The 60,948-nt window shown below is 42.3% G+C and overlaps 3 protein-coding genes and 2 long non-coding RNA genes across 5 annotated transcripts; 2 read left to right on the top strand and 3 right to left on the bottom strand.

Annotated features, from left to right (window-relative positions):
• Positions 1-998: 998 nt before the first annotated feature.
• Positions 999-12,141, bottom strand: LOC114269314 (TPR repeat-containing thioredoxin TDX-like). The gene is made up of 7 exons (XM_082922445.1): positions 12,043-12,141; positions 8,695-8,737; positions 7,206-7,285; positions 7,034-7,114; positions 6,474-6,918; positions 6,060-6,176; positions 999-1,932 (listed from the first exon to the last, which is right to left on the bottom strand). Exons 2-5 carry the CDS (start codon positions 8,703-8,705, stop codon positions 6,842-6,844), a joined length of 249 nt encoding a protein of 82 aa, XP_082778571.1. The 5' UTR covers positions 8,706-8,737; positions 12,043-12,141; the 3' UTR covers positions 999-1,932; positions 6,060-6,176; positions 6,474-6,841.
• Positions 12,142-12,784: 643 nt separating this feature from the next.
• Positions 12,785-13,270, top strand: LOC145822283 (uncharacterized). Its single transcript, XM_082918908.1, has one exon. It carries the CDS (start codon positions 12,785-12,787, stop codon positions 13,268-13,270), a length of 486 nt encoding a protein of 161 aa, XP_082775034.1.
• Positions 13,271-17,274: 4,004 nt separating this feature from the next.
• Positions 17,275-20,954, bottom strand: LOC145788893 (uncharacterized). Its single transcript, XR_014365351.1, has 3 exons — positions 20,600-20,954; positions 19,432-19,592; positions 17,275-19,340 (listed from the first exon to the last, which is right to left on the bottom strand). It is a non-coding gene; the product is annotated as an uncharacterized LOC145788893 (long non-coding RNA).
• Positions 20,955-27,212: 6,258 nt separating this feature from the next.
• Positions 27,213-28,673, bottom strand: LOC114269355 (uncharacterized). The gene has a single exon (XM_028210664.2). The coding sequence runs from the start codon at positions 28,384-28,386 to the stop codon at positions 27,454-27,456; it is 933 nt and encodes a 310-aa protein (XP_028066465.2). The 5' UTR covers positions 28,387-28,673; the 3' UTR covers positions 27,213-27,453.
• A 2,202-nt stretch (positions 28,674-30,875) lies between these two features.
• Positions 30,876-34,211, top strand: LOC114286040 (uncharacterized). Its single transcript, XR_003637389.2, has 3 exons — positions 30,876-31,265; positions 32,435-32,517; positions 33,836-34,211. It is a non-coding gene; the product is annotated as an uncharacterized LOC114286040 (long non-coding RNA).
• The last annotated feature ends 26,737 nt before the right edge of the window (positions 34,212-60,948 follow it).

Below are 60,948 nucleotides of genomic sequence, written 5' to 3'. Positions count from 1 at the left end.
CCCCCTCTTATTTTCTTCAACTCAAAACCTTTAATAAGATGTTTAAAAGATTTTTCAAAGAGTTTACCTCTCTTCCATTTATTTCCACTTTGTCCTTACTCGATTTACCGAAAAGTGTAATTTTTAACGAAATGCAAGCCTCAGAATATCCTAGAAACATTTTCAAAAATATTTTGAAAGAGAGGGTTTTGAGGTATAAAATAGTTTTGGTCAAAAATAGTTTTGGTCCAAAATGGGGTGTAAGGTTGGGATTTAGAGCTCTCCTTGCTAAAGAAATCGAAAATTTGCATAGCACAACTTTTATCATCGGGTGATCAATCAGTGACGCCTAAGTCTTATGGGCGGTCAAAAATGGAGTGTCTACACTTACCTTTTACTATAAGCTGGCACATGCAGTAGTAATAGATGGGCTATCAGCAACGCACAACACGAACCCTCAATTTCATAGCAGTAACATAAAAACACAAGATACCCACAAAACAAAAGGCTAACAAAATACATTCAATTGCAAGAAATTTCTTATCTTTAGTGGATGAGAAGATCTTTCCACAATTTGTTTCAGAAAATGGGGTTTGGGCTTCGACCCATCTGGTGAATCTACGAGCGAGGATTGGTCATTTATAAATCTTTCCAGTATTGAATCAATTCAATTTCAATTTCATAGAATACATCAAAGCAATCAACATTGAGACAAACCTCCAAGCAAAAAAGAATTAAATAGGCAACAAATTAATCAGCAGTCCAAAAGCATAAAGTAGGCAACAAATTAATCAGCAACTTCACTAATATCATAAAATTTTAGTGGGTCATGCAAGAGTTCTTAACTAAGTCAAGAAATTAAGTACTAAAATTCAAATAAAAATGAGGTACTAAGCATTAGAAGCTTACCCAATGATAACAGAACCAGAAGAACGATAAGAAGCTCTATCTCTGCTCTTGGGAATCAATTAATTGACTCGATGTAAAACGAGATTGAAGCAAACCCAAAATCACAAGAATTCCACTAAAAAAAAAATATCAAATTCAGAGCAAAATTGAAGTCATCAAGGTATTTTTCGAGCTTCTTTACAGAAAATAAGCAAACAATGATTCAACGGAAGCTGCGTAAATGGCCAAATCCACAACCCCAATACACAATCTTCTTCGCTCGACACAAATTTCGTCCTTAGGCCTATTTTCTAGAGGTAAGATCAGAACAAACTTCTTCAGCAAAACAAACCAATCACATTTCCAAACACCCAACTCAAACTCATCTACCTAACCCAATGGACTTCTTTACCTGCTGTAGATTTGCCACAAAGTTATGCACATAGTAGAACCTGCCCAGGGAGAGAGTCTTCATCCATATTGCCGCCTCTGTCTTCATCCAAATTGATCCAAAGAACAGCACAAGGTAGAGCTTTCCACATCTAGCAACTAGCAGCAATTAACAGCAGCAACAGCAGCAGCTAACAGCACTCCATTTTTGCAGCAGCTAACAGCACTCCATTTCTGCAGCAGTAACTAGCAACTAACAGTAGTAGCAACACTCATTTTCTACAGTAGCAACACTCCAAAAACAGTAGCAACACTCATTTTTACTCATTGTGACCTTTCAATTTGCCAAAAATATTACTTAGACTATGGTTTAAACTCCTTAGTCAAGTCTTCTTCCACTTGTTCAATTGATTATTTTTTATAAAATAATTAAAAATGTTCATATATAATATAAGCTCCAAACAGCACAAGCATTTGCTTGCTATCTCTAGATATTTATTTGCATTCTATGCTATGTATACTACATAAAATGTCTCTAGAGATGATAGCCTTTTCTCCATATGAGGTGAGATAGAAGGAAACTATTCCTTGCCTTTGTGCTTTGTAGAAGATGGTGTCCATAGTTTGAAGGGTAACCATACTACTATACATCTTCAATGCATCATCCTTGCTCACCTAATGAATGTAATAGCTGAGAAATTACCAAAAGACAATGTGTTTGCCAGCAATCTAAATAATCAAATTAACAAATAATCTAAACCATAGAATCAAGAGGCTTACTTTTATTTTACCCATTCCTATCACTAAAAAAAAAAAAAAAAAAAAAAAGGGAGGAGGGAGGGGGGAGGGAGGAAGGGGAAAAAAAACTCTAGAACAAGTATTTGAATAATAAATGTCAATGTGTATATGTGGAGTCTATCATATTTACAAAATAGTAGAACCTTTTATGCCTACATAAAAACCAAGGAAGTGAAAAGTTTGAGAAAAATATTTAGGTGATCTTGAAAAGATTTCAATTAACTAAGAAATGGGAACAAAATTATTTAATTTTTAAGCTGAGAATTAAAGAAACTTGAGTTTGAATTGAATAAAATTGAATTATTGTGGTTTCTGTAAGAATTTATGTATTATTGATTGATATATATTGTTTGATATGTTATATTACAAATCAGAGTGGCTCATTATATAGGAGAGGGTTTGGGTAGTAGGTGAGGAGTAGGTGAGGGTAAATTGGTGGTAGGTGTAGTAGGTGTGGTAGTAGGTGGTGGTAGGTGTAGGTAAATTCTAACAGCCCCCCGCAAACTCAAGGAGGATAGGAACTAACCAACTTGAGTTTGGAGAGAGGAACAAAACAAGAAAATACATAAAAAAAAAAAAAAATAGGAGACACTGTATGGTCGTGTCAGACCGTTGGTGAAGATACTGAAAGGTGGTGCCATAACGTGGTAGAGGACACTGGATGGGTGTGCCATAACGGTGTAGAGGACATTGGATGGTGGTGTCATAACGTGGTAGAGGACACTGGATGGGCGTGCCATAACGGTGTAGAGGACACTGGATGGTGGTGTCATAACGTGGTAGAGGACACTGTATGGGTGTGCCATAACGGTGTAGAGGACACTGGATGGTGGTGTCATAACGTGGTAGAGGACACTGTATGGTAACCGGAATCAATGTCGGGACAGTTTATGGGGTCTTGTCGGACCGTTGGAAAAGCTAACCGGAATCAAATGTCGGGACAGTTTATAGGGTCATGTCGGACCGTTGAAAAAGTTGCACCCTCAAAAGGTGTGCCCAATTTTGTCAAAAGACGTGCCATCAAAAGGCGTGCCATCATGATGGCGAGGCACGTGGGTGCCTTGGCTTGCGCGCCCGTGTTGTCGGCTGGTGGTAAGAGGCGCGCGATGCGCGTGGCTGCCCCGGCTATAAGACAGAGGCTGAGGCTGAGGCAAAAAAACCTGCGAGAGATATTCGGAGAGGGAGTTCTGAGAGAGATTCTGTAACACTCTGTTGTCTGAGAGAGATTTCTGAGAGAGATACTGTGTAACACTCGGTTGCCTAGAAAATGGCTTCATCGTCTTCCCGCGGGCTGCTCACCCTCTTTCCCGACCTCAACGAGTCAACGAGAGAGAGAACTGGTGCGGTGGCACTGGAAACTCAACCAAGCGCCCCGGAGTTTGCTCCGTTGAACTTTCCGATGCGGTCGGTGGAGCAAAGAATGACAGTGCAGTCGGATGTGGAGGCCAATCAGTATACTCTGAAGGCATGTGTGGAAAGCATGACGGCGGTCACAAACTTGTCGAACCGGCTGCAGAGTAGGACAAATGAGGTGCAGCATTTAAACTCCCAGCTGGCTCTGCTCCAACGCATGTATAAGGATGCGCGAGCAGAGATAAGCGTGCTAAGGGCAGAAAACAAGGAGCTGAAGCGGAAGGCCACTGTGATGTTCCGATTTGGAGGGCCGCCATATGCTGCAGTGGAGGAGTATGGGGGAGTGAACGTGCTCGGCGGCGTGGAAAACACGGAGGCAGCACCGGCAAGGGCTGGCCAAGACGGAGGCAAGAAGAAGAGACCAGCAGCAGAGTAGAGAAGAAAAATCCCACTGTGGGTGTGGGTATTTTTTTTTTTATTATTTTTTATTTTTTTATTTTATTTTATTTTATTTTATTTTATTATTATTATTTTTTTTTTGGTGTGTGTTGTTGTAAAATGGTGGTGAGCCCCAACATGGATAAAATGCAGTTCTTCTTCGTCTGTTTGTTTGTTTGTTTTTTTTTTTTTTTGTTTAAAAATAATAATAAGAATAAAATAAAATAGAGAAAGAAAACAGAGAATATTTTTGGGGGAGGATGTGCAGGCGGTGGAATATAAAACACTTAATTAAAAGGAAGAGAGAGAGACAATGCATGTGGGGCTTGGCATTAAGATCAAATATTTTATTGTCCATCATGTGCAAGGCTCCGGGAAGAAGTGGGTTACGGGTGCTTATGCTGGTCATACCAGGTTGGGTTTGTACAAAATAATAATAAAATAAATAAATGGAGAAGGTTGGAAAAGAGAAGAGAAAAATAAAGAAAAGTAAAGTGATTGAAAAAAGAGTAAATGGATGTCGTGCATGTATGTGTGGTGGAAAAGTGAGGCACTCATCTTATTAAAATAGAGAAAGTGGGAGTGTGTGGATTAAAAAACTGTTTGTGGTGTGTTTGTCGGGTGTGTGATGCATGGGTTTTATATGTTCAAAGAAAAGAAGAGAGTGGGGTGATAAAGGAAAAACAGAACATAAATTAAAAAAATGAAAAAAAGGGTGTATGTGTTTATGAGGATTGATTTCACCAATCAAAAAGAAATGAGAGAGAGACTCTCTGAGAGAGAAAGAGCTCGAAGGAAGGCTTCTGAAACCAAACAAGGCCGTAATACTCCTCCAAGCTGATACATCCATCGCCGTCCTTATCAACATCGCTGAGCATCAACTTCAGTTCCTCCTCGGTTGGTGGCTCGGCGCCGACTAGGCCGACTCGGCTGAGCAAAGCCTCGAGCTCCTTGCTCGTGATCTTTCCATCAGCGTCTTTATCGATCATCTTGAAGGTTTGAACGAACTCGAAGCAGATTTCGGACCAATCGCATGAGATCTCCGATGATTTCGAAGGCAAAACGCTAGTCGGAGTCTCCTTTTCGAGTTCGGATTTGCGGTGGTGGAGCGGCCCGGAGGTTGAGGACTCGGAGGAGGAGGAACCGGAGCTGAACGATAACGGGTCGGATCGTGAGACCGACCGGCTCTTCTTTGACCTGAAGAGTCTTTTGGGGTTGATGTTGGTAACTAGCTTCATAGTTCCAAATCAAATGGGAAATAAAAAATGCGAGAGAGAGAGAGAGAGGGGAAACCAATCTGTGAGAGAACTACCTTCACAAATTAGGAGAGAGAGTGTTGCAAAGACGAACACAGGGGGTTATGTGTAGAGGTCCGGCGAGCGGCCAAGGCGAGGCTGCCGCCCGCCGGTGAAGCAGAATGAATAGGTTCTTAACCTTGCTCTGATACCATGTAAGAATTTATGTATTATTGATTGATATATATTGTTTGATATGTTATATTACAAATCAGAGTGGCTCATTATATAGGAGAGGGTTTGGGTAGTAGGTGAGGAGTAGGTGAGGGTAAATTGGTGGTAGGTGTAGTAGGTGTGGTAGTAGGTGGTGGTAGGTGTAGGTAAATTCTAACAGTTTCTAAGGATAGGGCATGTGTAAGGGTCTTTATTTCATAAAAATTAACAATGAAGTACCAAAAATTTCTAATCCATAAAATAAAATGAATACTTATGTTAGAAGCTCTGTTCATAGATTAGTTGGAGTGTTGTCTTGCACAACATGCATATGGCGAAGATAGATGTTTGTCTTGTGGGACCACAATTTAGCTGCACTTTCTTTGCATTTCAAATCACTTTGCAAGATTTTAGAAGGATGTGAATTCAAACCATTGGTCCAATTTTAGAAAGATGTTTATACGTTGTTTAAGAATTAAGTGTGACATGGATTCTATGATTTCAAAATTTTCAACTCCTTATTAACAAATCCCACAATTCAGGATCTAGTATTTCCAGTTGGTTCTTAGTCAAGTTCTGCCTTATGAGGCATAAGTCGGGTTTGTTTTTTTTATATTAATCGGAACAATTGATTTTTTTTTCCCCAGTTTTGTTTTCACTTAGATCGTGCTGCTTTTCTACCATGTTTTTGGGAGAAAGTTTGTTACTTTCTTGAGTTTTGTTTAGGATGATTAATAGGGAACTCTATTAACAAGTATATCATACCTGAGCTTCAGCATGATGACGTTGTCTCTCACGTTCAATCTTTCTTTCCTCTTGTTCTTTGTGCAACTTCTCATGCTTCCTACAGCGTTCCTCAATTTTTTGTGCATTGGGTTCAACCTGTGCAAAAAAACTTAAGTGAGATGCTAAAACAGGAAATGCTAATACAATGGTTTCACTCCTCTTTTAGCATGTTCTCATGTCTTTCACAATAATGTGTATGCTTGTTACTTGTAAGCATCTTTATCATAGCTCAGAATGCATCCTCCAAAATCTCTCCCAAAAGAAAAAATAAAAATAAAAATAAAAATAAAGAAAGAAAAGACAACACCAGTTGCAAAGAAACATCAGGGAAAAATTACCCTTAATAATGTAAAAGATACAGAGTATTTCAAAACATTAAAAAAGAAGGCAAACCTTCTTTAGTACAACACTTATTTCCTCATCATAGTCCAGTTTTGATGCCAAGTGAAGACCCTTAGCAGCCTCTCCCCATTAACCAAGCATTGCCCATGCCATGCCACGGGATTTGTACCCTTTAGCCGAATCTGGATTAATCTATAATAAGCATTCAAGGAAATACAAAACCTATAATCACAAAAAACATCACATTCTAACCATCTTCAGGACTTATACATAAGTAGAGTATAATTTAAAATTGACCATTTAAATTTGATCGACCATACATGATGATAATAAGGATGACACGAATGCAACAAATGTGAGCATACCGAATGTAATGAGGATGAAATTGCAAATGCATTTATGACGTGTCTAGTATATTTCTAAATTACAATCAAGAAACTAGCATTGGCATCTCGGATAGCAGCATTGGGTTTCTTCATTTTTATATACACACTAGCTGTAAGAAATTAAAGAAAGTTTTTTACATCAAATATAAGAACATAAACACAAAACAAAAAAAGAGATACGAAGGAATGAGTGGAAGAAAGCACCATTACTGACAAACACTTTACCTCTGGTTGCATACATAAATGCTGAGGTTGGGTTGAGCAAAATCGCCTGCGTGAGACACTCAATTGTTTCCTCGGGCTTACCTGATTAACCACAAAGCCATTAAATTTTGCAAACATGCTTTTTTATGCATACATTATAGGTGTCTGTTTGTATGTAATGAAATTAAAATACCTTCAGAAGTTGCTTCTATGGCCTTTGCCTTTTCGTCCTGGGCAGCATCCCAGTTTTCTTGATAAGAGTGTTGAAGGAACCTGTCACACGGTTCAACTGATCAGATCGACCAGCCACAGCTGTTGCCACAGTTACAGCAGAGGCATCAGGATAAGCATGTGCAGAATGTGAAAGATTGCAAGTGCACAGTGTCATAGTTTTATAGTAAAGTGATAAGAAGAGTATCGTCCTCAGGGATTGGTAACTTACTTTTGACAAATACTGAAATTATACTAATCTTGACTTTATTTAGAAAAGTCACTAAGATTTCTATAATTGCAATTTAAAATAAAATTAAGTCAAAGAAAATACTCAAAGGAATTGAATGGTATTGTTTGAAAATCAAATCAATGGGAAAGAAAACTTCTAGGAAATTGATTTCACCTAATCCCTCACTATGCTTTACTCATCTAACTAATTCAATTTAATTCTCTCTGCTTGTTAGCAAATCTCCAATTCATCCAAATACCTCTTTCGATAGCCAATTGGAAATATTCTTATTCATCATTTTACACAAGAGTGTGCAAATTAATAAAACAAGGAAGCATTAAGACCGGCGATTTTAATACTACATAGGTTCATACAAGTCTTTCGATCTCTATATTTACCTATGCCGAAATATCCAAGATCTATCTTGTAATTTCCTCTTTCGATAGCAAATCACAAGATTAAAACCATCTAATTAATGGCCAGTTAATTAGAAGCAATAAGTGTAGAATAAATCAGACAAACATAGAAGAAAGTTACTTCAAATTAGCATAGAAAAGCAAGCATACTTCGGAACTAGATTACATCGTTTTCCTAGAATAAAGAGAATTTAGTTCATGCTAAAAATTAAACAAAACACAAACGGATTCACCATAATTTTTCTGAGAATAATAGAAGAGAAATGAACTCTGAAAAATGCTCTACTTTTTGTTTCGTCCTCCTTCTCCCTTCCTCCCCTATATATATATATATATATATATCTATATATATGCAGGTGCCAAAACTTTATCATAAAAAATTCAAATCCAATGCCGTATGTCTCTTTCGTGCGTGCAATGTGCGGCTCAAAAACAAATTGCTTGAAAATCTGCTGTCTCTTCCATCAAATCCCAAAAATAAAGGCTACAATTCCTTTTGTGAAGACCAAGGCAATATTGTCTTGTGTCTATCCAAATTTCTCTTAAAAAAGATAATGGGTCCCACTCCAAAAGGCAAGAAAACAATTTGTAATAATTCTTGCGTGAATCCCTCTCATATTTCAAAATGTCAATTTTTTATTCAAAAGAATTTGACTTGATCTTTATCTTTTAAACAACAACTTTTCAATCTTCATTTTCTTCAAACTTGAAATAAAATTTAAATAACAATAATGAAGCCTAAAATCAACAAAAAATAAATAAAATTAGACTAAAGTTTAAAGTTGAGAAGTGATAAATTATACATATATTATGCAAGTCATCACCTGGGTAGCATCCCAGTTTTCTTGATAAGAGTGTTGAAGGAACTGTAGGAGATCAACCCAAATTGAGTTGGCAGCCACATGGAAGGGTGGCCAACCCACATGGTAAAAGGAAGGCAAAAGAGGTTGGCATGAGTTGGCAAGTCATGAGGCTTGAGTTGGCAGCCATGAGGCCTGCCAACACACCCATGAGGCCTTCTCCACCTTCTGTTTTGGTGTATAAAATGGAATGGTGATGGTGAGTTGAACACAAGGCAAACATAGCAAGCAAGAGAGAAACACACTGCTGAGAGAGAGGCACAAAACAGAGAGAGCTAGTGAGAGCTATATTCTGTTTGTGTATCAGAGAGTGTGAGAGAGTGTGTTATATAGAGAGACAGTGAGTTGAGAGTGTGTAATCTCCTCCATTTGTTGATATATAACAACATCGCTCCCGTGGACGTAGGCCGGTTTGCCGAACCACGTTAAAAGTCTTGTGTTTTTGCTTGTGAGTGTCCCCTGGTGTGCCCAAGATCCGCAACAATTGGTATCAGAGCCCGGGTGGAGAAAAATCGAGTTTTTTCCGAAAGTGTCCAGATTTCGAAGTGGTCAAAATCCACTTTTGAGCATACCAGGAGGAAGTTCAGGAGGAGAGGAGTCCAAAACTTCAAACCACAGGCCAATCGGAGCTCTAACGCGCCGCCATGCGCCACCTGAAGATCGAGAGTGAAGGCCACTCGCACCCATGCGCCCCACGCGCCGACGAAGGAAGAAGACGAGTGGGGGCGCGCGTGAAGCTGACGTCAGGCTGACGTTATCTTGAGCCGAGCCGAGCCGTTGACTGCGTCGCTGACCAGGCCGAGCCGCGCTGGAGCCGCGCCGCCAGCCAAGCCGCGTCGCTGAGTTGCCGTTGACCGCGCCCCTGCGCCGTTGACCGAGCCGCTGACTGCGCCGTTGACCAGCCGATCCGGAGGAATTATCTGGTGCTTCTCAGGCGCACCAGATTCAGCAGATCTGCACCGTTGAAACTGTTTTGGCTAGATCTAGGCCATTCGGAGTCCGTTTTTGGCGATCCAATAGTGAGTTCCAACTATTTGGAGTATTCCGGACACATCCGTACGGTTAGTTTTTGAATCGGAGGCATTCAAACTCTTTTGGCTAGATCTAGGCCATTCGGAGTCCATTTTTTGGCGATCCAATAGTGCGTTCCAACTATTTGGAATATTTCGGACCCATCCGTACGGTCAGATTCTTAAATCGGAATTTCTTTAAAAAGGGAAGAAATTTACAATGGCAGGAAAAGGCGCAAGTTTCATGATTGAGCCTTTTAATGGCAGTAATGACTTTACCCTGTGGCAGCAAAGGGTGAAAAACATTTTAACACGAGAAGGTCTGGTGAAAGCTTTTCTCAAAAAGTCCAACAAACCGGAAGACATGAAGGATGACAAGTGGGAGGAGTTGAGGGAATTGGCAAACAGTACAATTCAGTTGTATCTCGGGAACAACACACTCCGGGAAGTCATCAGTGAAGTAGATCCGGCGGAGCTATGGGCAAAGTTAGAGATGAGGTACAAGTCAAAGTCTTTGACAAACCGGTTATCTCTGAAGAGGCAGCTATATACACTTAGAATGCCAGAAGGTGCGAACCTCACAGAACATCTGGACGAGTTCAATAGGATCACAATGGAATTGGACACCATTGGAGACAAGACCCAGGAGGAAGATAGGGCTATGATCTTGCTGGTCTCTCTACCTGCATCATATGAGCATCTCAGGACAACTCTATTGTACGGGAAGGATGCTCTTAGACTGGATGAGGTGATTGCTACGCTCATTTCTCATGAGTCGATGAAGAAACAGGAAGGTAGCAGTAGCAAACACCCAGAAGGAAATGCCATGGTTGCCTCAGAAAATGAGCAAGGCAGAGGTAGGTCCAATGATAGACGGGGTAGATCCAAATCAAGAGGACGTTCGCAATCAAGGTCAGGCTTCAGGAGAAAGTGTTATTACTGTGATCAGGAGGATCACCTCATAAAAGACTGTGCAAAGCTCAAGGAGGACAAGGCACACAAGGAACAGGCGAGCTCATCAAATGTCGCTGCTGCAGTAAATGCTAAGGATGAGTATGCATTTACAGTTTCGTCGAGTATGACGAAACCTGACTGGATCTTAGATTCCGGAAGCACATATCATATATGCATGGATAAAAAACTTTTTTCTACCTACCAAGCCAAGGATGGAGGTATTGTTCGAGTGGCTAACAACACTGTGAGTAAGATTGTTGGCATGGGAACAGTACGGCTGAGAATGGAAGATGGAAAAATTTTCACGTTGGATGGAGTCCGACACGTGCCAAGACTGAAGAAGAATCTAATTTCCTTAAGTATGCTAGACATGAAGGGTTATAGCTTCACATCTAGCAAAGGAAATCTCAAAGTCATCCATGGAGATACGGTGATGCTATATGGACGACTGGAGGGGAATCTGTACAGGCTTGTGGAGAAGGTTGTGACAGACGGAGCTACTGTCACTTACCGGGCAAGACGTACAAGACATGCACAGAAGAGACATAGGGCCCAGCAGACATGGCAACCAAAGTGTACAAGAACGCATGGAGGCAGTTCGGAGGTGCACAAGACGGAGCCATTGCGGCCAATTTTAAAGACAGCTTAGAGCAAAGAGACCAAGACAGCAAAGCATGTCCCAGGGAAGAAAGTTTCTTTTGCTCCTGAATTAGAGACATATTGGGATCTCTCCAAGATTGGATGGAAGGGAGAGATGCCATCTCAAAGAGTTGCAAAGTAAGCTTTGCATGGCACCCTAGTGAGGGGGTGCCGGGCACTCCAGGCAGGGGGTGCTATTATGGATCACCTCATATGGGTTGAGGGGGTGATTTGTAGGAGATCAACCCAAATTGAGTTGGCAGCCACATGGAAGGGTGGCCAACCCACATGGTAAAAGGAAGGCAAAAGAGGTTGGCGTGAGTTGGCAAGTCATGAGGCTTGAGTTGGCAGCCATGAGGCCTGCCAACACACCCATGAGGCCTTCTCCACCTTCTGTTTTGGTGTATAAAATGGAATGGTGATGGTGAGTTGAACACAAGGCAAACATAGCAAGCAAGAGAGAAACACACTGCTGAGAGAGAGGCACAAAACAGAGAGAGCTAGTGAGAGCTATATTCTGTTTGTGTATCAGAGAGTGTGAGAGAGTGTGTTATACAGAGAGACAGTGAGTTGAGAGTGTGTAATCTCCTCCATTTGTTGATATATAACAACATCGCTCCCGTGGACGTAGGCCGGTTTGCCGAACCACGTTAAAAGTCTTGTGTTTTTGCTTGTGAGTGTCCCCTGGTGTGCCCAAGATCCGCAACAACTGTCACACGGTTCAACTGATTAGATCGACCAGCCACAGCTATTGCCACAGTTACAGCAGAGGCATCAGGATAAGCATGTGCAGAATGTGAAAGACCAGCCACCTGATCAAAGATAGATAGATACAAATATAGATACAAATTGTTGTAATGGAAAGTGGTTAGTTGTGTAACAAGTTAGTTAGTTAGAACAGATTGTAGTATAAATATCTGTAATGCCTCTCATTATGATATGATGAAATAATATCTTCATTTCTTGTTATGGTATCAGAGCTAAATAAGCTCTAACGAGCAAAGATGGAAAATTCATCTTCTTCAAGTTAATCTTCTTCTCTTATACCTCCTAATCTCAGTCTTTTGCTTTCAAATTTCAATTCTCTCATCACTGTAAAGCTTGATTCAAACAATTTTCTGATCTGGAAAAATCAGATTCAAAATGTTCTCTGTGCAACAAAACTTCTTGAATTTGTTACTGGTTCAACATCATCACCACAACCAGAGATAATTGATTCATCAGGAAAATCTATTACTAATCCAGAATTTGCGAAATGGAAAACTATCGATGTTCATTTTCTCAGTTTTATTACAGCAACACTGTCTCCTCCTGTTTTCTCTTCAGTTTTTCATTTTCAAACTTGCTCACAAATCTGGAATGCTCTGGAAAAGAGGTATACCTCTCTCCCTAGGTCTCACATTTATCAGTTAAAGAATAAATTGCAAACAGTTTCGAAGAGAGGTCTATCCATGGAGGAATATCTCACTCAGATCAAAGAAATTTCAACTCAGCTTAGTCTTGCATCATCTTCCGTAAATGATGATGATCTGGTTCTTCTGACTCTGAATGGTCTACCAAATGAATATGATGCTTTTAAAACTGCAATTCGTGCTAGAGTTGAATTTATTACTATAGATGATTTGAGCTCTTTGTTATGTTCTGAGGCTATTCACATAGAAAGCAAGACAAAGGCTGCTCTTGGTACTGACGCTATGGTTGCCTATTCTGTCAAAAAGAGTAATGAGTCTAGTTCCTTCAGAGGATCTTCCTCAAATTACAGAGGAAGACATTCATTCCGTGGTGGAAGAGAAGGAAGATCTCAAGGAGGTCGATATACTAGAGGCTCAAGAGGAAGATTTGGCCAAGGAAACCAGGAGCATTATAAGTGCCAAATCTGTGGTGGTTACAGTCATATAGCCATTGATTGTTGGTTTCAAATGGATCTCAACTATTAACCATCTCAATCTTCTTCTTCATCTCAATTTCCTTATTCTTCTAATATGCCTCCATCAAGAGCTTATTCTACTGTGAATTCCTAATCTTCTTCTCCTTCAACTCCTTCTACACCACGGTATGTTGACTCTGTAGCCACAAACCACATCACCAATGATTTAGGTAACTTTCATCTTTATCAACCCTATCAAGGATCTGATCAAGTCACTGTTGGCAATGGTCAGACTTTGCCTATTCAACACATTGGTAAGGGCATTTTACCAACTCCTCAACATTGTTTTCATATTCAGAATATGCTTCATGTTTTTCATATATCTTCTAATCTGTTATCTGTTCATAAATTGACTAAAGATAACAATTGTTTAGTTGTGTTTGATGCTAACTCATTTCTGATTCAGGACAAGCACACGAACCAGGTGCTCCATAAAGGCCCTAACATTCATGGTCTCTATCAATTTGCATCATCTTCTCTTTCCTTTTCACAAGCTCATCTCACCACCTCTCAATGCTCAGTTTTTTTACCTACATGGCATCCGAGGCTGGGTCATCCATCACCTTGAAATTCAAGCATATAGCTTAGCATTTACCTGTTTTTTTTAAGAATAAGTGTACTGAATATTCGTGTACACCTTGTAATGTTTCAAAAATTCATAAGCTTTCTTTTAAGCTTTCTAGTTCCATTGTTGCTAAGCCTTTTTCTCTTGTACACAGTGATTTCTGGGGTCCTTTTCATGCCTCTACATGTGGTTATAAGTACTATTTTTTGTTTGTTGATGATTTCACAAGATTCACATGGATTTATCCTTTGCATGTCAAGAGTGAAGTTTATTCTACTTTTGTTTCTTTCAAAGTGTATGCTGAAACACAATTTGGTCTTTCTCTTCAAGTGTTCCGCTCAGATAATGGTACTGAATTTGTTAATCATAAAATGACTGACTATTTGCTCTCTCATGGCATTGTTCACCAGCTCAGTTGTCTCTATACTCCTGAGCAAAATGGGATTGCTGAGAGAAAACATCAACATATCAGAGAAACTGCTATTGCTTTACTTTCTCAGTCTTTTGTTCCTCTAGAGTACTGGTTTGAAGCCATGGCCACAACAGTGTTTCTCATTAACAGAATGCCAAGCCTTTTTCCCGGTCATAAATCTCATTTTCAGTTTTTTTTTCACATCATTCCTGATTACACTTTTCTTAAGGTCTTTGGTTGTGAGTGTTTTCCTTGGTTACGGCTTTATACCTCTCATAAACTTCAACCTCGATCCACTTCATGTGTTTTCATTGGCTATCATCCAGCTACTTGTGACAACCCTCACCACTGTTTATTGATAATACCACTGATTACTGCTAAACTGTGACTGAACATGATTAAGTAACTGATTTGACTGACATTCTGAACTGATTGATTGAGTGTATTAGTTTAAATGCATTTCTATCTGTTTGACTGTTAATTGATCTGTTCATGTTTTAAGTTTAAACTGTAAATTGTTCATGTTTTAAGTTTAAACTGTAAATTGAAGGCCTTATCGGCGGCCGAATCTGAAATTGATTGGTATTTTGTGTTAATTAGAATTTATGTGATTTTATGGTATGTTTAATCAAAATTTGATTTGGTATAATTAAATTGGATTAAATAATGTTGAATTAGACTAGTTATGTTTATTACTCTTTTGCCACTTAGTGGATTATTCTAGGACCATTTAGTTGACTCATATATGTTAGCTTTAGCACCTCTTCAGCCTTATTCAAGACCCAAAACAGAGAGAAAGAGAGAGTGTCTTGGGAGAGAATCGATTCATCTTGAAATCTTGGCTTGAAATTTAGAGGAATTGAAGGATAATAGCAAATTGAGCTACCATTCTTGAAATTGAGGACCTAAGGTAGGAGAATCATCTTCTTGAACTTGTATTTAAGTTGTATCTTACATGTTTCATGGAAGTTTGGTGATTAGAGTCTAGAATTGGTTCAAAATGTTGAATTGAAGCTTAAATCATGCATGCATGTACATGTTCTAGCATTTTGAGGTTATTTTCATGGAAATTGCTACATGCATGTTCATATTCTAGCTTTAGTCCATGAATTCAGCATGTTTTTTGAAGGATTGACACATTTGTTATTGTATTAGAAGCTTTGAAGTTGATTAAATTCATGCATGTTACATGTACATCATGTTCTTGAAGTTTTGTTTGGAAATGGGTTCAATTGAACTACCTTTGGGCTTTGATTTTGCAAATTGATCTTTGAAACATGTCATATTATGAGTTTTAAAGTGTTTTTCAAAAAATTAGCCCAAAAGGATTGATTTTGATGCTTTAAATGTTGAGTTTCATGCTTGGAGACAAATTTGGAAATTCCAGATTTTGGATCCACGCTCAAGCGGGGAACTCCACGCTCGAGCGTACACTCTGAGTTCATGCAGTCTGCTCGAGCGGGTAAAGTAACGCTCGAGCATAAAATGTGTGTATCCAGTACTTTGCATGTGTTTACAGTCTGCTCGAGCGAGGGAATGCACGCTTGAGCGAGGACTTGTGTCTCACGCTCGAGCGGAGGTTAAGCGCCCATCGAGCATGAATTGCATGCATCCAGTACTTTTCCCTGAGTTTGCAGTCCGCTCGAGCGGGGAAAGTCACGCTCGAGCGGAGATCTTTTGTTTGCATGTCCGCTCGAGCGTAGAAAGACACGTTCGAGCGAGACCCCTGTTTTCTGAAAATTTGAAAAGTGTTTTAAAGTGCATCTTTGCATCCTTATTCCATCCTAGGCATTCCTAGGCCTAGTTTAAGGCATCTTAATGAGGATATTGATGTAGAACTACACCGAGTCAAGTTAGGGACTAAGTCATTGTTTCCCAAACGTGTAACTTAGTGTGTGTTCATCCTGTAACTGTGTAGGGTTGGCATCCGAGGACACTCACTAGCCTATCTGTAGCTTAGAACTTTGTGAGTAACAATGTTGTAAAGATATATTCAATCATGAGTATTTTCTGAATGACCAACTGTACTACATTCTGAAATGATATTTCTTACTGAATAAATGTTTGTCCTATTTGCGAACTATATTCGTGGCATCCATAGCAATTTACTGTTACTGTACTGTTACTGCTACTGTTACAGAGATCTCTGTCGGTTCCCATGTTGGAACCACTATTGTTTACTGATATGATGCATCAACTGACTGTTCGGTCTGTTAAGACCTACTGTACTGTTTTGCTATAGGATGTACCACATATGACTGCTATGATTGAATGACTGATATACTGTTATAACTGACTGTTTTAAATACTGAAAGGACATTCATTCTTAACCTCTTTACGCATATGTTATTCACTGGGCTTTAGCTCACTGTTTATATATATATATGTAGGTGTCTAGGCACCGGATCGAAGCTAGGAGCGTTGGGTTTAACTCCTTTTTTGTCAAGCCAACCACTGTGCCTCACTGAGAGGTTCCAAGTCCTTCAAGCTAGGGCTTTTTGGGGTGTTTTAGATTCATCCTTTTTATCTCTGTTTTTGTATAGACTGACTGTACCTGTACTGTACTGTTCTAATAGGGATTAGGTCCCTGTCTTGGATGATTGTATATGTATGTATATACTGTTTTGGTTCTGAATGTGAATATGTATGAAAAGTTTTTTTTTGCATACAGACTGTCACAGCTCATTGGACATCTTTTATTACTGTTTTAGCTTCCGCCAGCCCTGTACTCCGTATTACTGTTATTACTGTTAAGCAGGCCTTCGGTAATCATGGATTATTGGCCGGTTACGGTGCTAAACCCATAGAGGCGGGTTTGGGTCGTGACACTACTAAAGGTTATAGATGCTTAGATCCTCTTTCTGGCAAAATCTTTATTTCTCGGCATGTCTTGTTTAATGAATCTTGTTTTCCTTTTGCGTCACAACCTCATGCTTCACCTCCTTCCATTTTTTCTTTTTTCTGGTCCACTCTTGTGTCCTAAAAGTCCTCTTCCAATGCACCTCCCACTTTTTTTTCTCCAGCATTTGTTTCTCCCTTTCTTGCTGTGCCTTCCTCTGCTGCTGTGTCTTCTCTTCTAGCTCAGTCTTCCTCTCTTGTTGTGCCTTTTATTCCCATTAATTCTATTTCCATTCATATTCCTTTGCCTCCTCCTTCTTCTACACCTGTTCCATTTTCTTCTAATATCCATCCCATGTGTACCAGATCAAAAGCCTTTGCCCTTATTACTCTTTCTCTTGATCTCTCCCTCACTGAACCAACCTCTGTCCAGCAAGCTTTGCAATCTTGCGTCTGGGTTACTGCTATGACTGAAGAAATTCAGGCTTTACATAAGCAACAAACATGGGTTTTGGTTCCTCTTCCTTCTCATAAAGCCTCTATTGGTTGCAAGTGGGCTTTCCGGATTAAGAAAAATTCTGATGGTTCCATTGCTTTTTATAAAGCCCGCCTTGTGGCTAAAGGATATCTTCAACAAGAAGGCATTGACAAGCACAAAACTTTTAGTCCCGTTGCAAAACAACCTACCATTCGAATTCTTTTATGTCTTGCTCTTCATCATCACTGGCCTATCAAGTAGATGGATATATCCAATGCTTTTCTTCATGGTACTTTGGAGGAGGAAGTTTATATGGATCAGCCTCCGGGTTTCATTGATGCCTCTTTTCCCTCTGATGTTTGTAAGCTCCAGAAAGCCTTGTATGGTCTCAAACAAGCTCCTCGCACTTGGTTTTCCATTTTCTCCAAATTTTTGCTCAGTCAAGGCTTTTGTTTGAGTCATTCTGACTCTTCTCTGTTTGTTCGCAAGACTTCTTCCACTATTACTATTATTCTCATCTATGTCAATGACATCCTCTTTACTAGTAGTGATTCCTGCTTCATTGCATCTCTTCTTCAACAGATGTATTTGGCCTTCTCCATGAAAGTGTTAGGCTCTCTTTCTTACTTCCTGGGTATTTCTGTTCAGACTTACTCTCATGGTCTTTTCTTATCTTAAAAAAAATATGCTGGGAAACTCCTCCTTAAAGCTGGTTTAGTGGATTGCAAACCTTGTTTTACTCCACTTGCTGTTCATCCTTCTATAACTCCTACTGATACCTTACCTTTTTCTCAACCATCATTTTACAGAAGTCTAATTGGAGGCCTCCAGTATTTAACCATTACTCGACTTGATTTGGGTTTGGCTATCAATCAGGCTTGCCAACATATGCAAGCCCCTACTAATGTTCATTTTGCTCAGGTCAAGCGCCTGCTTCGCTATGTTAAGGGCACTTTACATTATGGTCTTTCTTTTAGCCTTGGCCCTTTTTTTCTTCAAGCCTTTACTGATTCAAATTGGGCTAGTGACGGCTTGGATCGGTGCTCCATATCTGGTTTTTGTGTATATCTTGGTCCTAATCTACTTTCTTGGTCTGCTAAGAAGCAACCAACTGTCTCTTGCTCATCCATTGAGGCAGAGTACCGGTCCATGGCCTATACAACCGCTGAACTCTGTTGGATACAATAGCTTCTTTCTGATCTCTCTATTTCTTGTTCCTACACACCTCTTCTTTGGTGTGATGATGTGTCTGCTATGGCCCTCGCCATTAATCCCATTTTTCATTCTCGGTCGAAACACATTAAAGTTGATTGCCACTTCATTCGGGAACGGGTCTCTTCCAAATAACTTGCCTTGTCTTACATTCCCACCTCTGACCAGGTAGCTGATATTTTTAATAAGCTTTTGCCTTCGTCTCAGTTTTAATATCTGAAAGACAAACTCTTGGTGCTTCTTTGCCCTATTCGGTTGAGGGAGGGTGATAAGAGTGTTGAAGAAACCTGTCACACGGCTTCAACTGATCAGATAGACCAGCCACAGCTACTGCCACAGTTACAACAAAGACATTAGGATAAGCAAGTGCAGAATGTGAAAGACAAGCCACCTGATCAAAGATAGATAGATACAAGTATAGATACAAAGTGTTGTAATGGAAAGTGGTTAGCCGTGTAATAAGTTAGTTAGTTAGTTAGAACAGATTGTAGTTAATGCCTCTCATTATGATGTGATGAAATAATATCTTCATTTCTTGTTATTTCTTCTGTGACCTCGACAGAAGGGTCTCCTATCTACAAAATTCAATGTTAAAGAGATATTCATGTTACAGACTATCAAAATCCAAAATCAGCTTGCTTAATAAGAGCAACAACGCAGACACACCTTCTGTGGCAGATCATTGTCAGGTTCCACAATTTCACCTTCAAACTCGAGATCAGATTCAACTATCTCACTTTCTTCCTGCTCTTCAACTATTCCATGTGGTTAGGCTCTTCCTTATTGTCCTCCAAAGCCTCGTCACTCTCTTTCACAACATAAGGCTTCTGTAATCATATTCATTAAACAAAACATTAAGACTCCCAAAATTTTAAATTGATTGACAGTTCCCAGGTCGCAAAAAACAACCTAAACTATATATTTTCCCTTTGGTAAATTAGATGAGAAAAACAAAATGACAAGAACATGATTTCTCATCTAGGTCAGGAGGAAAAAAAAAAAAACTCTTTCTCACCACGTGTAATTTTATTTTAAATTTTTGTATTTAGATGGAAAAATTAGGTATTTTGAAGAAAAAAAAAAACAATTATAAAGCAACTTTGGTTTCTCACCAAATCTCACCAATTTTTGGTGAGAAACAAAAAATGAATTTAAATAGAGTTCTTCTCACCATTTCTCACCTCTTCAGTCAGCCAAACAATGTGATGAGAGTTTTTTTCTCTCTCTATTTCTATTATTTTTACTCACCAAAGAATGCTGCTTTCACTCATTTTCCTACATTTTCTTAGCAGCCAAATGGATTATATGTATATATATATATATATATATAGAGAGAGAGAGAGAGAGGGAGATGGTTGCAGAAGTATCGATTTGTTATGAGGGCACTCTCCATGAGGAAGCTTACAACCGAGGTTGAAACAAATCAAAACCACACGAAAATCAAATTCAACAGTAAGGCATTTTTACACACATCATATATAAGCATATAAACCAAGACAATGAAGTATTGAAATGGGTTCGACTGAGAGCGAGATTGAAAGAATAAATCAACTGAATCAAACATATAAACCAACTGAATCAAGTATAAATCCAGCATATAAAACCCTAAAGCCACAATCAGAAAAGGAGAAAACAGAGTAAGGGGGGGGGGGGAGAGAGAGAGAGAGAGAGAGAGAAAACGAGAAAGAGAGAAAGAGAGAGACACTGTGAGACTGTGAGCGAGAGAGAGATCGATAGACAAACACACTAAGAGCGAGAGAGCGAGCGAGGGAGAGAGAGATAGACAGACAAACACACGAAGATCAAAAGAGCGAACGAGGGAGAGAGAGAGAACCTGTGATCTGCGGCTGTGCAGGTGGTGCTTTGCGATGGTGGTGATGGCCGTGGCCGTGGCAATGTCTTCCGTACGATGGGCTGCGGTGAGGTGTTTGTCTCTTCGGTTTGGTGTCTGATTGTGAGGTTTGAATGTTGTTGTGTGTAACAGAGAAAGAGGCGGGCAACAATAAAAGAGTTCGCGCGCGTGCCCTAAAAAATTTGAAGATTTAGTGACTAAATGAAATTTTGGTCGGCAAAAGTGTTATTATTGGCGACTATCCTATTTGGTAGCCACAGACAAATAAATAGCGACTATTTTATTGGTTGCCAAAAGTATATTTGGCGACTAAATCTCCATTTGGTCGGAAAAAATTAGTATTTGTCCACTAAAATTTTTAGACACTAAAGATTAACCAAAAAATATACCTGGTTTTTGGCTACTAACATTTATTTTATAGGCAAAAATTCATATACAACGACTAAAAAAAAATTAGTAGCCTAAAATTGAGACTAATGGCCACTAATAAATATTTTAGTTGCTAAAAGTGTCACTTTTGTCGACAAAAAAGTAATTTAGTCGCCAATAAATTGTTAGCAATGGCATATTATATTATTATCTAAGTTATTGGTTTGTAATTGTTCTATGTCCTCAGGGCTCATTTTGTAATTGTCTCATCTTGTAAACCCTAATATTCATTTATAAATAGGGGATGATATCTTATCAAACCCTAAGCTGGTTACTCAAGCTTCATGGTATCAAAGCTTCACCTCTAGGGTTTCGGCACACCCTCACTCTAGGGTTCGAAACTTACCTCGGTGGATCATCTGCTGGGTCGATCTTCAGCTTGTCGATCGTCACTCAGCCGCTTTCCTGTCGCCTTCTGACTCAGCCGTCCCCAGCTCGTTGATCTCTGCTTCGTCTTTATCCTTAGTCAGTTCGTCTTCATCCTCGATCCCTCCTTCGTCTTCATCCTCAGTTGCTGTCGTCACTCTGCTCATCAGTTTGTCGCTTGTCAGTTCGTCGCTCGTCTTCTCCTCAGCCTTCGTCGACCGTCGACCTCACTGGTATACCCTCATACCCTCATACGCTCATACCCTCATACGCCTCCCTGTTTGGTATGATATACACCGTACCAATACATATATATAAATAAATAAATAAATATATATATATATATTAAAAAAAACAAAAAAAATAGGAAAAAAAAAACAAAAAAACAAAAAAACAAAAAAACAAAAAAACAAAAAACAAAAAACAAAAAAACAAAAAAATGATTTCTTAATTTTGTTATGCCTTTATAGTGGTCATTGTGCCTGTTCTTTCACCACCACCTTCTGGGTTTGTGATTACCACTAGTTTTGTTGCGGGTTCGGTAGTATAATATCATGACAAATTCCACCAGTGTGTCCCCTTCTTCTCAAATACCGAGGAGTGAGAGTCCCATTATACCTACTACCATGACTGAGAACCCCAACCCTAATCTGAAAATCACCACCTCTCTATGTAATGGTCAAAACTACCTAGCATGGTCTCAAAGTTTAACTACGTTTTTGAAGAGCAGAGGGAAGATGGGGTCTGTTGATGGTAGGATACAGGCACCTAGTACCACTGACTCGGGTTATGACCAATGGGAGATTACCAACTTTTTGATTATGGGTTGGCTTATCCATTCGATGGTTCCAGAACTTGGTGAGGGCTACTTGTTTATGGAGACTGCCCAGGATGTTTGGGATGCTGTGGCTGCCACCTATTCCCACAAAGGGAATTTCTCACAAGCATTTGAGTTGCGCCGCTCTATTAAGAGCTCACTTTAGGGGGAGCAGACTGTTCTTCAGTACTTCATTTTCCTCACGAACGGCTAGAAATGCCTTGACCACTTGCAAGACTATAAGCCTGTTTGCCCTGCTGATTCTGTCGGGTACAAGAAGTTTATCGCACAGGAACGAGTCTTTAAATTTCTGCCAAGCCTAAATGTGGAGTATGACCCAGTTAGGGGTCGAGTTCTGGGTATGGACACTCTTCCTTCACTTCAGGAGGCATTTGCCTATGTACAGAATGAGGAGAGTCGCCGGTCTGCTATGATGTCCCCTGTCTCTACTGACCGCTCAGCATTACTGTCTACTCCTCGAAATGGCCTCAGCCTAACTCCCATTCCTCCGTCTGCTGCTAAGGAGTCTGTATTCTTTGATTATTGCAAGAAGCCGCGGCATACTCGTGAGACGTGTTGGAAGCTTCATGAGACTCCATTCGGGAGTCGAGGTGATCTGTCTGGTTCTCGAGGAGGTCGGTCCAGCCAGTCTAGAGGATGTGGTTCCTATTCCCGGGCTCATCAGTCCAGTGCTGTTGATACACTTGATTCTAATTCTGCCTCTGTTGGCCAAGCTTCTGATGCTGAGCTGGAGGATGCTTTGCGCCAATTATTGGACCGTCGGTCTTCTACTGCTCTCAGTACAACTTCCTCGTCCTTTGTCCGCTCAGGTAACTTAGCCTCTTCTCCTTGTGTTTTCCTGTGTCATAAGTCTTTGCCTTGGATTATTGATTCCGGTGTCTCAGATCATATGTCTGGCTCCTCTGATCTTTTCTCTGTTTATAAGCCCTCTTCAGGTCAGGACAAAGTTAGGATTGCAGATGGTACTGTTTCTTCCATTTCTAGAAAAGGTTTAGTCCAAGTCACTCCTACCATACATCTATCTTTTGTTCTCCATATTCCCAATTTTTCTGTTAATCTGTTATCCTTGAGTCGTCTTACCCAGGATTTGAATTGTAGTGTGACATTTTTTTCCTGATCATTGTCTTTTTCAGGACCTTGTCATGAAGAGGACGATTGGCAATGGTAGTGCAGAAAATGGTCTCTACTTCCTGGATCAATCGAACAAACTTGCTTATTCTTCCACCACGTCTTCTACTACCCACGCCGATTTATGGCTGTGGTATCAGCGTCTTGGGCATCCTTCATTTTATTTACTTAAGCATTTATTTCCATTTGATTTTGCAAATCATCATGTGTCTGACTTTCTTTGTGAGTCTTGTCAACTTGGAAAACAACACAGAGCTTCTTTTGCTCCCAGTTTGAATAAAAGTTTAGTTTCTTTTTCATTAATTCATTATGATGTTTGGGGTCCCTCTCGTGTTATGTCTGTGAAAGGTCATCAATGGTTTGTTACATTTATTAATGATTTTTCTCGTACTACTTGGGTGTATCTCATGAAAGATAAGAGTGAGGTTTTCTTTGTGTTTCGCGATTTTCATAAGATGATTTGTACTTAGTTTGGGGCCACTGTCAAACTATTTCATTCTAATAATGGCGGTGAATACATAGATTCTGGGTTAGGATAATATTTCTCTACTCATGGCATTATCCATCAAACCTCTTGCACCAATACCTCTCAACAAAATGGGGTGGCGGAACGCAAGAATCGGCATCTTCTTGACATGGCTCGGTGCATGTGTTTTTCTATGAATGTGCCTCGGCCCTATTGGGGCGACGCTGTTCTCACCGCTGCCCATCTTATTAATCGTCTCCCTACCCAGGTCTTGCAAAAACAAGCTCCTCTTCACGTCCTTCTAGGTTCCTAGTCCTTGTTTTCTATTCCTCTCAAAATATTTGGTTGTGTCTGTTTTGTTCATAATTACTCTTCTTTTCGTGGTAAGTTAGACCCTCGCTCCCTCAAGTGTGTTTTCCTTGGTTACTCTCCTACTCAAAAGGGGTATAAATGTTACCACATTCCTTCTCGTAAGTGGTTTGTGTCCATGGATGTTACTTTCTTTGAGTCCCAGTCCTATTTCTTGTCCTCTCCGGTGTCCCCGTTCTCATTTCCGGGGGAGCCTTGGTGTGAAGTGAGTCCTGTGCTGAGTCCTGTGCTTCCTATGGTGGACCCAGTTGTTCTTGCACCACCCTCTTCTACTGTGCTTCCTATGGTAGAACCAGTTGTTCTTGCACCACTCTCTTCTACTGGGACTATAGAACCTAATGTCACTAAGGATAAGGACGGGCATGTTTATGTCCGGGACATAGACAGACAACAAGTTAACTGGATACAAGGGACCACTTCTGCTCCTCCATTGCCATCTCCTACTTCTGATGAGAGTCTAGGTAACTTTGAATCTCTTGAGTCCATTGATCTTGATGTTCCTATTGCCAAGAGAAAGGGTGTGAGATCTTGTACTCAACATCCTATCTCACATTTTGTATCCTACTCTCATTTGTCATCCTCATATAGAGCGTTTGTGTCCAATATTTCCTCTGTTCGCATTCCTAACCATTTTCAAGATGCTCTTACTACCTCTAAGTGAAAACTAGCCATGATTGAGGAAATGAAAGCACTTAGGAAGAATGACACTTGGGAATTGACTGAGTTACCTACGGGCAAACGACCTGTGGGATGTAAATGGGTATATACTGTGAAACACAAAGCAGATGGGTCTATTGAGCGTTACAAGGCAAGACTTGTGGCAAAAGGGTTTACTCAGACATATGGTATTGATTATCAGGAGACCGTCGCACTCGTGGCTAAAATGAATTCAGTCAAAGTACTTCTCTCTCTAGCAGCTAATCTAGATTGGTCGTTTTATCAGTTTGATGTCAAGAATGCCTTTCTCCATGGTGATCTCGAAGAAGAGGTATATATGGACATTCCTCCTGGTTTTGAGGATCATCAGACAAAAGGCAAAGTATGCAAGCTTCGGAAGTCATTATATGGTCTCAAACAGTCTCCAAGGACTTGGTTTGAGAGATTCACTTAGGCTATGTTTAAATATGACTTCAAATAGAGTCAGGCAGATCACACCTTGTTTGTGAAACATTTCTCACATGGTAAGACTACAACACTTATTGTTTATGTAGATGACATAGTTTTTACGGGCAATGATAGTGGGGAAATACCTTTATTGAAGAAATATTTAGCTAGTGAGTTTGAAATCAAAGACTTGGGAAGCTTGAAGTATTTTCTGGGAATTGAAGTTGCTCGCTCGAAAAATGAGATATTTATCTCACAGAGAAAATACGTGCTTGACCTGTTGAAGGAAACTGGGATGCTTGGCTGCAAGGCATGTACCACTCCACTGGAACCCAATCAGAAATTGAGGGATGATGAAGGAGGAGAAGCTGTTGATAGGGGGAGCTATCAGCGATTAGTGGATAAGCTCATTTACCTATCTCACTCCCGTCTTGATATTACTGTTGCTGTCAGTGTGGTTAGTCAGTTTATGCATGCTCCTCATCAGATTCATTTTGAGGCTGTCATGAGAATCTTGAGGTACTTGAAGTTTGCTCTTGGTAAGGGTCTTTATTTTTCAAAGTATGATCATCTTCGTGTGGAAGCCTATACAGATGCTGACTGGGCTGGGTCAGTAACTGATAGGAGATCGACTTCAGGGTATTGCACCTTTGTTGGAGGTAACCTAGTTACTTGGAGGAGTAAGAAACAGAATGTGGTTGCCAGGTCAAGTGCAGAAGTTGAGTTTAGAGCTATGGCACAAGGTGTGTGTGAACTTTTATGGATCAAGTTATTGTTGAGTGATCTAGGTATTGATCAGACGGACTCCATGCGGTTATACTGTGACAATAAGGCCGCCATCAACATTGCTCACAATCCGGTTCAACATGACAGGACAAAACATGTTGAGATTGATCGCCACTTCATTAAGGAGAAACTCACTAGTGCTACCATTTGTACTCTTTTTGTCCAGTCTGGTGAACAACTTGCTGATATTCTCACCAAGGGGGTTGGGAATAAACCATTTCATGACATATTAGGCAAGCTGGGCATGAGAGATATCTTCGCACCAGCTTGAGTGGGAGTGTTAGCAATGGCATATTATATTATTATCTAAGTTATTGGTTTGTAATTGTTCTATGCCCTCAGGGCTTATCTTGTAATTGTCTCATCTTGTAAACCCTAATCTTCATTTATAAATAGGGGATGATATCTTATCAAACCCTAAACTGGTTACTCAAGCTTCATAAATAATATTTCTCGACTAAAACAGTTGTAGTAGCTAAAAATTGTACCAACGCCGACAAATACATATTTTTGTCGCCCAAAGTGACATTTTTGGCGTCTAAATTTTATTTAGTCGCCAAAAGTAATCGCTAAATGTGCAAATTCTTGTAATGTTATGTGCAAGGCAAATCCGAGCAGAATTGCAAACTGATTAAGTTAGACCAACCATTAGAGTTACAACACCAACTAATTGAATCATAACTTTAAAGCCAAATGTACAAATTCTTGTGATGTTATGTGCAAGGCAAATCTGAGCAGGATTGCAAGTTATAATTGATTAAGTTAGACCAACCATTAGAGTTACAACACCAACTAAGACCAACCATTAGAGTTACAACACCAACTAATTGAATCATAACTTTAAACAATTAGAATAATTGTATTTTAATTACGCACCTCATCATAACCAGAGGGTGAGCATTATGTAAACTCTTTAAAAGAATGCATACTGTAAATTTTATTATATTCCTATGTTAAAATAGAAAATACCATATAAAGTAATACATCTTACACTTTTTTTACTAGGTGGTATGTCATATAATAATGAAAAATTAAATATCACCTCAATGATATTATAAATGTCACATGATGAAATTTTAAAATGAAAAGCATCACTCACTTCAAAGATATGGCACAATGAATATCTTTTAATATAATTTTTTTTTTTAAATTTGTACAATCGTAAAAATGATCACACATAGATGGTGCATTTTGTCACATAAATTAAGAAAAGACAAGCAGGCTCTCATGATTCATGAATTTGAAAAAAAAAAAAAAAATTATGGTGACATATGGTTCCGCAGTTGTAAAATATCCTACTGTAAAAAATTGGGAAAAAGAAAAAGAAGAAGGAGGGGGAAGTGATGGTAATCAACAAAAATGGAGGACGGAGCCTTCGTAGATAGTGGTCAACTGGATCCTGAAGGAGCGAACAGCAACCTTAGCCCCGCCTGAGTATCTGTATCTGTTCTTCTGCCGCTGCTTACTCCGGATCCTCCTCATGCTCTTCTTCTCAGAAACAGAGCTTGATAATACTCCTCCTCCTCCTGCTACTCCTAGTGCTTCTTCTGGATAAGACTTATCTGAGAAGCCCTTCAATTCATCACGGTCCTCCTCCACCATCTCATAATAATAATAATGTTTACCATCAGAATTAGAAGATGAAGGAACTCTCTGATGATGATTATCACGCTTACTCGTACTCGTACTTTTACTCGTACTAGTATTATTGTTAATGTTGACTTCTTCTAAGAAGAAGGGGGAAATTCGAGCCATGTTGTTTTGGCGGGCACGAGCACGGTGGTGGCGACCTTGACGGATAGAGGAGGAGGAGGAGGAGGAGGAGGAGGGTTTGTTATAAGAAGAAGAATTGGATGATGATTTATGGAGGGAGTGGGAGAGGGCGAGGCTGGCCTTGGCGGCCAAAGCGGCCATGTCGGAGGCAGTAATTGGGTACTGAAGCTTAGAAGCGGGGAGGACGAAGTAGAGCTGATCCGGCTGAAGTTGGTATTCCCCATTCAAAGCTTGGATATATTCATCATAGTACAAGAGGTCTGAGCTGCACACGAAGAATTTCGCCGAATTCCAATTGAAATTTGAATTGGAATTCGAGGTAGGTGGCAATGACGACGACGGTGTTGGTGGAAGGGTTGGAAATTCCATGTGGAGGACTTGAGAAACAGTCACGGGAACTGTATATTTGTGCAGATCGCCATTAGCCGATACCACATTACTAGTTGGAAGCCCACTCCCACTCCCACGCTCTGAATCTGCTTCTTCTATTGAAGACAAACAACCACCCATTTCTATTTTAATTTATTTATATTTTGTTGTTGTTGTTGTTGAGTCTAGACAAGAAGGAGGAGAAGGAAAAATGATGGTAATAATGAAGGAAGGGAGCGAGTGAGGGAGAGAGGGAGGAAATGAGGCGTTTGAGTTGAGTGGTTTGTTGAGGGACGGAATTTATTAGAAATTAAGGAAAGTGTGAGGAGAGAGAATGGAATGAGCTAAGCGATCACGTCACTCTCATTAACGCACGCATCAAGCGACGACTCTTGATTTGAATATCTCTCTCTCTCCCTCTCAGTGGGATACCAAGACAATCACAGCTAAGCAATGACAACTTTATTACTTGGAATAAAGGAAAATGCATTTTACCCCAGCTGGGGGTGACACCAGTGAGGTGTCAGCTGGAAGTTGGTCTGAAAAAAACAGTTGGTCTGAAAAAAATAATTTTTTTTTTTTTTTGATTTTTGATCAGTGGAGGCGTGCCACGTCACTAGGGGCGCGACCCCCACTGGGTGTATGAAGCAGAACCATGGAATAAAATAGAATGTTACTTCCATTCACCATATGAAAATCTGGTAAAACATAAAAATATCAAGTTAACGAGTGTCATTAGATTACAAATAAAAAGATAAAAAATTTAATGAATACAAAATATTTTTGTTAAAATTAATTATTAAATTATATTATTTCTGACAATTAAAGTCACAAATAATATACTTTTCCTTCGTGCATTGCATCGCATCAGTATTAGCATTGGAAGTTTCCGGAGAATCTCATGTCATGGCTGACAGGGTAATTGTGTGATTACTAAATCATTGATTTAAGGGGAGACAGTTATGTCAGTCAATCGGTCAACATTGCCGGGAAATCTAACCTTGCGGTGCAAGTACGAAATATTACGTTTAGTATATAAAAATTAGAATTTTTTTTTTAAACCCAAAAAAAGGGTGTAAATCCTCACAAATTTTCATTTATACTCCACCATACCATATATATTTTTATAATTTTTTTAGGACAGATTTTATTTTATCCCCCTATAGTTTAGGTCAGGTACGATTTATTCTTGACATTCAGAAATCACCACATAACTTTCTTGTGATTTATATACTAAAATGCACTGTTAGTTTTTCTGTCTAAGATAACAGAATGTAAAAGTTACGCACTTGTACAGAGAGTGAGTCCGTTTTTATCATGGAAATACCCTTTCTACCTTTTTAAATTTACAACAGATGCCATCCTATTTTCATCCTTCTTTTTTTTCACCTCTTCTTATTCACCTTTTTTGTTTTGTTTTGTTTTGTTTTTTTTTTTCTGGAATCATAGTAGGTGTTTGGGAAGTGAATTTTTTTGTAGGTTTTTTTAGTTGTAGGATATTATTGGAGGATTTTTTTGTAGGTTTTTTTTTTTTTTTTGTGTTTGGGATGGTAGTTGAGTTTTTTTGTGGTTATATGTGATATTTGTGAGAGAAAAAATGAAATGATTATGGGGTTTGATGTGATATTTTGTTTGGATTATTTTTTTTTAGTTTTGTAAAACATTTGTCTTGTAGTGAAAAAAAAAAAAAAATCCAAAAACCTAGTTGCCAAACACCGCTATATACATCATCATATACATATAAATCATTATATATGTATATATATATATATATATATATATATATATTTCTGGAATCAACATCATGTTTTTGAAATCATAAAATTATTTTGGATTCATCAACATCATCATCCGAAACATAGAGCAAAAATCATGGAGTTTATAAATTGAAATACAATCAAAGAGCAAAAATTAGCTAAAAATATTCCTCCCAAACCAAACCAACCCTTATGTTCTGTGTATAACCTATCCTTGATTTGAATTGGGCATCGTCATTAAGGAGAGAGAGAGAGAGAGAGTGGAACTAGGGCAAAGAAGGTAGTAGATGTAGCATTCAAGGCATGGAAGAACCACTATTACAAAAACAATTAAAGATCACACTTTTACAAATGAAAATATCTCACTTTTATTGAAAGTGTGATATAAAAATTTAGATTGATTTTTTAATCACACTTGATTTGATTAAGTGTGATAATATTTATTTTTTATGTCATTTTTCAATTAAGTGTAATTATATATATATATATATATTTAATCACATCTTATAATTAACATGTGATTAAAGATCACATAAGAAAAATTAAAAATATCTCACTTTTATTAAAAGTGTGATTAAAAAAATTTAAATGATTTTTTAATCACACTGAATTTAATGAATGAGATAATATTTTTTTTAATCACACATTTTAAATAAGTGCAATTATATATATTTATATAGAGTTTAAACCCAAACCTAATCACCCTAACCTTATATATATTAGTCTAAACCCTAACCTAAAACTCCCTCTCACTCTCTCTCACTCTTTCTCTTCCACCTCCTACATCTTCGCCTCTAGTGGCGCCACAGGTGACCACTACTGCCGCCGCCACCACCTCCTCCCTCGCCACCCTCTGTTTCTTCTCCTATTCTCTTCACTGATCTTTATCGGTCGTCTACTTCGTCTTCTCCACTCTCGTCGTCGGTTCCAAAACCTTAACCCTATCTTCGATCTTCTCCAATCCCTCCACAAGCCATATGTTCGAATCCAGACCCTACATTCCTCTCAACTGTTTCAGAACCTTTGTCTACAAAGGACTACCGCTGGACTTGTCAGAACGGGGGATCTCGAATGGGCTGATTGCGATCAGAAAGATCAGGGGGCGAGGCACATTAATGCGTTAGAAACAAAATCGAAAGATGGACAGTTTATCTTTGCCCTATTTTTTCTCTCCATTTATGTTTAATCGACCCCTCAATCTTCTCTGATTAGAACTCTACACCAGATTTGCCGGTTCAGTCCAACTCCAGGTTCAGCCTTGAGGTACACCCCACTCTCCTCTCATTCTCTGCCTTTGTTTTTCACTTTATTTCTTTTCTTCACTTTCCTCTCAATGAATTCAAGATTTAGATTTCTTTTTCTGTTTATATTTTCCATTTTTTCCCTCAGAAACCAAAAGATTGGATCAATATACACTTCTCTTATCTCAAATTTAGGTTTAATTTTTTCCTTCTTGTTGATTTCAAATTCTACTGAAGATTTTTTATTTTCTCATAGACATGATTATAAGTTGAATACAAACTACCAACACAAGTCCACACCCAGATAAAAATGTTTCTCATCGATGTTGTCTTGCTTCTTTCTTCTAAAAGGGTTCTATTTACCTATGAGGATTATGTCAATTATTAGTGTTCACTAAGGTAATTTCCATGTTTGTTTTTCTATGTTTTTTTAATTGCTCGAGAATTATGCCGAATTTACTTTGATGATATTATTGTGGTTGGTTAGGGCGTGCCTGAAATGCTTTTCCCATGACTAATGGTTGGAATTTGGTTTCTTCCAAATATTTTGTAATGTCAGCAAATATAATATGAGGTGGTCAGAATGGGGAGGAATTTTGTTTGCAATGCTGAGCTATTGGTCAAAACTGAAACTAGGGCTTGCTGCAAATGAAAGCAATTTAGTATATTTGTCCTCTGATTCTGTGGTCAATTGTTATTAAATAGTTTTTCCCATTTTTTTTGGTTTCTGATTTCATCGATGGGAATATTGTTTCCATTGTTCCAGAGATGGCTTCATGATTGCCAAGTAATTATAACTGAATATTGTGCCAATTCATTGTTACATAACAGCATTTGGATGTGAATACGATCAATGATATGAACTGTTGTTCAACTTCTGATATTATCATAATTCTTGTGATAATTTTTCCAATGATGAAGCTTTTAGACATTACAGCAATGTTGTTGTTTTTCTAAACCAGATGGCATATTATGGGGTAAAGTGAATTTAGGCCTTTTCAATTTGGCCTTGACCTATTAAGGATTTATATTTGACTACAACATGGGTTTCATGGAATTTAGTCATGCATTTCATATGTTTTCCCATAGATAAAGCTTCTCTCTTTGCTATTCTATATGTAAAGTTGGTATATTTTCTGTCTTTTTAATGCAGATAGGAACTAACTTTCTTCTGCATGGGGCTTCACTCAGTTAATAGTCACTGTTGGCGAGGATTGTACATGTCGTGTGTGGGGACTGGATGGTAACCAACTTAGGATGATAAGGGAGCACATGTAAGTTAAGTTTGCAATTGTGCATGTGTATTTTGATGTGCTATAGCTTAAAGTGTAAGACCTTAAATTGCACATATTTTAATTTTCTACAATGTTGCAACTGAGCTTGTTAATAGCACGGATCATGAGCCTACATAACCATAATGCCCACACAATACAGTTAGACCAAATCTTGTTGTGTAGTTATGATGCTGAGATAATACTGAACCAGTTTAGGTTGTCAACTATTCACATGCCACATCATGGGTTCGTTCAACTCATCTGATCAATTTGGTTTGGGCATCCTACGAAGTTTATCATCTTGTCAAGTTATTCTACAATTTGTCAGTACTATTCTTTTCTTTTTATTATTATTTGGAGTATGAAAGATGAATTCTGCTATGCGGTTTCTCTTTTCCAGAAGCCTTTCATTCAGATAAAGCATCGTATCTGTTAAATGTTTTTCTATTATCAATGTCATGTGTGTATGGCCCCTCTCCTTTTAGAATTTTTAATTTAGAGTAAATGTTTTTGGTTGATGGCCTGGCTATTCTATACCATCACTCATTTGAACACCTAATTGGCGTTGTTCTAGTGTTTTCTTCACCATGCTGTTACCTTTTCCCTCATGTTTCTTTACTACATTGACATTTTTTTCTTGATTTCAGTTGTTACATGGAAGAAAAGTCTTCTCATGTTTGAGAATTTTTTATCATTAGGGATAAGGCCCAGACCAGACTATGTTAATAACCCTAACTGAATTTGCTGCCAAAATTGGACTAACAGCTTCCACTGGCTAATTAAGAACTTGTGTATCTTGGTGATCCGATCTGCATAATAGTTTGCTTCTCGCATATATGTTTGAATTCCCATCCAAGATTCTAGCTAGTAGCTCTCTGATGCTCAAAATGAGACTGTAACCGGGATCAAAAGAGGAAACAGAAGCAATTGGAGTCTATCTGAGTATGCAACTGGGTTGGTTTCCAGCTTGACTTTGCTGTGACCTTCTGGAAGACATTTCAATGTACGACACAAATCTGTAGACAGCAGTAGTATTTGTTGCCCAGCCTATATATTTGACAAAACCCACAATCCAATATGTTGTTTTACGGTGATTTCTAATTTGTATGATTGGCTCTTAAAGCCACAAGGACATATCCACTCTTACAATTCGCCTCTATATTTGCTAACATGATGCTGTTTTCATTAGACATCAATTTTAACATTACATGTATAATTTTTTTGTTACACTTACATTGCTTACTTTTATATAGTAGAAAGTCTTCTTTGTTTTTTTTTTTTTTGTTTTTTTTTTAAATAACTATTTGTTACTATGCAGTGGGAGGGGAATATGGTGATGCTTGTATGATCCAAACTGTTCACTACTTGTTATTGCTGGATTTGACTCATTAATTAAAAACACAGCTGCTGAATGCTTCTCTGTTCAAGAGCTCAGAGAGGCATGATGAGGCAGCAAAAGAACTCACTGATAGAACAAAGATCTTCACTGTTCGTATCCCACGTTCATCTAAGCATATTGGACTTATGAACAGGTAACCTCCTTCTTGCAAGTGTTGCACTTAGCCAAAAAGAATAGAGGAAGAATAATGGTATTTCTATATGTACTGGTAGTGGCATTTGTTAGTAGCATAGTGAACCAAAACAGTATTTTCTCAATATTATTTTTGATAATGAAGAAAATAGTGGATGGTGTGTGTAGAGGTTGTCCAAGAACTTTCGTATGAATAGGTTGTTTAGACATCTCTAGTATGAAACTGGTATCCTATAAACCTTCAATGTTATTTTGGGTTACCTCGCCTTCTTCATTCCTCATTGCTATCATTTTAGTGAATCCTTATTTACGGGCCCTTCTGGTCCCTTCGGACATCTTGCAACAAAAGTGAATATGTAAGGTGCTTGCGTTTTGCACGTGAAGATGCCCTTTATGTTGCTACAAACAATGGTTACTTGTACCATGCTAAACTATCCAATATGTGGGACATAAAATAGATTGAACTTCTAAGGGTCAGTGAAATAGTGCCAATTGTTTGTATGGACTTGTTGTCTAGAAGCTCATCCAACCTTCCTAGTACTGTCGAAGATTTGGTTGCTATTGGAGATGGTAAAGGGCACATGACAATTGTCAGCATTGTTGGTGATATTCATACTCCTAAAGTCGGCATCACTTTGACTTGGTCAGCTGGAGTAGAGAGACAACTTTTGGGAACATATTGGTGCAGATCACTAGGTAGTAGGTAAATGACCATTCCTTGTCTTTAAATAATAATTATGTTTAAGCTAGAAGTACATCTTAGTTGCTTGTAGGGTGATGGGATATATCATATAGATCGCATTATCTCTCTTGCTTGCTGCTAAATATCTTGAGTTTGATTATGAACTGATTGAAGCATCACTTATTTAATAGTTCTGTGTGCTGGTTTTGCTAAGGGCTCTAGAAATCATTTAAGTTCTAATCATCAGATTGATTTTCTTGGCCATTATGTGGATGGAATTCAAATGGGAGGTTCCCCATGTTTTACTAATGTTAGTTGATAAATACCTTATTGTTCCTACTTCACTGTTAATCTGTAGAAGCTTGTAAAAGCTCACAAGTATTTGATGCTTTTTATCATGTCGATTCATCTTTACTTCTGATATTGATATTACAAGTCTTTTTTCTTTCTTTTGTGGGTACTTTGTGCTTTTTCTGTGGAGTGTAATGATTCAGGAGTCCACTTTGTCCAAATTCAGGTCTGAAGTTCAAAGCTCACAGGTGTTACTTTATTGATGTTATTAGCTTGTGAATTTCTCTCTATGATTTTCATGATTTGCCCAAGCATTATTATTACTAAAGCAATACTATGAATTGCTAACAAACACATTCAATGTCATATCACTACATATCGAAAAATTTTGTATGGAGGGATTAAGTATAATGATATTTGATTTAACATTCATGCAATAATTCTTGTGAATGTGTGTCACTCTAGCATGTCATGCTTGCTTGACATTGATCATCACATATACAGTCAGTTGATGCATAACCACAACAGAGTTGATTGATTCCCATATAGGTTGATAGTTTGGTTTTGGAGTTGCTAAAAGGCAATTTGTGTTTGTAGCGGTCTCTGAATTAATTTGTATTTTCATTTTTCAGGTCAGAAATTAATTAGAAAGATGCAAAATATAGTCAAAGAATTCAAGAAGTTTATGCTTCAAATTTTTTCATTTTTTAATATATGTAATCACAGTTAAAAACTTTTTATTAATTCATTTGTATATACTTTTGAACATTTAACTTTTATTTATGAAACACATGATGTTATTCCATTCAATATGTGACTGTGGTTATGATTTAAAGGATAGTATATAGTGTGTTACATTCTTCAAATGCATGTAGAAAAATAATATTGATTATTCTTCAAATATGTTGAACCCTTTTTTTTTAATCACACACATTAACTGTAATGGCAAATACATATAACGTGTGATCTTATCTCATTATTAATCACATTTTTTATTAGATATTAATCACACTTAAAATAAGTGATCTAACTGTTTATTATCACATGTTTTATTAGTTATTAATCACACTTAAAAAATGTGATCTAAATGTTATTAATTACACTTAAAAGACGTGATCTAAATGTTTATTATCACAGGTTTTGTTAGTTTTTAATCACACTTAAAAGATGTGATCTAAATATTTTTAATTACACTTAAAAGATGTGATCTAAATATTATTAATCACACTTAAAACGTGTGATTAAAAATGATCATTTTTAATCACACTCCCAAAGATCACACTTTGATAAAACTTAAAAAGTGTGATTAAATAACATAGATCACACAAAAAAATTATGATCTTTATCTATTTTTGTAGTATTGAGCATAGATTGGGATGAGATGGCTAAGCTTCTCGTCTCCGATGAGGCTTACAAGGAGTTCGTTAACCTCTACCTTGCCTTCAACGAAGTCAACTCCACTCTCTAGACCAAGTTCAGTCAGGTCTCTCTCTCTCTCTCTCTCTCTCTCTCTCTTCCTCTATTTGTCTCTCTCTAGGGTTTGCTTATGTGATAGATCTGCAATCTTTATCTAGTTCGGTTTTTGTAATGAATTTTAATCAATTGATTGCGGTATCCTTTGGTTAAGCTGCCAAATGATCGTTTCCAACTCTATTTCTTCCTTAAAGGAAGGGGGATTTTTTTGATCTGTTCGCAAATTATATTTACTTAGATGAATCTTTTGTTTGGCATTTCCAGATAATGTTTTATGTGTAACAAACTACGGATTGTCACAACGTCGTCAGCACAAACATTGAGATCATATTTACTATCGTATATTTGTGATTGCTACGCGGATCAATGCCTTATACTATAATATATATGAAGATGAGATTGTAAATTGGGTTTGATATGTATATATGTATATGCATGTACACATTATCAAGAAAAATATGAAGATGAGATTGTATATATATATGTATGTACACATATAAAGTTTGAAATGGAGAGAGAGAGAAAGAAGAAGAAGAAGAAGAAGATGAAGATAGAGAGACAGGGGAACAAGATGAATATGAGAGTATAATTGTCAATTTACAATTTCTGTTAACAGAAGTTAGTGTGCGTGGGAGCCGAATAACAGAAATTGGGATAGGTGATGGGTTTGAAGAGACTGGAGTTTCAAATCGTAATAAATGCAAAAGATGTACGAATGAGGTGGGAATGTATAATGATGATCGAAAGGCCTGTGTTCTGACATACACATTGGGATAGGTGAAGCTGCCTAATTTATGTTTCACTTGACTTTTCAAATTCGAAACCAAACACACCAATTAACTATCATCAATAGGGAGTTTAGGGGCAATTGTGGGAGCCGAATAAAGGGCAGAGTCAGAAGCGTACGCTTCGAAGGATGGACATTTGTTCGGCTCTAATCTGCACGGTTAGGAGGCCGATTACTATTAACAGGCCGAATAGCTATGGGGCCGAATAAACAAGCTATTTGAGAGCAGAAAGTGGACCAGGCCCTGAGGCCTTGTAAACGAGTATAAATAGAGGAACAACAGTCAAAGTAACGCACGTGAGAACTATTGAGCTTAACTTAGAACATAAGTAATCTTGAGTGTGGAGACTGACTTGCCCGTCGGAGTGCTAATTCCGGCACCCCCGATCGGAGTGTTTATTCATTTTCAGGTGACCAGAAGAGGATCAATAGCGTCCCTCAAGATCAGAAGAGTATTTCCAAATCGCATCCCCACAATTGGCGCCGTCTGTGGGAATACTCAAACACATCTATGGCGGGCGTAACGGAAGACCCTCTGGTAGTCATTGATGAAAATACGCAGAGAGACGACCTCACTCCAACAAACATTCTTGGACCGAAGACTATCCCTGCAAGACACGCTTTGAACTTCGCCTCACCCTTGACTCCAGAGCATGAGGCAATGCAGGCGATCATGGAACAAGCAAAGCAAAACGAATAGAGGTTGGAGAACAAGATCGTAGAGAACGAACGTCTCCGTCAGGATTTGGCCTTGGAAGTGGCAAAGTCCAAACAAGCTGTACGCTAAGATCCATAACGAGTGGTGAGGGTAGGTGGTCGACGATCTCGAGCCTGACAACAAGACACTGATAGCGACTCCGACTCATTATCCCTGGAACCCAAGAAAAAGGGACGATCTGAAACTTCCAGTGTGGTTATGTCCAAAACCCAACACCTTCCGTTCTTCAAGTGGCCATCGAAAATGTTAGGACCTCCTGACACGAGAAGACGGGACAGACGGTGTAAGCATCACAAGGACCATGGCCATGATACTGAGAGTCGTTATGCACTGAAGGATCACCTGGATGAATTGGTACAAGATGGCCGCCTACAACAGTACATCCGAAAAAGTAACCTAACCAAAGCAATGGCCTTAAGTCCGGATTCACCTCCGCTTGGCGTGATCCATATGATAAACAGCCTGCCAATGTCATCAGCGGTGCATACGATTTAGTTGAAGCCCGACCTTCAAAGTCAACACTCCGGCTAAACGGCCCCATGAAGCTGCAAGCATTTCTTTTGATGATTCAGATCTGGCCGGAGTGACACTCCCTCACATCGATCCCTTGGTAATTGAGTTACGCGTAAACTGATTCACCGTTGAGCGCATACTCATTGATCCATGGAGCACATAAGAGGTTATGTATTATAAGACATTCACCAAACTCGGCTTCTCAGAATCAGATCTCTCTCTGGCTTCTTATCCATTATTCGGCTTCAACGCCAATCTAGAATACCCGTTGGGGAAAATCACACTACCAGTCCGAGCCGGCTCCAGAACAGTAGACGTAGAATTCTTGGTTGTCAAGCTGCTATCGCCGTACAATCTCTTTATGGGGCGAACTTGGTTGCACACCATGCAAGCCGTGCCGAGTACATATCATCAACTGCTACGCTTCCCGACGGAGCGCGACATTGAGCAAATCCGTGGCTCCTAGAAATCGACACAAGCATGTTATCTCCTTGCTGAAAAAACACCAAAGGAGCTGCAGGTGAATTCTATTGAGGTGCCAGATCGAGGGAGCCTCGACAATGTTGGGCGGCTCCTAAATGAAAAGGCCACGGAAGACTTAGACCGAGTTGAAATCGATGGCAGCCCAGACAAATTCTTCATGGTTGGCGCATCCCTGAATTAGGCCGACAGACAGCAGCTAATCTCTTTCCTGCTCAGCAATATCGATATCTTTGCATGGACTCCGTATGAGATGCCGGATATAGATCCATCCACTTCACAGCACCATTTGAATGTTGACCCTAAGTGCAAGCCGATCATTCAGAAAAGCCAGCGGTCAGTCGCAGAGCACACTGCCGTCGTCGTTGAGGAGGTTGACAGGCTGCTTGAAGTTGGGGCAATCAGGGAAGTGACCTACCCTACATGGCTCTCTAATACAGTGGTGGTGAAGAAGAAAAATGGGACTTGGCGAGTGTGCGTCGATTTCACGGACCTGAACAAATCCTGTCCTAAAGATTGTTTTCCCATACCCAGAATTGACCAACTTGTAGATGTGACGGCATGCCATCAGCGTATGAGCTTCCTTGATGCTTACAGAGGCTATCATCAGATCGCCATGCATCCTGAGGACCAAGAAAAAACTGCATTCCTCACCCCAAGAGGAACATACTGCTATAAGGTTATGCCTTTTGGGTTGAAGAATGCAGGGACAACTTACCAGAAACTTGTCACGGCTATGTTCAAGAAGCAACTCGGCGGCACTATGGAAGTGTACATTGATGACATGGTGGTCAAGTCCAGAGAAGAGCAAACCCATCTAGCCGATCTAGAAGAGACGTTTGGCATCTTACGCAAATACAAAATGAAGCTGAATGCTTCCAAATGTGCGTTTGGGATCGGCTCTGGCAAATTCTTGGGGTATATTGTCAACCACCGAGGAATCGAAGCCAACCCAAGGCAAATCACAGCAATCCTAGAACTCGGCTCCCCTCGATCGGTCAAGGAAGTCTAGAAGTTAATGGAGATGGCCGTCGCACTCAACAGGTTCATCAGTCGGTCCACAGATCGCTGCCGACAATTCTTTTATACACTATGGCAGGGCAAGGCTTTTGAATGGACCGCCGAATGCGAAGCCACTTTCAACGGCCTCAAGGCCTACCTCCGTTCAGTACCACTCTTGACAACACCTGCTGCTGGTGACCCGCTCATTTTGTATCTGGCAGTTTCAGACAGGGCCGTCAGTGCCGTACTGATAAAGGAAGAGCTGGGGGAGTAACGGCCAGTGTATTATGTGAGCAAGGCAATGGTGGACGCCGAAACATGCTACCTTCTGCTGGAAAAACTCATCCTAGCCCTAGTTATGGCGGTAAGAAAACTGATGCATTACTTCCAGGGACATAGCATTGTGATGCTAACAGATTATCCTCTCTGATCAGTACTACGAAGTGCAAAAGTATTAGGACGTGTTTCAAAGTGGGCACTTGAACTCGGCCAATACGACATTCAGTTTCTATCTAGAACCTCAATCAAGGGACAGGTGCTTGCCGCCTTCATTGCCGAATTCACTGGGGGTCTTCCCGATTTCAAGTCCGATGAGATTCGACTGAAGTCGAACTGGAGAATTTATGTTGGGGACATTTGGTAGTTGTACTGTGATGGATCGTCCAATCAGCGGGGTAGCAGAGCTGGAGTTGTAATCATGGCTCCCGACGACGCAATAATTGAGCAGGCCGTCAAGCTCAGTTTCGAAGTATCAAATAACGAGGCCGAATACGAAGCCCTTCTAGCCGATTTGCGGAATGCACATCTTCTGGGTGCTCAGCATTTGCTTGTATTTTGCGATTCAAAACTGGTGATCAAACAGCTCAAGGGGGAGTACGCGGCAAGAAACGACCGTATGGCGGCTTACATGAAAACGGCCAACTCATTGCTGGTAAAATTTGACCATCATGAATTGAACCAAATAACGCGTGATCAGAACACACATGCAGATGCCCTTGCTTGCCTAGCCTCTGCCATTAATTCAGAGATTAAACGGGCAATCGAAGTAGGTTTCATACCGGAACCGAGCATCGGCCCTTCGGAGAAAGTTCAGGTCAATGTTATAGAATTTGGACAGAGTTGGATGGCTCCCATTGCTGCATTTTTGTCTTCCGAACAGCTCCTAGAGGACAAGAAAGAAGTGCACAAGCTGCGAAACAAAGCCCTGCGATACTACTTGGATCCGCAAGGAAGGCTTTATAAAAAATCCCTCTCTGGTCCATATTTAGAATGTGTGCACCCTGACAAAGTCGAAGAGTTTCTTACTGAAATATATGAGGGCAGTTGTGGTGCCCATTCTGGCGGGCGCTCTTTGGCCCATAGAGCTATAACACAGGGGTATTATTGGTCGACAATGAGATCTGATGCTGAATGTTATGTGAAGAAATATGAACAGTGCCAGAAGTTCTCCCCGTTAACCCACCTTCCTGCTGAAGAGTTGAGCTCTATCACCAGCCCCTGGCCGTTTGCCCAGTGGGGGCATGATATCGTAGGATCGTTGCCGAGGGCCCCAGGGAACAAGCAATACTTGAACGTCGCCACAGACTACTTCACAAAATGGGTCGAAGCGGAGGCATTAACACACATTCGAGATTCTGATGTCAAGCGCTTTGTGTGGAGAACTATCATAATGTGATTCGGCATTCCAAGAGCCTTTATCTCAGACAACAGCACCCAATTTGATTGTGGCGTCTACCGAGGGCTGTGCAGCAAATATGGTATCAGGCCTTACTTTTCTACGCTGGCTTACCCACAAAGCAATGGTCAAGCCGAAGCCTCTAATAAATCCATCTTGGACGGCGTCAAGAAGAGGTTGGAGAAAGATAAAGGCAAATGGGTCAAAGAATTGCCGAGTGTATTGTGGGCACATCAAACTACGCCAAGGCGATCTACTGGAGAAACGTTGTTCGCTCTATACTTTGGAACCCAGGCGATCATTCCCTTAGAGATCGGCCACCCAACCCTGAAATCTCAAGTTTTTGATATGGGCCAAAACGACATGATGCTGGCACTGGATTTGATTCTAATCGAAGAACAAAGAGACCGTGCACTTGCGTCGATGACACGGTACCAGCAGCAGCTCGCCAAGTCATATAATCAGGGTGTTCAGCTGCGCCGGTACACACCAGGAGAGTTGGTCCTGAAGAAGGTACTTCCAGCTGACAAGAAATCGGTTGATGGAAAATTGGGTCCTAACTGGGATGGCCCCTATTAAATTGATTCGATCGCAGGAGCAGGGGCATATTGGCTCAAAGATATGTCAAGGAGGAGTCTGCCACGGTCTTGGAATTCCACACATTTACGCAAATTTTATCATTGACCCGACTTGTGGGGCATGACACTTGTTCTGAACGGTTCGCCATGTATATCTCATTTTCTATAATACAAAGATCGCTACTTACTCACTTCAAAATCGAGTTCAAGGGTGTTCCAATAAAAGCCTCCAGATTCGGAGCGCCTTTCGTGGATATCACGATTGGCCAAAAAAGCCTCCGGATTCGGACCCCCATTGGCGCACGACGTCCTTGGGCCGAAAATCCTCTGGATTCGAAGCGCCTTTCGTGGATATCATGATTGGCCAAAAAAAGCCTCCGGATTCGGAGCGCCCTTTGTGGATATCACGATTGGCCAAAAAAGCCTTCGGATTCGGAGCGCCCTTCGTGGATATCACGATTGGCCAAATAAGTCTCCGGATTCGGAGTCCCATCGGCGCACGACGTCTTTGGGCCGAAAAGCCTTCGAATTCGGAGCGCCCGTCGTGGATATCACGATTGGCCATAGAAACCTCTGGATTTGGAGCGCCCTTCGTGGATATCACAATTGGCCATAGAAGCCTTCGGATTTGGAGCGCCCTTCATGGATATCACGATTGGCTAAATAAGTCTCCGGATTCGGAGCCCATCGGCACATGACGTCCTTGGGCCGAAAAGCCTCCGGATTCGGAGCACCCTTCGTGGATATCACGATTGGCCAAATAAGTCTCCGGATTCGGAGCCCCATCGGCGCACGACGTCCTTGGGCCGAATAAGTCTCCGGAATCAGAGCCCCACCGGCCAAATAAGCTGTTGGATTCGGAGCGCCCTTCGTGGATTTTCGGTCCGTGCGTAACATAATGTTCGGTCCATGCGTAACATAATGATGCCGATTAAATACTTAATGTAGAATGCTCTCATTTCGAGCCGGCTAAACCCGTTTATACATTGAAACATATAAACATTTGGAATGATGTTTGTACAATAAAACACGTGCAAACACGTGCGTGCCGAATAAAAGTCATGAAAGTTACAATAAAACACATGCAAACATATACAAACATTTTATTCAATCAGGTGATGATTACATAATTTTGAATGCGATCTGGGTTTAAGCATTACAATGAGTATTTTTATACGGCGTCGCCCTCATCCTCACTCTGCTCAACCTCAAATGCGGAAAACGGAAAATGCTTTCGTCGGTAGAGTGGCAATGCCGAATCAATGCCGGACGCTCGGAGAATTTCCACGGCTTGAGATGCCTTGATCCAACCGTGCTTAAAACCGCAATTTTCACATTGGCAAACCTCTTCGGCGAGTTTCTCCTTGGTCTTCTGAATTCCGATCTTTCGGCCGTCATGAAAACCTTTTTCATAGGCCACGGCCCTCGCAGTCCTAATCACGAAAATACTAGCCGTGTTTCGATCGGCAATAGCATCACTTATCAGCCTTTGAGTCACCATCTTTTCCACAATCGGGTTGGGTTGGCTGGCTGATTGAGACTCGACAGACCTGATTTTCCTTAGCTCACGCTCAACTTTCTCCGCACGAGCTTCTAACTTCCGAATGCGTTCATCTCTTTGCTCTATATCGCGCTGAGCGACGCGGAGACGCATGCTGATTTCATAAGCTGTGTATAGCCCCTTCACCGCCTCGTGAAAGCCTTTGCGAAACACTTCGAAGTCTTGCCGACCTACCATTGACTGCTGGACTTCGGGTGGAAAAATCTGTCCAGCGAACTCGACTGCCACGTTTGGATCTCGAACGATCGAGTCCGCCTTTGTCATTGGTCTATTCCCTACGAAGACCGCAAAACTCAATAGGCACAGAGTCGCATCAGATTCCCTTCCAGAACTGGGTTGAGGAGCTTTGCCCTGAGGCTGCTTATCCCTCTTGGGCGACCTACTTCGACGACGATGAGATTGGTGTCTCTCCCGATCCCTCGAAGTCCTACTTCCCGTGCGTGACGGATCACCACCTCGATTCATAGCTCCTCCTAGCTCAGCTATGGTCTTCACTTTGCCTCTGCTGTTGAAGAAAAGTCTTTGTGACATTCGCATTTGTTTAATCTTCCTCAAAGGGCCTGACTGAGCATATAAATAGGACCCTCATTCACAAAGTACATGCCCATTTATTACCTACGCGGGCAGCACCTCCGAGGCAATCTCATTAATATTGAAATGTCAATAGCCTAGCGCCGACTGGGTCATATGTCCCGATCGCCCCGTCAGCCGCTGTCATTCAGTGTTTGTACGGGGAGCAAATATTCCGGCAAGCCCGTACTCCTTTCTTCCGAGCTCCGTCTCTGTCCGATCACCTGCGAGCACAATAGCGGTGAGCTACCCGGCAGTGTGTGGCCGGAAAACCCCTCTGACGATCAAGTTAGAACACACACATAGGGGATAGATGGCGAGAAGGGAGAGTGTTGAGTGTTTAGTGTATGTCTCACCAAATGTTCCTCCGTCAGCGTATGGGGGGCGCAGACATGCTTATATACCTTCTGCGCCCCATATCTACTCCCAGTGACCTCTCAACACGTGGCACTGCTATCCTATCTGTCAGCATAAACCTTGCTGAGCATCACCTAACCCAACTGCCTGCCCATTCTCTTGAGAGCTCGGCAGCTGGGCAGTTCCATCTCGGCCATCGTCTGCCATGCTGCGCTTCATGCCCAAGTACTCCAACAGCTAAGCTCAGATGAGGACCGGACTCGGCGGCATCTCGGCAAAGCCGAGCTCAGGACTACTCACGCTTATCTGCGGTCGACCTACCTGCCGAGCAAACAGGTACCTCGGTCCAACCTTGCATTTCCTGGCGTTGGACTTTTCACTCGACCGGCTTCGCAACCACGGATCCTTGCAGCTCGGTCAATCAACGCGTTGCCTTAACCGAGCAGCTTCCTTCAAGGCCGGGCCACACAACTTGGCCCAACACCTGTTCGAACCAAATCTGTTTGGCACAACTCTGTCCAGCCCAAATCTGTCCGGCCAAACTCTGTCCGGCCCAAATCTGTCCGGCATAAATTTCATATCATTAATCTCCCTCTCAATTGCCCCTTAATCCCGTCCGTTGAAGCGTGACTGGGATTACCTATCCTGACCGGGGTAATACTTCCTCAGTATGCAAAATGGCGACCGAGCTAGTTGACATTCCTGTCTTCAAAACTTGCCCGGTTCAACTCCTCGGTTGACATTCCTGTCTCCAAATGTTGCCCGGTTAACCCCTCGACTCTTCATCCTGTCTCTTCAGTTCTGATGCTGCCATAAATGGGGACACGTGTCAATCCTCTGTTGGTCCTCGAGCAGCCAACCCAGTCGTCCCCTCAATTTTGAATTTGGGAGGCCTCACCGCCCCTATAAACATGCATCTTCCTTCTTCCTTTGATCCTTACTGACTCTCTGGCATTCCAAGCATTTCGAAGCTGCTGTGCCCTCGCCAAACTTCCATTCTCGTTCCTGCTCTGTGTTTGCGTTGGAAGGAACTGCATTTGCACCAAATCTTGGTAAGTCCTTTATCCCATGTCATTTTCATTTGATATTTCTTCCTCTCTGGTACCAAATCCGTAGGTTTTAGGGCCTTCCCCACCCACAACCTTCAATGCCCCTTAGTTTCTTCGTTTTTCTTCAAACTATTCTTCATTTTTCCTGAAGAACACTGAGGATCTGGGGCTGACCGGGCTTCGGATCTTCATTTGATCCAAGAAATAAGTTTAACCGAGCAAATAAACTGTTTGCTGTAATCTTAGCAAAAACCGGAATGGCCATAGGACTTGGCTGCTCGACCGGGCTAACAACTGGTCCGCTTAGGCGACCGAGCTCCTGGTTAGACTTTACGACTGTGGTGGTTTGGCACAATCCATGACCGAGTTAAAGTCAAGCTCGTTTTGTGCGACCGCGCTTCCTCTTATGCTCCCATCCTTTTTCCTGCCGAGTCCAAGGGGACCAAAGACCAATTCTGAGTCTCATAAGGACCAAATTGCCACCCATTCCTAGTCTGTGCCAAACCACCTCGGCCGAGCTAGATTAGTTGGCCGCATGGGGAAATTCCGCTTCCTGGTGGATACTCCGGCTGCGCTAGCTGCGTTCAGGGAGGAGTACGGCATCCCGGCTGACGTCCACCTTGAGCTCGCAAAAGAAGACACTACGCCTTGGGGCAGATCAGAACAATGCCCCTTCACCGTGCTGTCCATCATCGAAGGAGGCCTCTGTTTCCCGCTCAATCCACTAATCACCGAATTTCTGCGCCGCACCGGGCTTGCGCCCACTCAAGTGTCCACCAACACCTACCGGATAGTAAACGGTGTGCATGAATTAAACAACCGGTTAGGCATAAACCTAGGTTTAGCCGAGATACTGCGGCAGTATACCCTGGGGCACACCGGCGATGGCCTCGCCTACTACCTTAAGATTAGGCCGGGCAAAGAAAAAATTGTGACCGGCACACCAGGCAAGGACTTGCATGATGACGATTTCTTCTGGGTGTCTGGCAACTATGAAACAGCCGAGGTACCGGGCTGGTTCATAAGCAAGAACTTTGGTTCCACAATAAGCTGTTCAAAATTGCTCGGTTAGCTTACTTTCTTCATAGTTCTGTACTTAACCATTTTTCTTGTTTCTTTTGCAGCAATCTAGGCCTTGCAAGCAAACTACCAATACCCCAACGTCGAAGCCATCAGCACCGCGCTTCGCTATCGTGATCAAGATTGCAACGAGTTGCTCGGTTACACTCCAACCTACAGATACTCTGCTCCCCGCTAGAGTAAAGTTACAGACTTTCTCCATGCTCCATCACCTCCTCCAGATCCAACTTTGCCAGACGTTCCACTAATCCGGTTGACAGAAGAGCAAGGGATGGCCAAACGAAGCCGAATCAAAAACCTGCTCATCGCAACGTCTGCCGAGATACTAAGCGTCGTCATCCGCTCGCCAGCCGCCGGTCAGTCAAGGGGCGCCATGGTCGCCCTAGCTTCTCCAGCTGCTGGGCAGTCAAGCCAAGCAACACGCTGGGCTGGCAAAAGAGTTCGCGCGGACCCGTCTGCTGAGCTGATTACCGAACTATTCATCGAGCAACCTACCGTCACAGCTGACCCAACGCCGACATAGAGACCGCAGCTCAAGCACCGGGGAAAGGAGATCTCGGCAACGGCCTCCGTAAAGGGAGACAAAGAACATCTTCTTGCCTTTGATCTCTCCAAAGCCCTTCTCCTGCCGAGCGACGTGGTTGGCAGCGACCACATTCCTGACACCCGGCTGGTGAAATCAGCCGTGAAGTCTATGTCCAGGGTAAAAGTCTCAATCTTCTAGTGCAATTTTCACAAGTGTTTGCACGGTTTCTTCTCTGATCAGGTTTCCTTTTCACAGGCCATCCAAAAACAACACTTAGTCATGGAGCGCATCCAACGACTTTGGCAAAAGGCAGCCGACACTGACAGCCAAGTCCAAAGCCTCCAAACCGAGCTTGGCTGAGCAAAGTCCTCGCTTGAACTCGCCAACACCGACAACAACCGGTTGCTCGGCCAACTCGACGAAGCCGAGAAAAAGAGAGACGAGCTCCAAGCCGAGCTGGACGCGCTCAAGGAGTCCAGGGAGAAGGATTGTGAAGACGCCAATAATGCCGGCTTCAAAGAGGCGGAAGACAACTACAAAAAACAAGTCTTCGTCACCCAGGACATATATTTCAAAGCGGGATGGAAGGCTGCCTGTCAACAGCTCGGTCAAGGTCCAGACACTGACGTGTTTGCCTCTCCACCGGCTGTCTTCTTACCGACTTACCTCATTCCATACGCCAATGACGTCTTCAGCGCGCTGCAGGCTGAGGCCGAGGAAGGACTCGAAGAAGCCGAGGCAACCGTTGAGGGAGATGACCAAACCGAGCAGGTGCAGCCTGGCCAGACTGGAACCTGTGTCCAGGACCAGACAGCAACGGTCAACCTGGAAGCTGATGAGGAATTCCCAAACCTCTCCCCCTTGGCTTAGTTTTTTTTTTTCTTTGTCTGCAAATGTAACCGGGCTAAGTTCCCCACTTTTTGTATTAACTTTTTATCAATGAAAAGCTTTAATTTTATCAAGTGTTTGCACGGTTTTCTCCAACTCTATCTTCAGCAAAACATCTCGGTATAAGTAGCATAATTGAACTTCTTCAATCGAAATAACCATCTCGGTTAGATCAACAAAGTTGAACAAATCACTATGTCTCTCAACCGGAATAAACCATCTCGATTGAGAATACCTAAGCTGAACAAAACATCAACTTCTTCAATCGGGATAACCATCTCGGTTGGAACAACAAAGTTGAACAAATCACCAACTCTTTTAACCGGAGTGAACCATCTCGGTCGAGAATACCTAAGCTGAACAAAACATCAACTTCTTCAACCGGAATAACCATCTCGGTTGGAACACAAAGTTGAACAAATCACCAACTCTTTTAACCGGAGTGAACCATCTCGGTCGAGAATACCTAAGCTGAACAAAACATCAACTTCTTCAACCGGAATAACCATCTCGATTGGAACAACAAAGTTGAGCAAATCACCAACTCTTTCAACCGGAGTGAACCATCTCGGTCGAGAATACCTAAGCTGAACAAAACATCAACTTCTTCAACCGGAATAACCATCTCGGTTGGAACAACAAAGTTGACCAAATCACCAACTCTTTCAACTGGAATAAGCCCTCTCGTTGGGAATCTTAAGTTGAAGAAGTCATCAACTCTTCCAACCGGAGGGAATCAACTCGGTTGGGAATCCTAAGTTGAGTAAGTCATCAACTCTTCCAACCGGAGTAAATCATCTCGGTTGGGAATCTCAAAACAGAACAATAATCAAAATGCCAAAACAAATAGGACACTTCTATATATTAACAAAAAGAATTACATTCTGAAGTGTAAGCCAAAAAATTCCTTTGCACAAAAAGAAAACTAAAGCTAGAAATAATACAATTTGAGGTTGGCCGCATTCCATGGCCGGGGTATTCCTCTACCATCGAGATCCTCCAAGTGGTATGCCCCTTTGCTCGCCAGGCCGGTTATCTTGTAGGGTCCTTCCCAATTTGCCCCTAGTTTGCCTTCACCTGGCACCAGGGTGTTGCCCATAACTTTCCTCAAAACCCAATCACCTACTTTGAATGGTCTGGGGTGCACCATTTTATTGTACTTCCTTGAAAGCTCTTGTTGGTAGGCGCGATGTGGATGAGAGCCTTTTCCCGGCGCTCTTCTACTAGATCCAATTCTAGAGCAATGGCCTCGGCTTTTAGCTCGGGTTCAAAACTTTCACTTCTGAGAGTGGGCATGCCTATTTCCAAAGGTATGACCGCCTTCATGCCATAAGCCAAAGCGAATGGAGTTTCCTCGGTAGAACGCCGCGGAGCAGTACGGTATGCCCAAAGGACGCCGGGAAGTTCCTCGGCCCACTTTCCCTTGGCCTTCTCAAGCCTTTTCTTTAGTCCGTCAAGAATAGTCTTGTTTGACGCCTCGGCTTGACCGTTGGACTATGGGTAAGCCGGAGTGGAGTTGTAGAATTCAATCTTCAAATCTTCACAAAACCCTCTGAATAGGCAACCGTCAAATTGGGTGCCGTCGTCAGAGATCAAAATTTTAGGGACGTTGAACCGTGTTACCACATTCTGCCAGACAAACCGCTTCACGTCTTTCTCCTTGATTGTTGCCAAAGGCTCGGCTTCAACCCACTTGGTGAAGTAGTCTGTTGCTGCGATGAAGAACTTCCGGTTGCCTGGTGCTGTTGGGAGCGGCCCCACTATGTCTAATCCCCACATTGCAAAAGGCCAAGGGCTAGTTAGGGGAAGAAGTTCTCTGGCCGGCTGATGGATCTGGTGTGCAAACTTCTGGCACTTCTCGCACTTGCGAACATATTTCTGTGCGTCGGCTTGCATGCACGGCCACCAATAGCCTTGTGAAATAGCGCGGTAGGCCAAGGACTTGCCCCCTATGTGACTGCCACAGATGCCTTCGTGAATTTCGTACAAGAAGGCCTTTACGCTACTCGGGTGCACGCACTTCAGATAAGGACTGGTGAAGGACTTTTTATACAACGCTCCAGATGGAGAGAGCCAAAACCACTCTGATTTCATCCGGACTTTGTGCGCTTCTTTCTTGTCGGCTGGCAGAGTCCGATCTCTGAGAAACAGGGTTATAGGGCCTATCCAGGAAGGACCTAGCGCAGCGCAGAATACATCCGTCTGCCTGGCTTCCTCTATGCTTAGCCGTGGAAGGAATTCAATTAAAAGGGGGTTAGGAGATGTACAATCAACCATTGAAGCGAGGCCGGCCAGCTCATCAGCTCGGTTGTTCCCTTCTCGGCCAATCTGTTGAACTCTGATTGCCTGAAATTGCTTGATGTGTTCCCTGACCAAAGCTTGGTACTTTGCCATTCTGTCGTCCTTTGCTTCATAAATCCCAGCGACTTGGTTAACCACAAGCTGGGAATCACTGTACACCATTAGCTCGGAAGCTTTCATCTGAAGGGCACTCTTGAGTCCGGCCAAAAGTGCCTCGTACTCTGCCTCGTTGTTGGATGCTGGGAAGCCAAGGGTGATAGAATGTTCAATAGTTAGGCCATCCAGCGAGATAAGAACGATACCTAGCCCGGTACCGTGGCGGTTCGACGCTTCATCAACGAAAAGTTTCCACATCTGCCCCACAAAGAGCTTCCAACATTCTGAAGGGTCCTGAGAGTTTCGAAGGTCGATGAGATCACGGTTGTTCGGCTGTTCCGTTGCACGTTCTGTGCCGACTGGTTCCACTTCAGCCCCCCTTGATGATTCGACACCGAACTCGGCAAGTTGACCTACAATGCCCAAGTCCGTAGGCGAATCTCCAGGCTACGGTATTATGCCGGCCGCAGGCTCTGTGCTGAGTGCTTCCACTTCTTCCCCTCTTGGTGATTCGGCACCGGACTCGACAAGTTGATCTACAATGCCCAAGTCCGTAGGGGAATCTCCAGGTTACGGTATTATGCCGGCCGCAAGCTCTGTGATGAGTGCTTCCACTTCTTCCCCTCTTTGTGATGCGGTACCGGACAGAGCAGGTTGGACGGTGATTCCCAACTCCATTATCCCATCACCATGCGGTTGATTTGTACAAACTGAGGATGTGCCAGAGGGGCGCGCAAAGTCCGCGTCGCCAACTCTATCAAGTTGTTGTGTCTCGGTCGTGCTTGCGTTCACCTCATCATCTGCCACGGTAATGTCGACCGGGCACACCGGATGAGTTCCAGGTGAGAATTTCGCAACGAAATCGACCAAGGTCTGGGCTTTTATAGCAGTGCGCGGCTGGAACTTAACATCAAATTGACCCAATTCGACCGCCCACTTGAGAATTCGGCCAGAGAAGTCTGCTCGTTCAAACAAGGCCTTAAGGGGGAATTCGGTCAGAACGATGATGGTATGGGTGTGAAAATAGTGCGCCAACTTCCTTGAAGCCATCATCAATGCTAACGCAAGCCTTTCCAACGACAAGTATCTCGACTCTGCCGGTAGCAAGGTCTTACTGACGTAGAAGATTGGGAGGTGCTTAATTCCTTCAGCTCGGACAAGCACCGCGTTGACTGCATGCTGTGAGACGGCAAGGTAAAGACAGAGTTCCTCGCCTGGCTTTGGTGTAACCAACAGTGGCAGAGAAGACAGATACTCCTTGAGCTCGGCCAAAGCATGGTCACATTCTTCGTCCCACGAGAACTTTGATTTCAATGCCTGAAAGAAAGGGCGACAGCGATCTGATGACCGGCTTATAAATCGATTAAGCGCGGCGGCCATCCCGGCCAGATGCTGCACGTCCTTAGTCGAGCTGGGTGTAGACACCCCATTTTGACCGTCCTCAAGACTTGGACGTCACCATTGGAACACTTGGTGATTACCCTTGTTTGTGTTCGTTTGGAGTTCCCGGAGGTCTCGGCTACGCGCCTTGCCTCAAGATCCCCGAACTCGACCGTTTAGTGTCTGGTTTTGCACCAAACACTTGTGTTTTTCCTTGGAGGGGCAGGGAATGCCTTGTGAGGCATCCTCACACACCACCGGCCATAGCTACAGGCCACCGGCTGTGTTTTGTTTCCGTCGGCAATCTATATTGCTGGTCGGCACTATTTTTTGTCAAAATGGCAATTTTGAGTAGCCGACCACTGTTCATCTACTTTATGTAGATATTTTGTGCCAGTTGTGATAGATGGCACAAACTCTGCTTCCCTCCATACACGTGTATGGAGGGATTTCCCTCTAAGCAAGCTTGTTGTGTAAGCTTTGCAAGAGGGACTTCTATAAGAGGAGAGGTCTTCTCCTTGCTCTAGGGTAGAAACTTTGAAGGCAAAAACCAGAGCTTATACACATAGATACACCCTCTCTCTATATTTCCCTCTCTCTCCTCCCTTGTGTGTGTTTCTTGGCCTAAAAGTGTGATTTTACCTTACTTTTGCACTAATACACACACTATTACACCTTGCTCTGAGATTGAGGAACTTGGAGGGTTGATTCTTGAGTTTTGGGGCTGTTTTTGATCAAAAGAAGAGGGCTGCCTTGGCTGTTCTTGAGGTGTGCTTCAAGGGTGAGCACTTTGCTTTAGTTTCCCCAAACTTGCACTAGTCTTTTACCTACCTTGCTTGCTGATTTAGTTCTTGTGTATAACATAAAAAAAGGCTTATATTTTCATGCTTAAGAACTTTCATTAAGGGTCTTTTGTGGTTTGAGTTCAAACTCACCCTCTTAGGCCTTATTTGGCCTTTTTGTTGCCTCTTTGTTAAGGCCTTGTTTGCTTAAGTGTTTTGGTCTTCTCACCACTGAAAACCAGTGGATTTTCAGTGGTGAGGAAGGTGGTTTGAAGTCTTGCATAGGGGAGGGACACCCCTCTCCCTTCATTGTCTTATTTCTTTGCATTTTGGCTTAAAGGGTGACATGCATGCTTTATTGGTTTTGGCCCTTTTTCAGAGGTTTTTGGGTGTTTTTAGGTCATATGTAATCTCTATTTTTGGTCGGATTTGTGGCCTTTTTCATGCTTAACTTACTTGCTTTACATTCCCCTACTTGGCCTAGAAATGCATCTTGTGTTTAGGCCATGATTCTTGCATGTGTTGGCTTAGTTCCATGAAGGTGTTAGCATTATTCTACCATGCTTAAGGTCTGTTGGCCATCTATTTCAGTCATGCTTGCCTTGTTTAGTGTTATCTCATTGTGTTTTGGCTTGTAAGCCTTGAGTATATTGGCCTCTAGCATGCATAGCTTAGACCTTTCCCATGATTTGGCATCATTTAGGATCATATTTCAGTCCATAAATCATGTTTGTATGCCTGCATGTGTTACCTCTTTCATGCTTTGAGGGTGTGCCCTTTTATGCCTAGAAATGAGTTTTGGTGCATGCATCTCATTGGAGCCACTTGAGCTGCCATATTAGTGGGTTTTGGAGTCCATTTTTGCATGCTAAAGTTTTGTTTTTACTTGTCTAATTCATGCCATGATTGGTCATATTGGTAGAAGTAAAATGCCCCTTTTTGTGCCTTAGCCCTAGGTCCATTGGCTTGCATGTTGGCATGAGAGTTTGTCCATCATTTTGGGCACTTTTAGGTACTGTTTTGAGGTGAATTAAGGTCTGCCCCTTTACCATTTTAAGCCACCATTGCATGCTTGTTTCATGTTTGTTGCATGATTGCTTCATTAGGTGTTGTAACATGATGATTTTATTGCTTAAATTGTCCATGTTTGCATTGCATTTGCATCTTGCATGCCTAGCATTGCATATTTGCCATAGTAGTTGCATGGCATTTGGCATGCCTTGCATAATTAGTATCATGTTGCATTTTGAGCCATAAGAGCATAACATGCATTGCATTACTTGGTTTGGGGTGTCAAACCAAGGGTAAGGGTTAAGGAGCGTTCATACCGTAAGTGATGCAACGTGCCTTAACTTTCGGTCACCGGGGCCTTTGACTTCGACATGATAAGGCCTTGGTCCTCATTTGTGTGTTGTATGCATTCTTACATCAAATGGCAAGCTTGATCTCTTGGGCTATCATGCACAATTGATGGCTCGAGGATCGAGGGCCATGCTTCCCTGAGTTCAACACATGATGGGGGACATGACCATACTTACATGTACCTGAAATCCCATGCCATATGCTATCTGTCCTCTGTTGCTGTCAAAACTGTCTCCTGCAGGAAGTTTATGCAGACCGGCATAATTCAGTGTGACCGGCCATTGGTGAATGGCTGATGACTCAATCAGCAGCCGATGGAAGTTATACACTGCCGGTGGGTACTTCCTCCAGCCGGTGGTATTCTGCAGTGTACAAGGAACCTGTCCCAGAACTTTGGCATTTTTCAGAGAAGTAAGGCAGTAAAAACAGAGGCAGCAATGGTATGGTGCGGGCTTTCCGGACGAGACGGGTTCGAGCATGCATCATTCGCACATCCCGAGGCAGAGGCTGTGGCCACCTTTCTCCTTTTTTTTGCATTCTTTCTATTAATTAATTAGAAATTCTGTAATAATTAATGTATTTGTTAATCCGGACTGTAATATTTATTTGTACCCTCTAAGTGAGGGCATTTGTGTAATAAGTGTGCGTGAGTGGGTGTATGTCTTTCAACCCCACGTCTTTCTTTCCTTTTATTTACCTGCTTTGATGGTTAGTATTAGGGCACGTTTAAATTTAGCATACCTTATGCAATGCATGCGTGCATTCATTCATTTGTCTTACATGCACCGGGCTCGGCGCATCATTCTAACTGCATCTGTACTCCAATTTCAAATTGAATACGTGATAGTTGTAGCATTCAACATGTCATCGTAGATTAGCCGAGCTTATCCTAAACACATTTTGCTTGTGTTGCATTAGTCATTTTAACATGAACTAGGACATGCATGTTTGCTAACTAGTTTATTGTTTTGGCACGGAGTACGATGTAAGTATTTTCGCTTTAGCATATTGCATGCGTGTGAATGTGGCCATGATAGTATGCTTACCATGTGGCTAAGTGCTTATATGAGATAAACTGTTTGAATGCCTATGGGTGAAGGTTGGATTGTTTGAGTTGGAAAAACTCGTTGAAATCCGTGTTTTAGCCTACTTGCGAGTAGAAAATTCCAAAGCGCTTTTCAAAACAAACGGATATGCAATGCTTGTTTCCAAATTAGGCAATCTAGTCTATACTTGTTTGCTGTGCGCATAACATAGTAATTCTAGGCTAATAACTGGTTCAAGAACACATAACGTTTTCAAAAACGGATATCACGGTTAGTAGAGGTCGATCTTTGGATCGGGCCAGAGGGGGTGCTCATAGCTGACCTTCCCCAATCGTACCCTAGCTCCCGAGCCGAGACAACTCCGGTGATGACGGACATGTGGCCTTCGGCACCGAGTCAGGGTTTCCTATATTCCCCCTTAAAAAATATTTAGGTGGCGACTCTGTATCTGGCAAAGCAGTCCATGTTTGGCACTTCTTTTCAAAAATCTGTTTCTCAAAACGATTTGCCAGATTTGGACTCTTTGGTTCAAGATTAAGAACCGTGACAATTTAAGAGTCCGAGCTGTAGTGACCCCAAAATGAACGGAACGGGAGCTCACCCTCCCGGGGCGTTCGGGGACGTCTACACTGGGCTGTTTCAAATTTTGCACGGCACTGATCTGAGTGGGGTCTGCTTCGATGCCTCGGTTCGTGACTAGGAATCCCAAAAATTTTTCGGATCCCACGCCAAAGGCATACTTAGACGCATTCAGGCGCAGCTTGTGTTTTTTGAGAATGGCGAACATTTCGGTCAAGTCGGATAAGTGGTCTCCTGCATGCCGGCTTTTAACCACCATATCATCAATGTAGGCCTCCATTGTCCGCCCAAGCAAAGGAGCAAACATCTTGGTCACCATCCTCTGAAAAGTTGCCCCGGCGTTCTTCAAACCAAAAGGCATGACTCGGTAGCAGAAGAGTCTCCTTGGAGTCGTGAAGGAAGTAATCTCCTGGTCGGGCCCATGCATGGGCAATCTGGTGGTAGCCGCGATAGGCATCCAAGAAGCTGAGCCGATTATGCCCAGCCGTTAAGTCCACAAGCTGGTCGATACGGGGCAAGGGGAAGCTATCCTTCGGACAAGCTCGGTTGACTGTCTTGTAATCGACATAAACTCGCCACTTCCCATTCTTCTTGGGCACCACCACTGTGTTGGAAATCCACCGAGGGTAGTGCACTTCCTGGATTGCTCGTGCCTCAAGCAAGTTTTTCACTTCCTCTGCAACTACCTCGGCGTGATGAAGCGCCGATCTCCTTGTTCGCAGAATAACTGGCTTTGCTCCGGGGAAAACATTGAGGTGATGGCAGATAAAACTTGGATCGAGGCCGGGCATATCGTAAGGCGACCATGCAAAGACTTTGATGTTGGTCATCAAAAACTCAACCATCTCGGTCCTTTCTGGGGCCATGAGGCTGGAACCGAGCAGGAAGAACTTATCCGGCCGCTCCATATCAACTCGCACCTCCACTAATTCCTCAACAGCTTTGTCCTCTGCCTTGGTGCCCACATCGTCAAGAACTCCCCGGTCTTCCGGTCCTTCTATCATTTGAACGAAGCCTTTGGCAGCACGGCTCCTCTTCACTGCCACGAAGCATTGTTTGGACATGACTTGATCTCCCCAGATCTCCTCGATTGCCCCCATAACCGAGGGGAATCTCATCACCTGATGGTAGGTTGACGCTACAGCTTGCATGGCGTGGAGCCATCCCCTTCCAAGGATTAGATTGTAAGTAGAAGAAACTTGTAACACCCAGAACTCCACTTGCTTGACCACGGATCCCGCTTTGACCGGTAGGATAATCTTTCCCAAAGGCCACTCCGGTTGTGAGTTGAAACCAACCAGTGGCGAAGTTGCCGGAGCCAAGTTTGTCTCCCGGAGCTTGAGCTGCTTGAACGCGTCGTAATACATGATCTCGACCGAGCTTCCTTGATCGATCAAGATCCGTTTGACATCGAATTCCTTGATGCGGAGTGTTACTACTAAGGCATCGTTGTGCGGCGTCTGAATACGCTCTAGATCCCTTAAGGTGAAACTAATCACATCTTTCTGTACGGTCTTCCCTCTCTTGATGGCAGGCTGTACCGACAAAACCTCCCTCATATGTTCTGCCTTTTTTATCATACCCCGGAGTTCGCAAACACGCACCGGTTCCACTATGCCGTGGATGACATTAATAACTCCTTGTGGTGGCGCATCTCGGTCATCCTGTCCCCTGGGCTCAACTGGAGCCTGGTTCGCCTTTACGCCCCCATCAATGTAAAGGTCTAGGTGTCCGGCTGCGACTAGCTCTTCCAGGTGTTGCCTCAATGGAAAACAATCCTCAGTCCGGTGGCCTCGCTCCCGATGAAACGTGCAACGATACCATGGATTGTAGCCCTTTTGTCCATTGCCCAACTTAGCAGGAAACCGGACATACTCCTCGTCTCGGATTTCACTAAGTATGCGATAGATTGGAATCTTGAAGACCGTGGTTATGCCAGTCCTTGCCTTCAACCTTCTGTTTGCCTCCGCTACGTCATCTCAGGGGTAGTCATCTCGGTCATTCCGACGTCCTCTACCCCGGTTTTTGCGATTCGAGCCACGGTCCGATTCCTCTGCTCAGTCACTTGAGCGGCTGGACTCTTGCCCAACTGCGTGCACTTTGCCTGCTGTCTTCTTGTCTGTTACTACCGGAGTTGCCTTCACGGTAGATGCTAACGCATCATCCTCCACTAGGATGTGCTCATTGATGCACTGCATGAGCTGGCCCATGGACGTCGGTTGGTGCATGGTAAGCGAGTCCCGCAGTCTATGTCCGACCGGGAGATCACGCTTGTATTGAGTGATTGCAAGGTTGACTGGGCAATCCAAGATCTCGTTGAAGGTCTCCCAATATCTGGAGTTGTACGCCTTCAATGTGTCGCTCGGTTCCATCTTGACACTCAGTAGGTGATCCACTTCTTTTGGTGTTTTGGTGTTGGTTTTGAAGCGCGTGACAAAGGCTTCGGCCAGCTGATGCCACCTCTTAATGCTCCCCTCCGGCAGCCTTTCAAACCACTTCAAGCCCAGTTCGCCCAAACTTGACAGAAAGATGAGGCACATAAGAGCATCATTCCGCCTATGTCCGGCCATGACCTGTCGGAAATGACTTACATGCATGTAGGGATCGGTTTTCCCGTCGTAAAGCGTGAACTTTGGCTGGTGGAAGCCTGCCGGAAGCAGTGTTGTTTCTATTTCCAAGGAGAAAGGGGTGGCACTTAACCTTGCCAAATCTGAATCCACTAGGAGTGGCGCTGCTTGGCGGGGTGGAGGCATTCCGATCTCCTCGTTGGCGTGAACCCCGTAGGATAACCGCTGGAACGCCGGTATCCTCTGAGTTTCCCGCCGGCGAGCCCGCTCTCTTAAGACCGCTCGCAAATCCTCTGAATGAGCAGAGTAAGAGTACCTCGACGTCGTCACTAGACGTGAGGGCTGGTAAGTGCTATCTTGCGCGCTAGACTTCTTTGCATGCACGTCGGAATCACCAACCTTGTAATTTTTGGTAATAGAAATGGACGGAGTGCGTCGCTGACTCTGACCGCCTGAACGGCGGGATGGGGTGCGCTCACTGTGGTCACCCACTCCAGCTACACCTTTCCCTTTGACATGCCGCTTGAGCTCTTCCATCTCCGCCATCATTCGCCGGATGACGGCGTCTTGGTCCCTCAACTTGTGTTCTAGACGTCTGGGGTGTGACTCTCTCCGCCGCCGATGACCGTCTGGACTCCGCGAATGACCATAACTTCTCCCGCGCTTATCCCGCGTGTCCCCCGACTGCCCTCCGGGGAATGTCTCCAAATCCGCCATTGGAAGGATGGCGGGATGTCCCTCTCTCCGTCGGATGAACTCCGGGGTGGCTCCGTCGATGGCAGACAACGGAATCTCATCGTTGTTTGCCATGAATGGCGATCAGATGAGCCTGGAAGACAAGGTTTTGTCTGTCAAGTTCCCACAAACGGCGCCAATTGTACGGGGAGCAAATATTCCGGCAAGCCCGTACTCCTTTCTTCTGAGCTCTGTCTCTGTCCGATCACTTGCGAGCACAACAGCAGTGAGCTACTCGGCGGTGTGTGGCCGGAAAACCCCTCCGACGATCAAGTTAGAACACACACACAGGGGATAGATGGCGAGAAGGGAGAGTGTTGAGTATTTAGTGTATGTCTCACCAAATGTTCCTCCGTCAGCGTATGGCGGGCACAGACATGCTTATATACCTTCTGCGCCCTAAATCTACTCCCAGTGACCTCTCAACACGTGGCACTGCTATCCCATCTGTCAGCATAAACCTTGCTGAGCATCACCTAACCCAACTGCCTGCCCATTCTCCTGAGAGCTCGGCAGCCGGGCAGTTCCATCTCGGCCATCGTCTGCCATGCTACGCTTCATGCCCAAGTACTCCAACAGCTAAGCTCAGATGAGGACCGGACTCGGCAGCATCTCCGCAAAGTCGAGCTCGGGACAACTCACGCTTGTTTGCGGTCGACCTACCTGCCGAACAAACAGGTACCTCGGTCCAACCTTGCCTTTCCTGGCGATGGACTTTTCACCTGACCGGTTTCGCAACCACGGATTCTTGCAGCTCGGTCAATCAATGCGCTGCCTTAACCGAGCAACTTCCTTCAAGGCCGGGCTACACAACTTGGCCCAACACCTGTTCGGTCTAAATCTGTCTGGCACAACTCTGTCCGGCCGAAATCTGTCCGGCCCAACTCTGTCCGGCCTAACTCTGTCCGGCCCAAATTCCATATCATTAATCTCCCTCTCAGTGTTTAATATTCGTGAACCAGCTGGGGCAAGGGCAGATTCATCAATCTATTCGACTTGAGTGCCCCAGTCGTTCCATGAATCGATTCACCACTACAAGATTCATAACGTGTTATTCGGCGTTTAAAGTTCATGAACCAGCTGGGGCAAGGGTAGATTTATGAATCTATTCGGCTTGAGTGCCCCAGCAGTTGCACGAATCGATTAATCATTACAAAATTCATAAGTTCATGTTGTTCGGCGTTTAATGTTTGTGAACCAGCTGGGGTAAGGGCAGATTCATCAATCTAGTCGGCTTGAGTGCCCCAGCCGTTCCACGAATCGATTCATTAGTACAAAATTCATAAGTTCCTGTTGTTCGGCGTTTAATGTTCGTGAACCAGCTGGGGCAAGGGCAGATTCATCAATCTAGTCGGCTTGAGTGCCCTAGCCGTTCCATGAATCGATTCATCACTACAAGATTCATAACGTGTTATTCGGCGTTTAATGTTCGTGAACCAGCTGGGGCAAGGGCAGATTCATCAATCTATTTGGCTTGAGTGCCCCAGCTGTTCCACGAATCGATTCATCAGTACAAAATTCATAAGTTCGTGTTATTCGGCACCTCATGAATTCATTTTGTTGATTAAGTCAGATCCATAAATTTAATCGGCTTCTATGTTTGCCGTCTCACGTAACCATGACATTTTGTTCTAATTGCTGATTCTCCTAATTACGTACTCATATAACAAACAATACAAGCAGTAACTTGAGTACAATATTAAATTTTCATTCATAAATTGGGCGCTAGCAGCAGACATTTTACATATGAAAATCCAAAAATGATGAAAATCTACTAGACAAAAACATACATTGAAATTGAAAATATTTAATAAAACTAGTG

Source organism: Camellia sinensis, chromosome 3 (assembly GCF_055761805.1).
Source record: "Camellia sinensis isolate YWXY chromosome 3, ASM5576180v1, whole genome shotgun sequence".
NCBI lineage: Eukaryota > Viridiplantae > Streptophyta > Magnoliopsida > Ericales > Theaceae > Camellia > Camellia sinensis.
This window is presented reverse-complemented; position numbering and strand designations above follow the sequence as displayed.

Coding starts and splice junctions, on each gene's coding strand:
- LOC145822283 (XM_082918908.1), top strand. CDS start 12,785: ATGGAGGAATATCTCACTCAGATCAAAGAAATTTCAACTCAGCTTAGT.
- LOC114269355 (XM_028210664.2), bottom strand. CDS start 28,386: ATGGGTGGTTGTTTGTCTTCAATAGAAGAAGCAGATTCAGAGCGTGGG.
- LOC114269314 (XM_082922445.1), bottom strand. Junction 7,115..7,205: donor CATAGAAGCAACTTCTGAAG/GTATTTTAATTT, acceptor GTGGTTAATCAG/GTAAGCCCGAGGAAACAATT. Junction 6,919..7,033: donor ATTTATGTATGCAACCAGAG/GTAAAGTGTTTG, acceptor AATTTCTTACAG/CTAGTGTGTATATAAAAATG.